Source organism: Setaria viridis, chromosome 6 (assembly GCF_005286985.2).
Source record: "Setaria viridis chromosome 6, Setaria_viridis_v4.0, whole genome shotgun sequence".
Lineage (NCBI taxonomy): Eukaryota > Viridiplantae > Streptophyta > Magnoliopsida > Poales > Poaceae > Setaria > Setaria viridis.
The window spans coordinates 18,323,400-18,395,488 of NC_048268.2; the positions used below are offsets into that span (position 1 = coordinate 18,323,400).

At 47.4% G+C, this 72,089-nt stretch overlaps 1 protein-coding gene and 1 pseudogene across 1 annotated transcript; both read right to left on the reverse strand.

Moving 5' to 3' along the window:
* Positions 1-879: 879 nt before the first annotated feature.
* On the reverse strand, positions 880-55,855 carry LOC117860377 (uncharacterized; annotated as a pseudogene).
* LOC117860379 (uncharacterized) lies at positions 50,668-52,400 on the reverse strand. The gene is made up of 4 exons (XM_072294461.1): positions 51,543-52,400; positions 51,287-51,455; positions 51,114-51,178; positions 50,668-51,008 (listed from the first exon to the last, which is right to left on the reverse strand). Exons 1-4 carry the CDS (start codon positions 51,705-51,707, stop codon positions 50,841-50,843), a joined length of 567 nt encoding a protein of 188 aa, XP_072150562.1. The 5' UTR covers positions 51,708-52,400; the 3' UTR covers positions 50,668-50,840.
* Positions 55,856-72,089: the final 16,234 nt, after the last annotated feature.

The window sequence follows — 72,089 nt, forward strand, 5'->3', positions numbered from 1 at the left end:
GGATGGGAGTCAAGTGGGATAGGGTCATCCGCTTAGAGGAATATTCCTCTAATATGCGGGACAACCCCATCCCTACAAATCGAGCGCCGTGCCTTTCCGTTGCGCGCTAGCGAGCAGGTGCTGGAGAAAGGCTTGAGCGGAATAGCACCAGCAGGGACGAGCGGCGGGTGACGAGCTCAGGCGGCCGCTACGCCGCCGGTCGGGAGAGCGGGAGCTCCGCCGCCGGTCGCGGGACGACAAGCTCCATCACGGCCAGGGCACGAGGCGGGCGGGGGCGGGACCCTAGGCAGCACGGCCGGGGCACAAGGCCGACGGAGGCGGGTCCTCAGGCGGCGCGGCAAGGGGCCGGAGCTCCACAAGCGGCGTGCTCCCCAGGCGGCGCGGCTGGTGCCAAGGGCTGGCGTGGTGACCTCCCCACGCGGCGCGGCGGCCTCCCCTGGCTGGCCGTTGTCACACGGAGGAAGATGTACTCGTGACAATGACAGGTGGGGCCCGCTGACGGTAGCTAACAGAAGCTGAAAACGGTGGTCGTCCCATCTACTTTAGTACCTCCAACCAAACAAAAAAATGGAGACGAACCCATCCTTCTCAACCAAACACGAGTCGGGACGATCCTATCAAAAAACTGGGATAGGACCAACCCATCCCATCTCGTCTCCAAACCAAACACACCCTAAGGGTACCGTGCGTGGGTATGTGTAAATTAGGGGGTAAAATATTTTCTTTTGGGTAAGTGTATGGGCAGCACATACCCAGCGGGTAATTACCCATTGCCATCTTTAAACAGCACTTTCTTGTGGAGGCATATTCCTGTTGCTACCCCCATAAAAGGGAACTGCTACGATACAGTATGCAAACAGCAAGTCACTTTTCAGTCTTCTACACGTCAACGTCTTGCTCGTATGCAAATCTTTGGTTCTGGGATCAGAAGGGGAATCTTTGGTTCAGGGATCAGAAGGGGTGGGTTGGACCTAACCCTGTTTTTAGGAATGGATTGGACCTATTTCTGTTTTTAGGAATGGATGGGATCTATTTCTTGTTTTGGTAAGAGGGTTATGTTTATTCCACATTTTTTGTTTGGTTGAAGGGCTGATGGGATGGGACACAGACACGGGGCCCGCACGTCATCCTCTGACCCTCTCTTCTTCGTTGGGCTCTTCTCTCTCCCCTCCGATGCGCATGCCGCCACCGCTCCTCCTCCGCACCCGTGGCCGCACGGACGCCGCTCCCCGTGCCCTCGCTCTGCCCTCGCGCAGATGCGGACGCCGGCGCTGCTCTCTATTCCCTCGCTCCCCCTCTGTTCGCACCCCCCAGGCCACCAGCGCCCCTCCGTCTGCGCCATGATGCCATCGACGCACCTCCCTCCGCACCCACGAGGTCGCCGGCACACCTCCCTCCGCGCCCGCGAGGCGTGCCAGTGTCGCTCCCTCCACGCCTGTGAAGCCGCCGGCACTGCTCCCCGTGCCGGCGCAAACGCCGGCGCCGCTCCGCGTTCCCGCGCTGCTCCCCGTTCCCTCGCTCCGCCCTCGCACTCCCCGTGACTTCGCGCAGCCACCAGAAGTGGGTCGCCATGGTTTCTCCGATTTGGAAGGGCAGGCTGAACCCGCCTCTGGTCAGAATATTTCCTCTATGGGACAACCACAACCCAGTACCATTTGAACCAAACACTCGAAAAAACGGGTTCAACCCGATTCAACCTTCCAACTAAACACATGCTAAACCTTTCATCCTCGTATGGACCAGAATCATGCAAGAGTAACACTTCAACGACATGTCTAACCTGATATTTAAAAAGAAAGAAAGCTACTTTCTCTAATCACAAATATAAGTTCATCTATCGCCCTAGTCAAATTCTTCAAACTTTGATTAGCAGTATCTAAAAAAACATAATTTTAAATAAATTAATTATATATTATCAAAATATTTTTCAAACGAGTCTAGTATTGTCAATTTTTAAATATAAAAAAATATAAATTGATGATAAAGTTGAAAAAAATCCAAATTAGACAACCCTAGAAAAATGTTACTCCTGGATTAATCCAGAATATTAAGAATCTCCTGCTATAGCCAACACATATTTACTATTTTAATAACAGAATGAGTATTTTGTATGTGGATCGGCAAGCATTGAGTAGCATTAGAGCATCTCTAGTAGCTCACCAATAATTTATCCTCAATAAGGTGGTATTGGTGATTACTAATATTGCTTTTTTGGATTATTGAAGAGTTGTCTCAGCAGATCACCAATACACCAATCCCAATATACACTTTGGCATATAGGTTCCACATGTCAGTAGCTTCTCTTCACATTTATCTCTCTATGCCGCCACTCGTCCCTTTCTCTCCCACCATGACCTCCTCCCTCTCCAACGCTACCTCTGCGGTGCCGATCTGCGCATAGCCACCGCAACCTGGAAGCCCATGCATGGCTCCACATCTGCTCGCTGCTCTGCTCCACCATGCTTAGAGGTGGATCCAATGTCCGAGTTGACATCCTCCTATGGCGAACCTCCACCACCTCATGTGGCCTGTGGTGGATGGTGACGCCAACCAGTTAACCACCATGGGCACGAAGGCGGTGGTTGGCCGTGGACATCGACCACGGATCTGCGGCCCCTGCTCGTCGGATGAGATTTGCAGCATGGGCTCGTCGTGGACGTCGAGGCGTGGCACGGTGTGGAAGAGGCCGGCGAAGGCACACCGTGGAAGAAGCTGTTCGGTGAGTGACAGTTGGTGTGGGCTCTCCTATTGGGAAGATGCAACTCCTCCTTTATTTGAGGCGAGATGAGGGAGATATTGGTGACTATCTAAAAAGGGTGAGCAAGCTCATAGCTCTGAAAAGTAAGACCGATGAAAGGCAACAACAAATCCTCTGTCCACGCGATTTCATGGTCATAGTGTTGTACACAAGGGGTCCCTTTGGTTAGATGCCTAACTCTCAACCATGGTCCAGGAAGCCACCTTGAGATTGTTTGGTTTCCTGTTTTGGGCCTTTAGCCAGTCCTCGCCAGACCACTGACCAGCCCGCAGCCTGGCTTGCTGGAAACGCTGTGGGCGTCCGTTTCCAGCGAGCCTGGCTTGGCTAGCACCCGATTGCCATTCCCGTCACCTCCCAGTGCTTGGGGTGTGATGACATGAGACCGCTGGGCTCGGTGCGTGACGACTGAGGAGGACGACGGCAGCAAGCAGGGCACGGCGAGTGTGGCAAAGGCGCAAGCCGGCCATGGAGTGAAGGTGGCGCGGTCAAGTAGGAGGCGGATTTGCCCGAGCTCGACGGAGACCTCCATGCGAATTTCGCCGAAGCTCCCGCCGGCCACCACTCCGCCCGCAGCCTCCGGGAGCTCTGCATGCGCCATCCCACAGCCATGCTGCCTGCTTTCTTCGGCGTCCCTGCCGCACGCGCGCGCCACCACCAGACCGAACTCCATGCACCACACGTGTTCGATGAAATGTTTCAAAGGGGGGGGGGGCGGCGGCGGGGGGTGGTAAACTTTCCGGTTGAAAGATGAGGTGATTCTGTTGCAGCAAAACCAGATGACCAAATACACCATTTCTTATTCAGGCTTGGGCAATCACTCCAACCAAACAATGGCCTATTGGCTTGGGCTAAGCAGGCTAGACATGCCCAAGCTTAAAAAGCTAGCCAGGCTAGAAATCAAAGGCGAACCAAACACACACAAGAGCACCCCGTGATTCCTCGAGCTAAAGTTCAGTCTGTGTCACATCGAATATTCGGAGATTAATTAGGAGGATTAAATATGTTTTAATTATAAAACTAATTGCATAGATGGAGGCTAAACGGCGAGATGAATCTATTGAGCCTAATTAATTCATCATAGATTCGTCTCGCCATTTAGCCTCCATCTGTGTAATGGATTTTTGTAAATAGTCTATGTTTAATACTCCTAATTAGTATCTAAACATTTGATGTGACATGTGCTAAAAATAAGCAGCGGGAACCAAACGGGGTCTCAATCTGCACAGCATAGACGCAATAGCCATCATAGAGCACTCAATCTGCACAGCAGAGACGCATTAGCCAATCATAACGTGAAGTACTATCAGAACAAGATTCACATTGGGCGCCCTTTCACATTTAACGATGCCAGATGTAGCGTTACTTCACCCGGCAATGATTTCTGAACTGATATAGCGCATTATTTTACGCCTGCTGGTTCAAACATTTCTAATAGTTTATCCTAGTTTTGTGGCTTCGGTTTTTTAATGTACTATAGCAATTTTAAAAGACTTTTAAACATTTATTTCTTTTTAATATGCTGAGCCTACTAGCGTGGTACTATGAAATTTAGGATACTAACGTATCATGATTAAATGACAGTTGTAGATATTTATGTATTTTTCTATGAATTTAATCAAAGTCAGAGAAGTTTTGACAAAACAAAATGACTTCCATTTAATAACTTAGTATTATAAAGTAAGTGCGTTATATCTGACGTCCTTTTGGGCTTGGATCTTGTCTGATATGCTGATGCGACGTTGAACCTTTCTTTCCTGCATATCCTCTTGGATGATGCGAACTGCTCACCTATTTCCTACTAATAGTTCAGATGATCCTCCTGATGGGGAAGATCCCATTAGAAAGAGCGCAATATACACGAAGCATCAGATCCTAATGTTGGGAAAAGTAGAAACAAGTATAGCTATAGCTCCCAACTCAACGGGTAGGTTCCTGTAAGGCTGATGTAATAGCGCCCAGAAAGCATTTCTGACGCAGAGATGCACAATATCGCAGAATGTTTGGGTCTAGATGTTGACCTTTCGTGCCTTTTGGATTTACATGTTAAATACTTACATTCCTAGCAGTGTACAAATGTGGGATTCATAATTTGGTATACTTAATGGGATTACACGTATTCCTGTTGCTACATAAAAGATGCTAATTCTATAAAACAGTATGCAAAGAGTAAGCCCCTTCTGTGTTCTACAGGTCGTTGTCTTGTTGAGCAGCACTCTTTCAGTGTGTCTTCCTTGTATGGACCGGAATCATGAAGGATCTTAATAACATGCTTAACCTGGTATTATTAACACCAAGAATATTAGTTGGGAGTTTCAGGAAAAGGCAGAAAGGTATGCAAACTGTCCATCATAATAAACTGCATTTCCTTAAGTATTTTAAGAAAAGGAGAGTCTGATATAAAATAAACACCACACTGGTAATGTCAGCAATTACTCACCACTGGGGGGAAAAATAGAACTTATCAACAGTAAGCTAGAAAAAGGTAAAATAAGATATCATGCCTTATGCATTAATATATGGTAATAACAAACTACTGCTAAAGTCAATGCGTGTTTACTAAGATGTCCTAATCTTAGTCACACTCAGCACCGGCTAACATAAAGTAGCATTAGCTCCAAAAAGTGGTACTGCTGAGGTAATAATTTCTTTTTTTTTGTGTGTATATCAACAATTGGGGATGATGATGTACACTAGAGCACCCGATCGGCCCATAAGAATGTGAGGCGAATGTAGCGGAAAATATTGAAACTAAAGCAGGACAAGTTTCAGATTTAAGGGTGCCAGATGTGGTACTCAATCTAGGGTGAGTTTGGCATTGGATGTGGATGGCAAAACTACACTGATTAACTACATATACTATGCACTCAGATGAAAGAGTTGTATATGCGTCCACAAAAGATTATTTTCAGCACACATAGAAGTGAGTACAACAAAGACAGCAAGGTTGATATCACATAGTTTTGGCGAGAAAATGGTTCAAAATATCGACATGAAAATACCTGAGCGGTCTCATGTGTAAGAAAATTTCCAATAGCTGCCGCAAAACCAGGATCTGGAAAGTAGTGGCAGCTGTAAGTTGTCATTCGGAGGTAACCACGCTGGATCTTGTGCTCTCCCTGAGCACCTACCTCTGCCTTACTCAGGTTTAACTCTATGGCTGCTTCAATCGCCTGGACAATATCACTATTCTATAAGCAAACCATATAATGACATTGTTCCAAACATATGGTTCTAAAACATGGGCAAATTACCTGATAATAGCAAGCATCAAAATGCAAATTGGGAAAGTAAGCATCTGGCAGGCATCCCCATAACCGGTCAAACAGTGTATCACCTCCAATAAGGTTAAGAGCTCCAACAATTAGTTTATCATCTTTTCAGCAACAATAAGCATCACATTCCCCCCCATCTTTTCTCCCAAGAGGTGAAGAAATCCCTTGTCAAGTATGGTCTGCCCCAACTGCAGTGAAAAGTAAGCTATGAGTAGGGATGCGATTTTTGCTTTCTCTGATTCTCTGGATCATTGGGTCGCCACAAAACTCGAGGCGTTTGGATACCAGGGGCTAAACTTTAGTCCTGTCACATCGGATGTTCGGATACTAATTAGAAGGACTAAACATAAGCTAATTATAAAACTAATTGCAGAACCCCTAGGCTAAATCGCGAGACGAATCTATTAAGCCTAATTAATCCATCACTAGAGAATGGTTACTGTAGCACCACATTGTCAAATCATGGACTAATTAGGCTTAATAGATTCGTCTCGCGATTTAGCCTAGAGGTTGTGTAATTAGTTTTGTAATTAGTCTAGGTTTAATACTCCTAATTAGTGTCCAAACATTCGATGTGATGGGGGCTAAAATTTAGCCCCCTCCTCCCAAACACCCCTTAATTGAACAGATTCGGATTTCAAAACAGAGGACATAGGATGGGACAGAAAAGACCTACGGAAGCATCCCAACTTCCCTAGCTACAAGTGAAAAATACAGAAAACTACATTACTGCACAAGCGAATTCTATACAATCCTAATTCATACCTACATATATGTCCCACGTCTTAATGAAAAACATGCCTGGGCGTGGTCGCCACAAATACCTACAGATATTTTTTTTCTAGAATACGCAGGAGAGCTGCATATCATTCCATCAAGAAGAGAATGAAAACTTTTTTTACAACGTGGGCCAACCGGGCGCACGCACACGGATACAAAATTCGAGCACCCTAGGAAAGAAAATCCTGGAGAATAGTCTCCTAACTAGTAGCAGCAACATGCCACCCAAGAGCTGCGAGGCAACGCGCCCCTGCTGCACACCAGAGAAGGGCTTTTTCAGTTATCGCCTCGATTAGCTGCGCTGGGGTTTTTTCCGTCACCCTTGCGAAGACTCGATCGTTCCTTTCCTTCCAAATCTTCCAAGAGACCAACATGAACGTTGAATCGAGGCCTCTTGTCTTGATGGCATTGAGTCTGTTTCGCTTCTGTATCCACCATTCCATCAGAGAATCATTCAGAGCTGGTGGGACATTCTGAATGCCGATTATTTGGCTGACGGCCAACCACACCTGCTGAGTGTAGGTACATCGTGCAAGGAGGTGTTCTGCCGTTTCAGGCTCCTAGCTACAAAGTGCACAATCGTCGCTATTCTAGATCCTGTGACGCTTGCGACGTGCAGCCATCCACAGGCGTTCTCACAGTGCTAACCAAGCAAAGAACTTGACTTTCAGGGGAGCCCATGCGCGCCACAGAGCTTTAGTTGCTGGGAATGTCGTCGAGCTGAGGAAGAAGGCTCTATATGCCAAGCGTGCTGAGTAAATCCCAGAACTTTCCCACCTCCAGGAGACCTTGTCTTCAACTCCGACGCGTAGCTCGACATCAGAAACTACATGCCAAAGCTGAACATATTGGGACAACTCTTGTACTGTAGCATGTCCGACAATGTCCCTTATCCATCTCTTGCCATTCAGGGCGTCGGCCGCTATCCATGTACGTTTGATCTTAGACTTGATCATGTGGCAAAGTTCAGGAGCTAGTATAAAGGGGATCATTGCCCGAGCCAATTATCAGTCCAGAACAAGGCCAGATTTCCATCGCCTAATTGAACCTGAATCGATGCCTGGAAGATAATTAGGAGGTTGCTGTCCCTCTCAAAGTCGTTTGACAAATGTTTCCAGGGTCTCTGTCCATCTGTTCTCTTCAGCCACATCCACCTCAATCTGAGAGCAAAAGATGCAGTGCGAAGGTCTGAAATTCCTAAACCGCCAAACTCAAATGGCCTGCAAGCAACTGACCAGGCAACCAAGCATTGTCCCCCCTGAGCTTTCGCCTTTTCTGCCAATAGAAAGCCTTTCCTTCGCTTGTCTATTTCTTGCAAAACCCAATCAGGCACCTTCAGGGAGATCAGGCTGTGAGTGCATATGGAGCTCATCACTGATTTAACGACTATCAACCTCCCCGCCTTTTTCATGAGCTGTGCTTTCCATGTTGGGATAGTGTTGGATATCTTGTCGATAAGTGGTTGGAAATGCACCTTCCTCAACCTGCCCACTGCTAGCGGCAGTCCCAGATATTGGATTGGGAACTCAGTTAGCTCTGCAGGGAAAAAATTTCTGATCCTGTCGATCTGTTCTTGTGAGCAGGAGATCGGTGCAATTAAGCTTTTTTGTAGGTTCGTTTTCAGACCTGAGGCATTTCCAAAGAAGTCAAGCACCTGCTTTATTGTGATGACGTCCTGTACGTTTGGTGTTGAGAAGATGACCACGTCGTAGGCGTACAGAGAGCACTGATGGTGGATGCCCTGATCAGCCGGGGGAGCCAAAACCCCCTATTGTGCAGCCTTCTTAAGTAAGCGATGCAGCACCTCCATCAGCAAAATGAATAGCATGGGGGATAAGGGGTCCCCTTGCCTTAAACCCTGTGCATTGTGTATGATGTTGCCTGGTATGCCGTTCAGAATAACTCGAGTGGTGGCAGTGGAGATGAGTACCGACACCCAGTCACGCCATTTATCCCCGAAACCCTGTGCTTGGAGCACTTGCAACAGGAATGGCCAGCACACCGTATCAAATGCCTTGGAGATGTCTAGCTTGAGTAGCAAGTTGGCCTTTCTCTTTCGATGTAAAGCTTTCACTGCCTATTCGACAAACTTAAAGTTGTCATGGATCGAGCGTTTTTAACGAAGGCACTCTGATTGACATCAACCAGCTTATGTAGCTTAGGTGCTAGCTGATTAGACAGTAGCTTTGCCACCAATTTGGCGAAGCTATGTATGAGGCTTATCGGCCTGTAATCTCTCGGTGAGGCAGCATCTTGTTTCTTGGGCACAAGTGTTATCAGGGCGCTGTTGAGCCGGCTGAACTGAGCACACGTATTTATATAGAAAGCGTTGAATGTTGCCACCACATCCCCTTTAATCACTTGCCATGATGCTTTGTAAAATTCTGCAGTGAAGCCGTCTGGTCCGAGAGCTCGTTCATTTGGCATACTTCTGATCGTGTTCCAGATTTCTTGCTCGGAGAAAGGCGCATCCAGGTGACCAAGCTCGAAGGCCTGAAAGTCCAGCGCCAGGAGATCAATGTGTTCTGTTCTAGCTGAGGGCGTCCCCATGATCGCCTTGAAGTGATTGAACAGGCGCTGCTCTTTGTCTTCCTGGGTGAGCGCGACAGCACCATCGTGCTCTAGTTTGGCAATGTGCTTCTTTTTTATGCGGTAGCTCGAGTGCATATGAAAAAGCTTCGTATTTGCATCCCCCTCCCGTAGGAACAGCAATCGTGAATGCTGCCTCGCCATAGTTCGCTCAAGGGACGCCAGGCCAAGTGATTTGTACTTTAGCTGTTTCCTGAGGTCCCTTTCATCAGCAGTAAGGATTCTTTGCTCTTGTGCTTTATCCAGCCAGAGAATGAGAGTCTTCGCTACGAGGAGCTGTGTTCTGATTTGGCCAATACTTCGACTGCTCCATTTTTTAAGCTCTTTCGCCGTATTCTTGAGCTTGTGGTCCAGGCAGACAAACAGATCCGAGGAGGCGCAGTGAGAAGACCAAGCTCGGGTGACCATGTCCTGGTAGCCAGGCAGTTTCGGCCACCAAGGCTCAAAATGGAAATGGTGTTTCACTGTAAACGTAGCATTAGTGGCGAGATGCTGGGGGCAGTGGTCGGAGGCATAAGAGGAGAGGGCCTGAAGGAAGGCAAACGGAAAACGTGCATCCCAGTCCATCGAGACCAGCACCCTGTCCAGTTGCGCCATTGTTGGATCCTCTCGTTCGTTACTCCAAGTATAGCGGCGGCCATGCAAATAAACATCTTTGAGTTGCAGTTCATCGACGAACCGCCGAAACCTCCCTAGATTGCACCGGTTTATGTTGTTTCTGTTCTTGTCAGACGCACGCAGGAGGAGGTTGAAGTCGCCGGCGATAACCCACAAGGCCGTGGCGAGTTGCTGAACAGAACGTAATTCGTCCAAGAACTCCACCTTATCCGCTTCTGGCTGAGGACCATAAACCGCTGTTAGACTCCAAGGCGCGTCCTGCCCGTTTACCGTCACTGTGGTAGTGATGGAGTAACGTCCCGCGTGCAACAAGGTGCACACGGCTTCCGGGTTTTTGCAGGCGATCAGAATGCCCCCTCTGGTGCCCGAGGCCGGCAGAGAGACGAAAGTGGAGAAGCCGCTTCCTAGCATCTCAGCAACAAGAAAAGAGCTTTCATTTGATCGATCTCGTACTGGTTCCTGCGATATTGAAAATTTCCAAAACTGTCGCCCTTGACTATGGGAGTAGGTGTGGCCTTACTCGCATGCATATTATACTTCTTTAGAACCTTTTCTAAATATACCTTTTGTGATAATCCAAGGACCCCATTCAATCTATCTCGATGAATTTCTATGCCCAAAACATATGATGCTTCACCAAGATCCTTCATATCGAAGTTTGAGGACAAGAACTTCTTTGTCTCTTGCAGTAGACTGATATCACTGCTTGCAAGTAAGATATCATCCACATACAGGATTAGGAAAATGTATTTCCCATTTTTGAACTTTGCATAGACACAATTGTCCTCTATATTCTCTTGAAACCCAAATTTCTTTATTATATCATTAAACTTTAGATACCACTGTCTAGAGGCTTGCTTTAATCCATAAATGGATTTCTTTAGACGACATCCCATATTCTCTTTGTCTTCCATGATAAAACCCTTTGGTTGTTTCATGTAGACATTTTCTTCTAAATCCCCATTTAGAAATGCCGTCTTTACATCCATCTGATGTAACTCTAAGTCAAAATGTGCAACCAGTGCCATTATGATTCTTAAGGAGTCTTTACATGAGACAGGAGAAAAAGTCTCATTGTAATCTATTCCTTCTCTTTGTGTAAAGCCTTTTGCCACAAGTCTCGCCTTATACCTTTCTATATTCCCTTTGGAGTCACGTTTAGTCTTGTAGACCCATTTACAGCCTATTGTTTTGGCTCCTTTAGGAATCTCCTCAAGTTCCCAAACATTGTTGGAACTCATCGATTTCATCTCATCTTCCATGGCCTCTAGCCACTTCGATGAGTGAACACTTTTCATGGCTTCCTCATATGAAGTGGGATCACCTTCTATATGAACTTCTTCTGTATTATAAACTTTATAGCAATCAGGGATAGCTGATTTTGTGACCCTTTGAGACCTTCTAGGCCCCTCACTTTCGGGCACATTTTGTGCCTCTGTTTGTGGCACACTATTCAGAGGTGGCTGCTGCAACTCTTCCTCGTGTGTAATGGTGGGTTCAGTTGGCTCCTGAAGGACAGGTTCCAAAACTTCACTCATCGTTTCCACGGGTGATATCACAGCAGGTGCCTGCACCACAATGTCAGGGACTGTAGCGGGTGCTTGCACCACGACCTCAGGAACTATCGGTGCGGGAATAATAGGTAGTGAGAAGTATGGTTCCTGAATCATCGGATTAGGTGCACACACACGCTTCTCCTCAAGATCAATCTCTCGAGCTACCATGCTCCCCCTCACTATTTCATCCTCTAAGAAAATCGCTTGTCTTGTTTCTACAAACTTTGTATATCTGTTTGGACAGTAGAAATGAAAACCTTTTGATTTTTCCGGATAGCCAATGAAGTGGCAACTTACTGTTTTGGGATCTAGCTTCCCGATGTTTGGGTTAAATACTTTGGCCTCAGCTGGGCTCCCCCACACACGCAAGTGGTTTAGTAAGGGTACTCTTCCTGTCCATAGTTCGTACGGTGTTTTGGGCACCAACTTACTTGGCACTCTATTTAGAATGTGAATGGCGGTCTTCAACGCCTCCATCCACAGTCCCAATGGTAAGGTGGAATAACTCATCATGCTGCGCACCATATCCATCAGTGTACGGTTACGCCTTTCAGCTACTCCATTTTGCTGAGGCTCGCCCGGTATCGAATACTGGGCTACTATGCTATTTTCCTGCAAAAACCTTGCAAAAGGTCCAGGAACTTGGCCAAATGGGGTATGTCGACCATAGTACTCCCCCCCACGGTCGGATCTTACTATTTTGATTCTTTTGTTATGCTGATTTTCAACTTCAGCTTTAAATATCTTAAATTTATCCAGCGCTTCTGATCTTTCTTTAATTGGATAAATGTAACCATAACGGGAGTAATCATCTGTGAATGTTATGAACAAGTCATAGCCATCCACGCTTTTCACAGGAAATGGTCCACAAATATCAGTGTGGATTATCTCTAAAACTCCTGTGCTACGTTTAGCGCCTTTTTTAATTTGCTTTACAAATTTTCCTTTAATGCAATCAACGCATTGTTCTAAGTCTGAGAACTCTAATTGAGGAAGAATTTCATTCTTGACTAGTCTTTCTATTCTCCCCCTCGAAATATGGCCTAAACGACAGTGCCATAATTTCGATGATATTTCATGAGTTCTCTTTCTTTTCTTTGTTTCTTTCTCTGACGAGGATACATTCATATTCACATCACACACAGAATTTACTTTTTCACATAGTGATAATAAATACAACTCATTGTGAAGGATGGCAACACCAACACATGCATTATCGAACCAAATGGCACACTTTCCATTTCCAAAATGACATTCATAACCATCATGGTCCATACGGGAAATACTAATCAAGTTTCTGTGTAACGAAGGAACATAAAGCACATCTCTAAGTACAAGCATGAAACCATCAACTAGCTCTAGAGAGACATCGCCAACAGCTTCAACTTCTGCTTGGACTCCATTTGCGACTTCAACGCATCTTTCGCTTCTTTGCGTAGTCCTCGTCGAACGGAATCCCTGTAAAGAATTTGCAACATGAACAGTTGCACCTGAGTCAATCCACCAAGTAGATTTCGAATACTGTGTATACAAGGATTCATTTACAAAAGAAATAGTATTCTCACCTCTTTTTGCCATTATTGACTTTAACCAGTCGGGACAGTCTTTCTTGAAGTGCCCCTTTTTCTTGCAGTGTAGACATTGATCTTTGTCTACTGTGAGAGGCTTTTGGTGATTCTGCTGCATAGGAGCTTTTCCTCGTGCCTTGAAAGAGGAGTTAGCAATCTTTTTTTTGTTATCCTTCACATAGTGCAATGAACCACCATATGAGGATCTAAGTCTGTCCTCTTCCTGCACGCACATGGCTATCATTTTTTTCAAGGGTGTATGCCAACTCCAGTGGAGCATAGTCCCTTTCCTTTTGCTGCCATGCAGCATCATCATCACCTTCAGCCCTTACTGGCTTCTGTGGAGCTTGTGGCCGTGGTGTGGTCAGCACCCAGTCAACTTCTCCACAAACGAAGGAGAACTCAATCTTCTTCCTCCATTCTGTATAGTTGTTGCCTTTCAGAATGGGTATCTCTTTGAGACAAGCCATTAAGTTGAATGATCCTGAAATTTACAATCCATAAGTGAGATCATAACAATAATTGCATGATTTATTTCCAACGTTGGTCAAAAAAAACATACAACTGTTGATGCAATTTAAAACTATATCACCGTTGGGCAGAAATAGAAATAAAAGCATCAAAAGAACTTTTTAAATCATGATATAGTTATTAACAACGTTGGTTAGAAAATAACAGCACCATGATCTAATTAACTTTATCATGCTCTTACAAAATTTAATTGTCTCGTTGGTTCAAATTAAATTTAAATGGAGCAATAAATATGACTTTTGCTGCGGAAACTGTGAAATAAATCTATTTTCAGAAGCAAAAACACTGTACAAACTTTATTAATCTCTAATACAAATTATCCCGTTGGTTCAAATTAGATTAGAGACTAAAACTATGCAAAAAAACATCAAGTAAATGCTTCTGGAAATAGAAAAAACTAATTATCAGACGTTACCGTGCAAAACACGTATTTCGGCCCAGCCGCGAAAATGGCCCACAGTCCGTTCCCACGCTCGGCCCGTATTCGCGACGTCGTCGGCCCGCTAATGCGGCCCACGAAAAATGGCCCGCCAAAATGGCTCGGCGCTGGCCTCCCGCGCGGCTGCGGTTAGCAGGCCGCAACCTGGGCCTGGGCCGCCGAAGCGGCCTGCTGCCGCGTCCCGCCTGGGCCGAATCTGGCCCGGACGATCTCGACCGCCCGTCCAAATCCGACGGTCGGGCGTCAATCGCGGCGGATCAAAACCGGCCGACGGCCAGCTCCCTGGAAAACCCTAGCTCATTCGGTTCATTCCCCCGCGAGCGCCCGCCGTGGCGGCAGCGGCGGGGCCGTCTCTCCCGCGCCCGGCGATGGCCGGCGGCGGCGGTGGAGGGATGGCCCCGCCGGCGCACGGCCGCGGCAGCCCCCTCCCCTTTCTTTTCTAGCCTCCCCCCATTGTCCCTCCGAGCCTCCCGAAAAATCGAGATCCAGAGGGCCATGGTGACCACGGAGGAGGGCCGGCGCCACCGCGGGTCCCCTTGCTGGCGCGCGCGTCCACCACGAGGTTGGGCGCGCCGCCGTCGAGCGGTCCTTTGGTGGTGTTGTTGTGCCCCCCCGAGCCCCGAGCGGATGCGCCGGCGGTTCGGGTGGACCTTTTCCCCGACGAGCCCGAGGCTCGGCCGGCCTTTGCCGCTCGCCGTCGGTGGACGTGCGACGGTGAGGACGGCAGCATGTAAGTCTCCCCGCGTCCCTCTTTTCTTTAGATCTAGGGTTAGGGTTAGGGTTTCATTTTTCTGTTTCTTTCTGATCTTTTCTTTTTCCCAATCTACTTCTTTTTCCCGATTTAGAGGAGCTTCTAGTGAGGTGTCTGATACCATTGTTAGGGCCTTGCCTAGGATCTCTAGATGCACATCTAGTCGGGATTGTGACTAACATGAGGGTCATAGGGTTCTTGGTGTGTGTGCCGAGAGTGAGAGAGAGAGATAGGGGTACCTTCACCCCTAGAGGTGGGAGTAGCAGAGCTGCTGGCTATCGCGGGTTCGGTTGGTGGAGTCTGCGCAAGGCAGCGACGCGCAGTGCCGAGTCCGGTCGCCGGTGAGGTGGCGGTGGTGCTTCCCGCCGCTACTGCGCAAACCTAGATCGGTAGGTGTGTCGGTGGGGCGGCTGGCAGCGGCGAACCTCGTGAGCCGAGCCGGGTCCCCCACCCTGTTTATATAGCGCAGCGCGACAGGGGCCCACCACCCATTGCTAGGGTGAGCGCCCCCGATCAGGGCGCTGATCAAGGTCCCTATGGGCCTTTGGGCCCATTGGGAAGGAGATCAATCTAACAGATTACATTTAACTTCGTCTCTTGGACGCACACAATGGAGGCGCCAGCTTCGGCAACCACATCTCGTAGGACGTCGCGTCGACAACGGGCGTTCAAGCCACGATCGTTCCACACCAGCACGTTGACATTTGCAGCTTCCATAGCGTGTGGAGACGACCGGCAGTGGAGCACCCATCGTTCAGGCGCTCACCTATCCTGCCTGGGCCGCAATCTGCAATAGTTGGGCGTCAGACAGCTCGTTAGCCATGGGGAAGATATCCCTGATAGCAGCAAAATGCTGTGGCTGCATTGCGGTGGACAGAAATTTGTCAAATTGTTGCGAGGAGATGCAGTCAGCATCAGCATCTTGGCTGATGACGCCGAGCTTCTTCATGGTGAGAAGCTCACCCTTCTTCGATGGCCGGATTGTGAGGTTCAGAGGTTTGCTTGCGAGACGATCGCATCGTCTTGGCGTCGTCGGCGGCATCGTGGGTATGGGCGCAGCTGGGGCCAACGGCCTGTCCGCCAATGGCGTTTGAATGGCGGTGTGACGCGCCTTTCGTCGATGAGAACAAGGGGAAGGGGAAAGTGACTTGGCCGGACTGCGGAGTCCGAGGAAGCGGAGAGGCAAAGAGGAGAGTGTCCGGCCGCACCTAGCGCTCGGCCGCCGGCCGCCGCCACCACCCGGACGCCCTCACCCAGAGTGTGGCCGCCGGCCGCCGGCACCGTCCGAACGTCGCAGCCGGAACGTGGATCATCAGAGTGAAGAGGGGTGCAGCGGGCCTCCATTCCTCCATGGAGAGCTGAGAGAGGGCGCTCTTCCTGTCGGTGACCACCCCGGTCCCAGCGTCCACAGCACCCGACGAAGGTCACTCCGGCCCCGTCGGCTACCACAAGCTCTTCGCCACATCACCGTCATCACCAGAACCAGCTGTGCTTGAACTCTGGTTACACTCTTGAGCACGGGATCCTTCCAATGGGGATCCTTTGGTGTTTTTAACCTTTATGGCCTCATCACGTTGGTTGGAAGCTTCAGCATCCTGAGATGTTCGACTCTTCAATGCTTGTTTCTTTGGCGTTATTCATCCTCATGGCCTCATCTCGTCGGTTGGAAGCTCCATCATTCTGAGCATTCAGTCAATCGGTTCTTAGCATTTTGGGCTCTCAAGTGAACTTTGATGGGAAACCAGCAGGGCAGGGTTTTCACCTGTTTGTATCTTTTAGCGGAAATAGATTCAGGCTCTCGGAGGAATCGGTTAACACTTGTTTGCTTTCGGTCCGGGGGGCAAAGCTCACCTTTTCCTAGTAGAGCAGCTTGAAGATCAAATTTTTAAATTTTCTGTAAGCTCTAGAAATGTGGGTTTCATGGTTATCAATCAAAGTTCAGTAATCTGTGAGCTTTTCGGTCTTTCCTTCTTTCTGCTCAATGATATTGTCTTTTCTAAAGCTCTAAAATTTGCCAAGAAGGTTCAGGGCCCTCATTCACTTGGAAAAAGGTTAATTTCAAAATAACAAGAACCTCTTCAATGTCTCTGTGAGGTCTTCTTTTGCACATCTTTCTGGGGTTAATAACATAACCGTGAGACCAGAATACCATCAGGGCTTGAAGGAAATCTGATTATTCAAAAATTAACGGCTCATTCGCTGATGTGGTGAAAAGGCAATCAGTGCCTCTTTCCGGTGCTAATTCCATTCCTTTGGGTTCCCGGTCTTTTGATGCTACACGGAAGCAGCATCTGCGTCATCAGAATAATGAAGCCCAACCCTTAGACTTCAATAGATTTTCCACCTCGAGAATTTTGGTCTTCAGCAGACTGCCCCCTCAAACCCAGCATACGATTTCAAATTTGACCAACGGGCTACTTCTGGCCTCCTGAGAAATCCTGCACCAAGATCTTCTGGGCGGTCTTTCACCAAGCACGGTACTGTTGCTACAGGCCGCCAAGTCAACCACAGGAAACCCCCAACTGCAAACTACCCCAAGCATGCAGGCGTATGGATGCCAGTTTGCCGGCACTGTAATCAAAGGGGTCATCAGCTTTACACATGCCCTTTGTGTCAAAATCTAAAACGGTTTGCAGACGCATTTACTACGCCGCCGAGCAATAATTTCTCCTCAAAAATTTCAACCACTTTATGGCCAGACGGTGCTGGGCTAAACTGGTTCAGGAACCCCTCACAAAAGGCAAATGGGCTGACTCAAAGCCTACCAGTGTTCCCTTCTCTCCAAGCATTGGGACTAGAACTACTTAGTACACAAAAGGGCACTACCCCTTCGTCTTCCTTCCTCTCCCCACTGCCACTGTTCCACTCGCAAGAAATCCCAAGTCACTCCATTGAGGAGCGCGGAGAGCGAGAGAATCCGGAAAAGGACATGGCTTTTTTGAATGTTGACCCAACGCCATTGATGTTCCTTGGGTTCGCAAGAGTCATTGTCCAGGGGAGACCCAAATTTGCAAGGGTGGTGGTTCCAAGGGCGGCGCCAGCAAATGAGGATTTGGCGATCGTCACTGTCTCCGGTTTTCCTCCTGGTGAGATTCCATCCGCTGAGGTTCAAGCCACTATTGTGGGGTTAGTAAAAGATGAATATGAACTTAGGATACAAGAAATCCAAAAATGTCCTTTCCATCGGGCGCAAGCATTCGTAAGACTCAATAGAGCCACAGATAGAGATGCCTTGGTTCAACATAGTCCTCATCAGAGAGGTGGTCTCAGTTTCACTTTTGTCAATCACAATAGGGGACCAAATACTAAGAGAGTGATGTTCAATAGGGAGTGTGTGGCGGAACCGCCCAAATTAACCTGACTAAAATGCATTGAAGTCGCCTGACATGCGATTATGCACTTTAAGCAAGTCAACTTGGTCGACCGTCGGATTTCCTCCGATAAACCACGTAAACAGGATCGAGAAGCATCGCTCACGCGAGGGTGAGTAGCACAGAGATTACAACATTCCATCATGACAACATAGTTCAACAATTTATTACATCAGAGTTTTTGGAAATTCAAACCGAAATTTTGCATGGTTCGAGGTCAAATTAAAACTAGCGGAAGCTAAACGTCGATACAAGATATCATGATGGAGCCGATCATGACATCAAAAACTCCTTCCTTCGCCATCCGAGGAAGGATCCCACTCGACGGTCCAGCCTGGAGGAAGCTGGGTCGGCCAAGTGGTACCAACACCCAAGCTACTGACATTACCTGAAAAAGATTAGCCACAACAAGGCTGAGCAACTAGTACTCAGCAAGACTGACCCATCGGAAAGACACGACCGAGACTTAGACATGCAAGGCTTTCTGGCTCTGGGGTTTTCTTGCCAAAAGCGTCTAAAGTCAGTCCTTACTTTCAACCTTTTAGCTCATGTTCTATGTTCTTTATCCATTCTAAATTAGCAACTTATACTAAACAAACATGGTTTCCAGGCAATTACTTAACAAACATCAAGATTAAAATCATCATCATGTTCCATCTTTACTCAGTGCAGAATAGCGATCAAGTAGTCCCAATCTGTGAGAGGCAGACGAATTGATTCGAATTTATTAACCATGCATGGCAAACCCAATCTCACGACATCCGCGCACCACGAAGGGTCGCTTCACTTGTCAGCCGTCCCCATCGATCCCTTAGGCACGTGCCAGGGCCAACTTCCTTTGGCATGCAATGCTCCACAGTCCCGGCCTATTGCTGCACTGTGACCGCACTTGCACCCACATGATGCACCATGGGAACGACGTTCCAAGGACAGCCGGAAGGTATGCCACGCCCCAGTTCAATCAGGTACTAGGCTTCCCCATCCCATACTAGGTATGAGATTAGTACTTTCAAACACTTGATCACAAACGCTGACATGTTTCGACCTTAGTTCATTTTCATTTAGACAGACGGGGCAATCCACCAAGCATCGAACACTAGCCTGACCCCGTCCATCGTCCTTATAGTTGCGACAAATCTGAAACATGCAACTCCTATAACTCGCGAGTGACAGGAGATCACTCGACTTTTACCGAAACCTATTAAGCAATGCAACTACTCGGCCTTAGAAACTAGTATTCAAAAACAAGGTACTAAGTTATGCATCTAAGGTTCCATTACAACTCCTCGAAACGTAAATAAGCAATCAAGTAATCAATAAGTGGCATGAAAGCAAAACAGGGAGTTCATGCACCGGGGCTTGCCTTCAGAAAAAGCTTGCGGGTCCTCGGGGTCTTGCGCTGGGTCGGGCTCTCCTTCGCAGGGATGCAGCTGTTCCTCGACGGGGTCTTCTTCTGGTGCTGGATGAAGCTCGTACGTCCCGTCGGCGAGATTCAACTCTACACGGAAATGCAATGCAGGGGTTAAACATTTTAGATGGTTATTTCAAAACTCTCATGTTTTAACACGGACACTGGTAGCAAAGCTACAGAAAAAAAAAGTGGGGGAGTTCAACTTCTGTTGGTGGAGAGCAAGATGAGAGGGTCGGATTGGGGAAAACTTAGGGTCTGACCCTCAGGTTTAAGGAAAACCGTACCGAGGTCCTCAGACTCAACACAGAGGAATCCCCAAAAACATTTCACCGATACCCTCGGGTCAAAGAAAAAGAATTACAACCGAGCCCTCGGGCGAGGCGGAGAAAGGGTCGGCGAACTTGGCAGGGTCGGGCGAGACGAACGGGAAAAGGTCGGGCGAACCGAAACAAGGGTCGGGCGAACCGAAAAAAAGACAGGGGTCGGGCGAGACGGAAAGACAGGGGTCGGGCGAAACGAAAAGGACAAGGGTTGGGCGAAACGAAAAGGACAGGGGTCGGGCGAACCGAACGGAGAGGGGTCGGACGAACCGAACGGAGAGGGGTCGGACGAACCGAAAAGGACAGGGGTTGGGCGAGATGGAAAGACAGGGAGGTTAAGTAGCTTACCTCTAGGTCTACCGGCGAAGCCTTGGGGCCGAGCAGGAGCAGGCTGGGGCGGGAAGGTTGTACGCACGAAGGCTTGGGCGGCGGCGAGACTTCGACGGTGGTCCGGCGGCGGCGGTGCTTCTAGTGGACACCAGCAAGCTCTAGCACCGCGCGGAGGAGCGAGCGGCTGGTGTGTTGGAAGAAGCGGCTTGCGGGTGGCGGCGAAGTCGCCGGAGTGTGGGGGTGATGCAAGGGGGTGAGCTCCACAGAAGCTCAGCGGCGGCGCGGGAAGAAAGCGGTGGCTCAGAGGAGAAAGCAGGGCGCAGAGGAGAAAGCGGCGGCGCAGGTGCGGGCGGTGGCAAGGGGTGGCATTGCCGGTGAGGGGGTTCCCTTTTATAGGACCAGGGTGGCGCGGAGGGTCGAGGCGGGGCTCCGGTGGGGAAAGGATAAGGCCGGGAGCGGCGAGTGCTTGAGCGAGGCGGCCATTGGCCGACGATGCCATTGGGCAGAGGAGGCGGAGCTCCGAGTGGTCTTCGGCGGCGATTGGCCTTGGGCGGCGCGCGTCTGAGGCTTCCGGTCTGTCGGGCGGGCAAGGCAGAAAGGCTACCGTGGGGGTTGGGCGAGCGGGCGGAGGCGCGGGACGTCGGGGGCATCTCAACTCTCTCGGCGAACGGGCGGAACCGGGTTGGCGGAGCAGAGCCGTGGCAGGCGGAAGGCGACTTGCGCTCGGCCGGCGATTGGCTAGCCCTGCGCTCGCTCCATCCTGTCGCGGGCGCGGGTTGGGTGCCGTGGCTCTCGTCCTATCGCTGTCGCGCTGGGGATAGGGCGCCGGCGAGCTGCTGGTGGCCGGCGGCCACGCGGCGCGCGGCGCGCGAGCGAACATGCTCGGGCGCGCGGGCGTCGAGGCTCCCTTCGGGCAGCAAGCCCAACCAGCTTTGGAGCGATCCTTCTCCGAATCATTCAACACAACTCCCGAAACTCCCTTAAACAAACTTGTTCAACTCTGATCGTTCTTCAAACTTTGTTTAAGGTGTCGGTTTAGATTGTGAAAGGATGCAAAGATATTTCCGGCCAAAGTTAGCCAAAAATCTGGGATTCCAGACTTAGGATTTTTAGCATCCGGGGTGAGTTGACTGGTTTACCTCACTTTGACTGGGATTTTGAACAAGTTCGGGCCCGATTTGGATCTGGGTCAGTGTAACAAAGTTGGAACACTCTTGAGGTATTACAACTTCTATTAAGGCTCTGACTCGAGTTTAGATAGGAAAACGGGAGATGAAAGCTTGCAAAGATGGAGGAAAACTCGAATTCCAGGACTTAAGAGATTTTTAGGGTCCTGTAGGGAAGCCGGCTTGGGTTGCTGTTTTTGACTCCTTTCCACTCCGAATTAGACAAGGTGCCTTTAACAAAAGTTGTTGGAATTTAAAAGTTTTACAACTCTTATTTGGGCAGAAACTTAAGTTTGTATATAGAATTTCAAGCTTTAAAACAAACTCCAAAAGAGAGCTTCTTAGGTTTATAAAGATCATTTCACTTCTTAACTTAGGGATTTAATTTGACACTGGTTTAGAATTAAAGCACTTAATTTAGGTAGAGTTGTTACAGAGTGCTGGCTCCTGCTGATAGGCTTCCTAGTTGATTCTCGCAACATAGAGGACATTAAATCTTTTGGAAGATTAATCTATTGGCAAAAAGATAGTGTTATGGCAAGGGTAGTAGTAAAAGCAAGAGTCACTAATTTGGAGGATGTGCCTCACTATCTAATTTTGTTGGAGGGAGATGATTTTGAGGGGGTTTCCATCACGGTCCAATGTGAAATTATTCAGCAAACACTTCTGGGAGGGCAGCTACAGGATGAAGGCATACCCCCTCCTGGATTCCAGGACAATTTCATATTTCCCGGCATCCCTTTGAACCAAAATGAGAATGTTGGGCAACAGCAAGATGAACACAAACAGCAGAATAACCAAATTGAGCCAAACCACTAGCATCAACACCAGCACATGGTGCCTGATCTTAATGATGAACCTATGGAAGAAGACCAGATGTTCGATCTTCAACAAGACCAAGACCTAAATCAAGAGGAGCCTCAGCAAGAAGAACAACAGGAGGAATTGGACTTACAATTGAGTCTTTCTGTGCCATTACCATCAGTCTCAAGCCCGGAGTATGAATCCTATAACCAAGACAAGGGGTCAGAGAAGAGTGTTGAACAACCAGAGCAAGACCAACACTTGGCCCCTGCAACACTGGAACATGATCAACAAGATAATCAACAGGATCATCAAATTGTGTTGGCTCTTGCCGCCATCCCACAACAACCTTCCTTTCTAGATTTGAATGAGATTGGGCCTTTCCACCAGGATGGAGACCCTGTGGAAGAGCAGGAGGGCCTGATCTACCAACAACCCCAGCAGCAAGAGATGCCTAGCCTAGAAGGGAATCTTGAACCTGCACATATGGAGATTGACAACTACCACCTACCTGAACTCCTCTTGCCCATTCAGCAACACCTCGACAATGAACAAGGATCAACTTACAACCTGCAACACCAAGTCAACATGGTTTTGACTGATATTGGTTCCAGCATAGATGCAGATCCTGGATGGGCCAACTGAACCCATAACTACCAAGAAGAGCTCCCTGATCTACACCAATTATGAGCTAGGTTCTTCTCTCCATTGGGCTCCTCACAACAGAAAAAAAACTAGGATTCTACCCCTGCAGGTGGAGACTGAAGCCAGGAGGAGCCCAAGAATCAGAACTCGCAACAATGGCTTCAAGCACGAGGGTTGTCCCAGTAGAAATTGTTTGGCATGCGCAGCCATGCCACCAACTCTCTCCAACAAAGTCATGGTCAAGATGGGAACGAACTTTTGCAAGATGAATGTAGATAATGTCTCTGAAGATAGCCTGAAAGGAAGATCCCAGGAGCAGCAGCCAATAGGACCAAGGAGAAGCTCCAGGAAGGTCATATCCTCAAAGAGTCAGAAAGGAAAAGAGAAGATATTTGACAGTGGTGTCTCTGGGAAGGTAGCAATGTTAACAATTGATGAGTTGTTTGTTTAGGTGCTCTATTTACCAATCTCTGGATAATGGGAATAATATTTTATCTACTGTATTGTAATGGGAGAACTTGCCTCCTCTATCTTTTGTGGACCTATGATATGTTGGGATGGTTATCTATGGTGACCTTGGGGGCTTCTTGTGGATTTATCCTATTGCCCAAAGGTTTTTTCATGTCCTTTGTTTATCATGAATTCAGATCAATGTAATTGGAAATGGGTTATCTTATCTTGGAACATTAGGGGAATAAATCATGCAGACAAATGGGATGGTGTCAGAAGCAAAATTCTTGAAGCAAAATGTGACATTCTGTGTCTTCAAGAGACTAAAAGGGAAGATTTTGACAATGCATATATCAAAAAAATTTGCCCACCTTCCTTCCCTCGGTTGGAAGCTCTGGGGGCTCTTTAATTGCCTGGAACAGTTCGAAGTTCATGGGTAGTCTGGAATTTCAAAATAATTTTGCTCAATTTGTCCATCTAACCTGCAACTTAACTCGAGAATCTTGGTTCCTAACTAATGTCTATGCTCCCTGCACGCCTGAAGGAAAAATAGCATTTCTAGATTGGTTCAAAGCGATCGATATGCCACAAGATTAAAAATGGCTGGTAGTGGGGGACTTTAATCTAATAAGGAAACCTCAAGATAGAAACAAACCAGGAGGAAATTTTCAAGACATGTTGGCCTTCAACAGTGCTATTAGCAGTCTAAGGTTAGTGGAACTTCCTTTAAGAGGTGCCAATTTCACCTGGACAAATAAACAATGTAACCCTCTTTTGGAAAGATTTGACTGGTTTTTCACATCAAATGCTTGGACTTTAACATTCCCAAACTCTTTTGCATCAACATTGTCAAGGGATTCCTCGAACCACTCATCGTGCATCATCTCTGTCTCAACTAATGTACCGAAACCAGCAATCTTCAGATTTGAGAATTTCTGGCTACAACATGGTAACTTCATTCTAGTCTTATCCCATGGGTGGAGTCTCCCTATTTCTCATACTGATCAAGCGAAAGTACTAACTGCCAAATTTAAGAACATCAGGAGAGTCCTCAAAGCTTGGAAAACTACTCTACCAAACTTAGCAAGCATGATACAGAACACGAAAGACCTTCTGCTTTTTCTGGACTTAATTGAGGAAACAAGGGATCTTACTCTTGAAGAATGGAATTTCAGAATGATCATCTACAACCATTTGCAGAACTTACTCAATCAACAAAGGACATATTGGAGACAAAGAGGGAAGGTAAACTGGATTAAAATGGGGGATGAATGTACAAAGTTTTTCCATGCCAATGCCACAATATGGAATAGGATCAACACCATCGGCTACCTTTCAGACACAAATGGGAATCAATTAAGTGACCATGAAGCCAAAGCTGCTCTACTTTGGAATTCCTTCAAAGATAGAATGGGCAGGTCAGATTATACTCATATGTACTTTCAACTACAAGACCTTCTAAGTCAGGATGACAATCTCGGATGGCTTGAGGAACCATTCACCAAGGAAGAAATTGATAAAGTAATCTCTGAACTACCCAATGATAAATCACCAGCACCTAATGGCTTCAATGAAGAGTTTCTTAAAAAATGTTGGCATCTAATAGCGCCAGACTTTTACAAATTGGTTGATGAATTCTATCGAGGGGATCTATGCCTTAAGAGCATCAATTCATCTTACATTGCTTTGCTAGCAAAGACAGAACATCCAATTATGGCTGGGGACTTTAGGCCAATCTCTTTGCTCAATTCAGCATTAAAACTCCTCACGAAACTCCTTGTAGAGAGACTGCAAAAGGTAATAAAGAGATTAATTCACAAAAAAATAATATGGTTTCATCAAGACGAGAACCATACAAGACTGCTTGGCATGGGCTTATGAATACATTCATATCTGCAAATCATCGAAGAGAGAACTGATAATCCTCAAATTAGATTTTGAGAAAGCTTTTGATAAGATAGAACACAAGGCAATTCTTGAGATCATGAAACACAAAGGTTTTGGACAAAGATGGCTGAAATGGATAGAAAGCATTTTAAACTCAGGAACCTCATCAGTTTTGCTAAATGGTGTCCCTGGGAAAACTTTTCACTGCAAAAGAGGGGTTAGGCAAGGTGATCTATTATCACCCCTCTTCTTTGTGTTAGCAGCAGACCTACTGCAAACCATCCTAAACAAAGGAAAAGACCTATCTCATTTAAATTTGCCAATCCCTGAAAGAGCAGGATCGGATTTTTCGATTGTACAGTATGCTGATGATACCTTGCTCATCATGGAAGCATGCCCGAGACAGATGAGACACCTTGAAACAAGTGTTAGACACCTTTGCTATGTCAACTGGTTTGAAAGTAAACTACACCAAATCGGTGATGGTACCACTTAACATCAGTGACCAAACCTTGCAGTAGTTAGCATCAATCCTAGACTGCCAACAAGGGTTGTTACCCTTCACTTATTTAGGCCTGCCTCTGGGGACAACAAAGCCAAAGATAGAAAACTTCTTACCTCTAATTCAAAGAGTTGAGAAAAGGCTTAATTCCACGTCTGTCTATTTGAGCCAAGGTGGTAAATTGGAAATGGTTAACTCAGTGTTATCCTCCTCGACAGTTTTTGCACATCAACTATCAAGTTACCCAAAGGTGTCATCAATCAACTTGATAAATACAGGAAACATTGTCTATGAAGAGGGTTGGATCTTAACTCAAAAAAACCATCGAAAGCAGCTTGGACGATTGTATGTGTACCCCAAAAATAAGGAGGTCTAGGAGTGGTGAATACACAGGCTCATAATGATGCCCTACTTCTTAAATTTTTACACAAGTTCTATTCCAGAGCAGATATCCCATGGGTCAACCTAGTCTGGGACAATTACTACCAACAAGGAAAGCTTCCAGGGCAACAGCGTAAAGGATCATTCTGGTGGAGAGATGTGGTTAAATTATTGGACAAATACAAAGGAATTGCATTTGCATCTTTGGCAGACGGTTCAACTATCTTGTTTTGGCAGGATTTATGGAATGGTCTAATACCATGTCAATGCTATCCCGAATTATTTTCCTTTGCCACCAACCAGAATGCCATGCCACATGCCGAGCTGTGTTCAACCACTCAGAATTGATCAACAACTTCAACTTACCATTATCAACACAAGCATATGAGCAGCTAAGTAACTTACAACAACACATTTCTAGCATCGTCATGGAAAGGGAACAAGATCAATAGTCATACATTTGGGGAACAACACAATTTTCAACAAGTAAAGCTTATAAAGCAACCATTGGTCAGAGAAGGGTGCATCCATCTTTCAAATGGGTTTGGAGATCCAGATGCCAAATGAAACATAAAGTTTTCTTCTGGCTGCTGTTAGTAGATCGTTTGCCAACAAGGGATATTCTAGGAAGAAAACTGTAACGACCTGGATTAATGAAGCCGAGTTTAATCTTGAGACAAGTTCCCTAATCTAGTTGACTCAGCTTTTCTTGAGCTATACTGGCTAAGTCTGGTTTTCAGCCCAACCTAGCAACTTAAGGAGGACTTATCTTTGGAAAGTTGAGCAGGACACCAAGAAAACTCTTTATAGAAGTTGGAGAACGAAGTCTCTGTCTTAACTTTGTTAATTGGACCTTGATCCAATTCACCTCTGAAGATCCCCAAATCTGCAGTTCAAATCGGCCCCGACCCCTGAAACTCAGCAAACCGCCGTTTTTCTCTAAGTCCCAAAACCAGTGTTCCTCCAAACTTTGGGGCCTTGGATCTCCGAATCCACTGCATCTTTGAACTCGACCCAATTACGAAAGTTGGACCTTAGATGGTGTTCTACAACTCTTGTTAAGGGAGTCCAAGTGGTGCAGTATGGAAATCGGGAGGTCATGAGGCTGAAAGATGGACCCAAAATAGGATTCCGCGGATCATCAGGCAAAGAGCGCCAGAGCGCGCACGCGCCCTGTTTCAGAGCACCGCCGCCGCGTGGCACGACCATACCAGCAAGCGCCGCCTCGCCCAATCGCCAGCCGTGACACGATGGATCAGCGTGCCTTCTTCCCAATCGCGTGCAGAAGTGCCCTGCAGACTCTCCGTCCCGTCTCGTCTCGCCCGAGACCTTGCCAGCCGCGTAGGGCGCCCTGCCGCCGCTGCGACCGAAGATTGGCCGCTACCGCGCCAGTGCTGCCTCACCTCCCGCGCGCATCTCCTCACCAGGATCCCTGGCCGTGCCCCCAACGCCTTCCGGCTTTTCCGTCGTACCTCAGTCGCGCTGCCCGCGTGCGCGCCCCGCGACGATACCGCCTTCGCCAACCACTGCACATGCAGTGACAACTCCTTTTCCCCTGCCTCGCCAGTAGCATGCCACGGCCAAGCCGCTAATCTACGCATGCTCGCGTTGCATCGCTCGCCCTGTCACCTCGCCTGCAGCGCCCTCGCCTGCAGTGCCCCCTTCCCTCCCTCCTGTCCACCGATATCGAGTCGCCGCACCCAATCCCGTGCTTGACGTGACCAGGCACGCGCTCGACCTCGCCAGTCCTTCTGCCCGGCAAAACCACACTTGCCTAGCGCTGTCTTCCTTGCCCAATGCCATAAGAGCCTGTCCCCGGAGCTCCGCTTCGCCGGCCAATGGAGCCGCCCACCAATCGCCGCTGAGGCAGAGCACTCCTTCTCCCTCGATCTTATCTTCGCACCGCTTGAGCTCGTACACTTCCGCACAGCTATAAAAAGGGTACCGAAGCCTCTTACCGGAGTTCCCTCCGCCATCCTTGCCCTTCCCACACCCTCCTCTGTTTCGTGCTCAAGTGCTGCCGCCTAAGCTCTTTGTGGGATTCCCTCTCTCCACTCAACACCCGCCTTTCCAACCCCACTAGCCGCTTGCTTCCTTCACGCTGTGCTAGAGCTTGCTTGTTGTCCACAAGAAGCACCACCGCCGTTGAAGCACCGCCGGACCCCGCTGCCGCCCGAGCCTTAATGCCTTTCGACATTCCGCCTGAGCTTGTTTCTTCCCGACCCCAAGACTTCATCAGTAGGCCCAAAGGTAAGCTGCCGACCCTTTTCCAGCTTGCCCAACCCTTGTCCGTCTCGCCCGACCCTATCTGTTCTGCCCAACCCCTGTCCGCCTCACCCGAGGGCTTAGCTGTATCTTTTTCTTGTGACCGAGGGTATCTGTGTAAAATTTTGGGGACTTCTCTGTGTTAAGTCTGAGGATCCCGGTACAGTTATTCCTTAGGTTTAAGGGTCAGATCGAAAGTTTTTCCCAATCTGACTCTTTTATCGTGTTCTAAATCAACAGAAGCTTGGGAAATCCATCTTAACTCGAGGAAAAATCAGAGAAATGTGAAATCACTTGGGTTGGAATTCTCTTTCTGAGTAGAATCCAATAAAATGGGTTTCACACCTTTCCTGTAGTTTTGCTACAGTTTCTGGGCTAAATCCTTGCAAAGTGTTGTTGAAATAACCGTCTAAGTGTTTGACCCTTGCATTTGCATTCCGTGTAGAGCTAAACCTCGCTGACGGCACGTACAAGCTGCACCCGGTGCCAAAAGACAGAGTTGTAGCCGAGCTGCCGCCTGCAGGAGCTGAACCTAAGAGCGCATTAGACCAGTTCACCTCCACCCCGCTTGAAGGCAAGCCCCGGAGCATCACCCAATCTTTCTAAACTTGCGCATGCCTTCTGTTGTATGTATGTGCATTTATGTTCAGGAGTTGTTTGGAACCGTAGATGCATGACTTAGTTTCCTTGATCTGAACACTAGTATGATAGGCTGAGTAGTTGCAGTGCTTAACAGGACTCGGTAAAAGTTGAGTGATTCCCTGTCACTCGCGAGTTATAGGAGTTGTTTGTTCTCCTTTTGTTACAACTATAAGGACGATGGACGGGGTAGGGTTTTGTGAACTATTTTGGTGGTTGGTGGATGGCCCTGTCTGTCTACATGAAATTGGTTAAGGTCGAAAAGTGTTGGTGTTCGTGATCAAGTGTTTGAAAGTACTAATCTCATACCTAGTATGGGATGGGGAAACCTAGTACCTGATTGAACTAGGGCGTGGCTTATACCCCTGCTGTCCCTGGAACGAGGTTCCCATGGTGCATCATGTGGGTGCAAGTGCGGTCACAGTACGGCAAGAGGTCTGGACTGTGAAGCATTGCATGCCAAGGGAAGTTTGGACCTGACGCGCGCCTGGGAATTGATGGGGACGGCTGACAAATGAAGCGACCTTCGTGGTGCGCGGATATCGTGAGATTAGGTTCGCCATGCATGGTTAAGAAATTCGAATCGATTCGTCTGCCTCTCACAGTTTGGGACTACTTGATCGCTATGCTACACTGAGTAAGAACGGAACTGGATGATGATGAATTGTGTCTCTTGTCATAAATTGCTTGGGAACTTTTGCTTGTTTAGCATAGCCGCTAACTTAGTCTGGTAAAACAAACTTAGAACTGGGAGCTAAAATCTTGAAAGTAAGGACATACTGTAGTTGCTTTTGGCAAAAACAAACCCCTCAGCCAAAAAGCCTTGCATGTCTAGAGGTTGGTGGAGTAGTATCCACCGGTCGATTAAGTCTTGTTGAGCATAGTTGCTCAGCCTTGCTTGTGGCACATCTTTCAGGTGAAGGTGAAGCCCCTGAGTTTGTTGCTGGTACTTGGCCTCCCCAGCTCCCGCCTGGGTGGACGGTCGAGTGGGATCCCTCCTCGGTCGACGAGGATAGGGAGCAGTGATGTCAGGATCGGCCTCATCCATGACATCCGACCCCGGCGCTAGCTTCCAACTGGTTTATCTTTTCTGCTGCTTATGAACTCTGTAAAACTTTGTGAAATTCGAACCCGAGTTGAAAAATTTAATGTATTTGTTTAAGTGGGATGATTTGTTGTATTCTCTGGAACCACTCACCTTCGTGTGAGCTCTACTAATCCGGTCCTGTATAGTGGTCCTATCGGATGAAGTCCAACGGACTGCCGAGTTAACTTGGTTAAAGCATAAGACTGCGTGTCAGGTGACTTATTTGTGCTTTAGCTAAGCTAATCCAAGCGGTTCCGCCACAAAAACGAATGAATCTAGACTCATTTGTTTGCGAACTGTGTATCCTGCAGAAAAGAGAAACAATTAACCATCTCTTCTTCAGATGCAATTTTGCCAAAGCGTGTTGGCAACAGATCGGTGTCACGTACGTATCCACAAGATCCTACTGGAATATTATTGAACAAATCAAGCATAAACTGGAAGTTCCTTTTTACATGGAGATTATCATTCTAATAATATGGAGCATCTGGACTACAAGGAATAACTGGTTGTTTAACGACTTGGACCCCTTCACCATGAACTGCAAACAGAAGTTTCTTGATGAATTTAGTGCCCTGCTACTAAGGGCACGACCAAGTTTGGTTCAGCAAATGGAAGTCTGGATGCACTCTTTTTAAGTTTGAAACGATCCAGAGATCTGTGTATTAGTCTTTCTTTTCCTTTCTGCTTTGTTTTGTTTGCTTTCTTTGTGAGACCTTAATTCCGCTTTGTTTTATAGGGTTCAACACCGCTCCTGTTTTCTAAAAAAAATGGCGTTTGAATGGCGAGTCGCAGGCTGTTTATGAAAGCCGCTTCTTCTGTCTTGCCACCGTCGAGGAGCCTGGCGCAGCAGGCGAGTCCAGAGGCGCAGTTCGTGGGGCCGGCGTGGCCGGGGACGTCAGACTGCCTCGCTGGCCGTTGGAAGGCTGCCGGTGGTGTAGTGCCGCGCGGTGGCGTGGGTGTGGCCGCAACAGTTGGGGCGGTGCACTCATTTAGGTGGTCGGCCACTGCATCTTGCGGGGGAATGTTTCTCGTGCGCGCACGCCAGGAGTAAAGTTCGAATCGGTGAGGTGTGTTGCGCGGGTCGTGGCACTAGGCTGCACGAGCCGTTGTCGTAGGGGCTGGCCGTGCTTGGCGCTGGGGTCTTGCACCGGCAGGCAACAACTTCGATCAGCATAGAGTCTTCATGGCGCCTAGTTGGGCTGGGCTGCCGTGGCAGCAGCTCAACAGGGAGTAGCTCGGCCCTAGCAGGCGCAGGGGGCTCAGATGTGTGTGGGTCACGAGCCTGCGATCCCGCGCTTGGAAGGATGCGCTGTAGCGTCGTCATCTTGCCAGGGCATGGGCGCACCGCTTGCTGGTCAGCAACAGTGGCACCTGTCGCTGTCGCCTCACGTGTAACAAAAACAAAGTGCAAAAAGGTGAAGGGGGTCACTTTGTTGCCTCTTCCAATTCAAGCTCTTGTTTATTTCACCCCCAACTCCTAACTTTAGCACTATGCAAAAAGAAGATTCCCCATCACATCAAACTTGCAGTACATGCAAGGAGTACTACATGTAGATGAAATTAAAAACTAATTGCACAATTTTGTTGTACTTTGCGAGACGAATCTTTTAAGCCTAATTAGTCAATGTTTGGACAATAATTCACAAATACAAACGAAATGCTACAGTGTTGCTACAGGAATTTGGGTTGTCCAAAGTTGGGCAACTAAACAAGACCCAAGTAAAAAGCCATGTGCTAGCAGTCACATGCATTTATCAGTTATTACTTCAAAGTTCAAACTCCAATCCTTATTTCCTAAATGACCATTTAGCCCGTTTAAACACTACACAATGGCCAACTGTATCTGTTTAAGTGGCCATTTAGCTGGATTAAATTACCTTTTTGCCTGATAATTTGCTAAACTTATATTCCTTGCTTGCTTTGATTAATTTGAGTTCTTATACACAGTAGCACACTTAAATATTAATCCTTTAAAAAAATCATACATGTTTAACAGAGGGCGCAGATAAAACAAACTAGACAAACCTAGGGAAAACTATGTGACATTGTAAATAAGAAGAAATGGAAACCGGAATTCAAGTCGAAGCATGAGTCAACAAGAATGGTGCTGCATCATGATATGTATGAATGCCAACAGAAGATGAACAACCATTTCAAGAACAACATGGGATAATGTTAGGTATAGAATAAAAAAATATACAAAGGTAAGAAGAATGCGAAACCAAACTGATTATCAGTTGTTTTACGGTAGAATTTATAGAACGAAGGTGTCCCAGTGGCTGCTCTGCAATGTGAATGCAAATAATTATAAGTAAGCTGTCCAGAAAGCAACAAAGCTACTGAGATATTGGTGAAGAATATGATAATGTAAAAGAAGTGACTGAAGAGTACGATTAAAGAACTATCTCTCCCTTATAATTACCTTTATTTTGTCTCCACGAAGTAGCTTCATTTGCAAATTTTGAGCAGGAATCTGGGAAGTTTCCACAAAAGATTATCCTCAATTGACAAGCACATTTGAATCAATTAAGCCAAAAGAAGGTAAACCTTTTTACATTCTTGTCTGGTATTCTTCCGTTTAGGCTGCTTCAAATCCATCAGAAACTCATCAAACTGAAAAAACATGGTGAACAAAGAATATCAGCAAACATTGAGACATCACAATAAACTAGCCAACTAACATGTAATCTCACAAAGTTTAGCATAGAATCAACAAGGCAGTGATTCCATAAAAAATCCACTGTTTTAAAAGGATGGTCCACATGCTATGCTTTATCTGAAATGTGTCCTCTTAGCTACAATTATCTGGTAAAGATAACTACTTTTTTTGGCACTAATAAAGGAAGAAGTGAGCCAAAACAGGTATAAGACCTCATGGCCCACAGAGGAAGTCTAACCAGAATGCTAAAACAAGCTGATTCACCACTATTTACAGATAAATTACAACAGAAAATGATAGAGAGTATATCAACAACCAAGTGTCATATTTTTTAACAAACATGAGAGGTTGTGGGAAAAGAACAGAAAAATGCCTTGACTTAACAGTATATGAGGGAAATAGTAGCTGCACCCAAACTGTGAGCTTGTTTGCACTTCTAGTCCACCAAGATTTTCTTAAAACTAGATGTCCCACCCAAGTACTGAAACCCCCAAGTTGCAGTGTAATATGGTTAGAACTTTAAGTCCCAACTTCAAGCATTGAACCATCCAGAAGGAAATGCTATTAATATCGTAATTCGTAATGTGTTAGCACCTCTTGTAATTCCTTCAATTTGCTGAATTCACCTTCAGACGGAAAAGTAATATGTAATGATGACACGTTCATCTGAATGCAGCAGAAACAAACAGATATTAACTTGGTTCGATACATCTGAAGGTAGTCTTGTAAGAGCTATACAGAGATAGTTGACAAATAAACAAAGCAACCCAAAAAGGTCACTACTTCACATATACATGAGGCTACATCAATAATTAGTAATGTGACATTCAGCCCAGTTTGAATTAGGCCCACGGTGGCCCATGTGTGTGTTGATGCAAGTTTGTAGGGGGTTTAGTCCCACCTTACTTGTTGAGGGTGGGTTACACTAACATATAAGGTTTCTAGAGTCAATGCCATCAACCCGGTTAACCCTTTTATATGAAGCGTAGAAAGCTTAAGTGGGTTAGTGGGAGTGTGGCGCTCAGAGTGAATTTGAGCCTCTAAAGATAGAGATAGAATTTCAAACTTTTATTATTATTACTAGTATTTAAACTTTTATTATTATTACTAGTAGAAATGCTAGGAGTGTGGTGCTCAGAGTGAATTTGGGCCTCTAAAGATAGAGATAGGATTTTCAAATTTTATTATTATTACTAGTATTTAAAATTTTATTATTATTACTAGTAGAAATGTCCGTGCGTTGCTACGGGTCCTTACTTGCTCTCACGTTATTATTGGTTTATTCTTAATACGTTGGCTTCTTTTCACAATTTGTTGGTGCATTGTCCTAGCAGTCCTCTCTTTGCAAGTATAGTAGTAGAAAACATTTATGGGTGGTTTGATACCATCTGTTTATTACGTGGGATCCACACATGGAAATAAAAAAAATCACCACTTAACCTCTGCTCTATCCATATTCGTTCTCGCCGTCGCCCAGGCAAGCGCTCGTCCTTCCCGTGCCTAGCCTCATTCCCGCTTCGAGCGCTAGGCCACAGCGCCTCTAGTCGCCATGAGCAGGAGTGTGTTCTCTTTTTCTTCTCATTTCTATCCACCTCCCTTCTATAATGCACGCCAAATCGTTGCAACCAAGTGCAAAATCGGGCCCCCAATTGCTAGATGTGGAGGCCTTAGTTCCGAATCTGGAGGGGATCAACGTCATTGAGGTGGGTGTTCCCAACCAGATGGTGGCCAAGGTGCTGGGGTTATCGACAAAAACGATGATGCGGGAGGAAGTGGTGCTTCCCATCGGCAGTGAAGTGGCCCCCTCATGCTAGGGCAGCTCCGGAGGGTTAACGACGGCGGATCCGTTGGGCACTGGTGCACGAAAACGGGAGCTTTTCTCTTCACCATGTGGTCACCCCAACCGTGGCGACACCGGCCACGCTGCTCGGTGGCCGGCGCCCAGGGCCCATGATCGGCATGGCTAGACGTAGCGCACGGGCCCCGTGATGGCCGGTGTGGCCGGCGCAGCGTACGGGAGCGCAAGAGTTGGTGCGGGTAGGCACAACCTCTTTTCTCGATGGCCGAGCCTAAAATAATTAACTCCCATGACTGCGGGTTGATGACGAAAAAGTTGAGATTTTTTTTCAAAAATCATGACGGTTGGAAGAAAAAACCACATTTTAATATTAAAAAAAATAGTCTGATAGTTTAGTTTTTAGACCTAACGTGAAGTAAGTGTATTTAACTGCGCACCCAGAGAATCAGACATTCAGAGCGCACCAACAACAGCCGCAACCATGGAGCAATCCATCCCTGATCCACCTAGCCTCTGCACCCTGCTCTCACTTATTGACTCGCTCCTCTTCTTGCTTCACCACGCCCATGGCCGCAAGAACCCAACGTGAGCATGCAAGGGGAAGCTCCCTCCTGGGCCACCGGCGCTAGTCTTCGTCACCAAGTTCTTGGTGCTCCGGCGATCGATCTTTGACCATGGCCTGCTCCTCCGGGAGCTGCACGCGCACCACAGCCCCGTCATCTCCATCCGCCTCTTCCGCACCACACGTTGGTCTTCGTCGCCGACCGCCGGCTAGCTCGTAATCCTATAACTTCCTTGGACGGATTTCTCCTTTTGCTCCTCAGCCTACAGCTTCCTATCAACATAGCTTAGAACATTCCTGTGACTTAACACAAATCTACTGCCTTATAACTTTGCTTCCTTTCCTTCTCTTCAGCATAAGCAATAATAATATAACCTACAAGACCTCCTGTGCAAAATGTGACTGCTGCATAATATTAACACGGATGTGGGCACTGCAAGAACCTCCGCAGCGAAACTGTTCGCAACATTGCAGCACCAGTTCACATCTTCACTCCCCTGGAGATCAAGATGTCCCCGTACGGTTCCAGCTGAGTAACCTTGATGTAGCGCTTCTCATATGGGGTTTGAGTCGGTTCGGTTTCTTCCAGAAGGTCTAAAACGAATGTTAACTGTTTAATTCTATGCTGGTTCAAACAGTTTCACGTGCTTGAGAAAACAGTTTCACATGTTTATATATAACAGAGTGAATAAAGGAAAGAGACACAACCAACCAGGAGTTGGCCCAAAATCTGAAAGCCTTCTCATCTTGAAGTCCCTCACTTCTTGCTCCAATGGAAAGTCTTCATCAACTGGATCAAGATTCCCCAAGCTTCTTCCAGAGGAATGTTGCCTCCTCTTGGACCTGCTTAAGAACCATGGCATGGCCACTATAAGAACCTAACCAATACAACGAAGGACCTAAGGGAGCTAGATATTTTCTATTTGCCTGACACTTCATCAAGAAGATTCTACACTTCAATTTCTACACTTACAAGCATATACAAAAGGAGCTTCTGTTGAGATCATGAAAGCATTCTTTAAATAGCAAGTTCTTTCGGTACCAAAAGATCACATAACCATAGTTCAGAGTAATAACATAGGTGACATGCTATTACTATTAGTCAACAGTCACCTTCCACTTCCTGATGATGGCAATTGCACTTCTAGATCCAATGGTATAAACCCCTATCCAGAGCCACCATCGCTCGAACCAGACCTCCGACTTTGTAGGGATACGAGGTAGGCTACATGTGGCGGAACCACCTCGGATTAGCTTGATTAAGCAGAGTTTAGCCGCCTAACATGCGACACTCCTGCCTAACTCGAGCTAACACGAAGCGTCGTCGGATTTCCTCCGATTTAACCACTTAAACAGGATCGAGCTCAGCAAACCCACACAAGGTGAGTGGTTACAGAGAATACAACAAGTCCACTGAGTTAAACAAGTTTTACTCAATTAGTTCGGCCATAAAATCCAACATTAGAGTTTTACAAAGTTCAAAAGAACGATAGAGAAAACACTAGCGGAAGACTTCGTCGGGGTCGGATGTCCGGGCAAGGCCAGCCAGAACATCACTGAGTCCTCTCCTCGCCGTCCGAGGAGGGGTCCCACTCGACCGTCCAGCCTGGCGGGAGCTGGGGCGGCCAAGCACCAACCAGAGAGGGGTCGGACGCAACAACTTCACCTGAAAACAGAAGCCACAACAAGGCTGAGCTACTAAGCTCAACAAGACTTAACCGATAGGAGTAAGGACTACTCCTCCTACTAGACATGCAAGGCTTCTTGGCAGAGGGGTTTGTTTGCCAAAAGCACTAAGTACAACCTATTTTCAAGTTTTAGCTCCGGTTCTAAGTTGATTAACCGGTCTAGGTTTTGCAAACTGTTCTAAGCAATCATGGAGCCAAACAAGAGGGGTAGATATAACAAACAACATTGCCATCATCAGATTCCTCATTTACTCAGGGTGACATAGCGATCAAGCAATCTCAAACTGTGAGAGGCAGACAAATCGATTCGAGTTCTTTAACCATGCATGGTGAACCCTCACGACATCCGCGCACCCGGAGGTCGCTTCCTGTGTCGGCCTTCCCCATCAATCCCCTAACCCGTGTCGGGCCCATTTCCTTTGGTGCAAGGTTCCACAGACTCGGCCTCTGCCGTCCTGTGACCACACATTGCCACCACGTGCGACAACCAGCAGGGGAAACTCCGTTCCAAGAACAATGGGGCGACCGCTCACGTCTAGGTTCAATCCGGTACTAGGCTTCCTCATCCCATACTAAGTATGAGGCTAGTACTTTCAAACACTTGATCACGAACACCACCGCTGTCGGGCCTTAGCAGATTTCATAGACAGACGGGGCTAACATCCATCCACCAAAGAGTTACCCAAAACCCTGCCCCGTCCATCGTCCTTATAGTTATAACAGGAGAGTAAACATGCAACTCCTATAACTCGCGAGTGACAGGAAATCACTCGGCTTTTACCGTTTTCCTAGTTAAGCAATGCAGCTACTCGGTCCAACAGCTAGTGCTCAGATCACTGGGATAACTATGTTATGCATCTAGGGTTTCACCCAACTCCTATATGTAAATGCACAAGCATGTTACCGAAGGCATGCGCAAGTCTGGTAAAACACATAGGATTTTCATGCAACCGGGGCTTGCCTTCAAGCAAGGAGGATGGAAACTGCTCGGCTCCGGGAGCGACTTCGACTTCGGAGGGCAGGAGCTCGGCTACAGCTTCTTCTTCGGGCGCCGGGTGAAGCTCGTAGAAACCGTCGGCGAGGTGTAGCTCTACACGAATGCAATGCAAGGGTTAGCTTAGATAGTTAGTTCAACAGCAACACTGGCTCGCCTGAGCCTAGAAACTCGCGACAAGGAGCAGGGGGCGATGGTGGTTCGAGAGCTGATGTTAACCAAAAGGTAAGGGTGGGAAAAGAACTAGTGGTCTGATCCTTGAACTAGAGGACGTGAGAAACCCGGGGTCCTTAGACGCAAGCGCTGAAGGTTTCCCAAGTTTTACACATACACCCTCGAGTTGAAGAAAAAGATCATAGCCAAGCCCTCGGGCGAGGCGAATAAGGGTCGGCAGAACAGACGGGGTCGGACGAGACGGAACTAGGGTCGGGCGGATAGGAGGGGTCGGGCGAGGGGCTAAGACTGGAAATGCTCCGGCGGCGGCGCTGCTTCTTGCGGAACACAAGAGAGCTCTTACGCAGCACGGGGAGCAATCTGCTGGGTGACTTGGAGAAAACTGAGAGAATCTGAGAGCAGGGCTCCTCAGGACTTGGTGTGTGGCGCTAGGAGCTTGAGCAGGTAGCGAGAGAAAGCTAAGGGCAACAAGAGCGGAGGGAACTCCGGCGACGGGGGCATTCCTTTTATAGCTGCTGGGGTAGAGGAACGGAAACGGCGCGGGGAGAGAGAAGGGGAGTGGCGCGAAGGCCGGGGAGAAGCAATGGAGTGCTCTGCCGTGGCGGCGATTGAGCAAAGAGGGCGGTGCTGCAGAACTCTGGGGGTGACGCCAGCGACCATTGCGTTCTACCGTCAGGGCGACGTAGGGGCGGGTAGACTGGTGGTTGGGATTTGGCGGAGAGCGGGCGTCGTCGTGCGGAAGAGGTGATAGAAGCGGCCGGTTAAACGGCGCTAGAATCGAGGGCGCATAGAGGAGAAGACAGGAGGACGCGGGCGCGGGGGAGAGCGTGGAACAACAGATTGTCGGGCGGCTTCTGACAGATCGGGGAAAGGAACTGTCGCGGTCGCGGTCGGGGTTGGCGGTGGAGGAATCGTCGTGTAGCGACGACCGGGCGGCGCAACTGTGGCTGAAGGGACGGAAAAGACGGGCGACATCGGTCTCCGGGGCCGGGATCTGGTAGCGTGATGATGGGCGCGGGAGGCGAGGCTCTGCAGAAAGGGGTGTAGAGGGCTTCCGCTGCCATTGGGGGAAAAGGGGCGCGGGAACCCACTCTGCTGCTTGCCTGAGACAAAACTGAGCGGTGGCGTCGGAGAAAACGAGCCACGCGGCAAGGAAACTCTGGGGGCGGCCATGCAACTCGAGTGCGGCTGTCGCGGGGGATCTGGAAAAGATCTCGCGGGTCCACCTGTGGATAGATCTGATGGGGGAGGGAGATCAGCAGGATCCGACGGGGGCTGAGCTCGCCGGGGTCGGAAGAGGGGCGAAGCAGGAAGGGGTCGGATCTCAGGGGTCGGGACCGACGGAAAACTGGGCACTTAGGCGCGGTCAAGCCAAACAGCTGACTAAGGTTAAGGGTTGGGATTAAGCCTAACTGGGAAGGCTTAGGGTCGGTCGTTACAGCCTACCCCCCTTAAAAGAATCTCGTCCCGAGATTCAGAGATCAAAAGGGTGTGCTGTTCTTACCTCCTTGATGGGATAGAAAACCTGGAAAACGCTTGTTCAGATATTCGTCCGTTTCCCATGTTGCTTCGTCTTCGGTGTGGTTTCTCCAAAGGATCTTGTACATCCTTACCACTTGGCGTCGGGTGTGCCTTTCCTTTTGGTCAAGAACTCGATCTGGGTACTCGGCGTAGGTCAGGTCGGGCTCTACTTGGAGTTGTGCTTGCTCTAAGATCTCTGTTGGAACTCGGACACATTTCTTCAGTTGAGACACATGAAAAACATCATGTATTGCCGACAGCTGCTCTGGGAGTTGGATCCGGTAAGCAACGGGTCCACATATCTCCACAACCTCATAAGGGCCAACATAGCGGGGCGCTAACTTGCCTTTTATTCCAAACCGTTGCACTCCTTTGGTCGGGGAGACTCGAAGATACACATGATCACCAAGGTCGAACTGCAGGGGTCTTCTCCGCTGGTCGGAGTAACTCTTTTGTCGAGATTGGGCAGCCTTGAGATTCGCTTGAATTACCTTCACTTGCTCTTCGGCTTCTGCCACTAAGTCAGGGCCATAGACCTGTCTTTCTCCTGGTTGGGACCAGTTCAAGGGTGTCCTGCATCTCCTGCCATACAGGGCCTCAAATGGTGCCATCTTCAAACTGGCCTGATAGCTGTTATTGTAGGAGAATTCTGCTAAGGGTAGACACTTGTCCCAGTTCTTGTCATAGTGGATAACACAGGCTCTTAACATATCTTCAAGAATCTGGTTGACTCTCTCGGTTTGGCCATCGGTCTGAGGATGATATGTCGAGCTTCGGATGAGCTTGGTGCCCATAGATGCTTGTAGTTGTTCCCAAAAACGTGCCACAAACTGAACTCCTCTATCTGAGACGATAGTCTTGGGTACACCATGTAAGGAAACGATACGGTCGAGGTACAACTCTGCATATTGCTTGACTGTGTAGGTGGTACGAACAGGTAGGAAGTGTGCCGTCTTGGTCAGACGATCCACGATAACCCAGATGGAATCATACCGTTGAGTTGTAAGGGGTAATCCAACTATGAAGTCCATGCTGATGTCTTCCCATTTCCAAGAGGGAATAGGTAGCGGCTGCAAGGTTCCTGCTACCTTCAAATGACTGGCCTTGACACGTTGACATGTGTCACATTCTGAAACATAACGAGCTATCTCTGGTTTCATTCCACTCCACCAAAAGGTTTGACGAAGATCATGGTACATCTTATTGCTGCCAGGATGGATCGAGAACTTGGAGAGATGAGCTTCATCCAGGTATTGCCTTCTTAACTCGGGGTCGGCGGGCACTACTAGTCGGTTTCCATAATACACACCTCCCGTTTCGTCCTGACGGAATTGCTTATATCCTTCCTCCTTTGCTGAGATCTTGCTGATGATCCGTTTTACATCCTTATCCTCCACTTGTGCTGACCGAATTTGGTCCTCCAAAACTGAGTTAAGGATGATGTGACCAAGGGTTCCACGAGGAATAATCTCCAAACTTAGTTTTCCCATTTCGTGACACAGGATTTTGGTGAAGGCTGCTGACAGCAAGCAGTTGCAATGGGGTTTGCGACTGAGGGCATCGGCTGCCACATTGGCCTTGCCAGGATGATAGTGCACTTCCAACTCATAATCCTTTAGCAACTCTAGCCATCTTCTTTGACGCATGTTGAGGTCGGCTTGAGTGAAGATGTACTTGAGGCTCTTGTGGTCGGTGTAGATGTTGCAGTGAGCTCCCATTAGGTAGTGCCTCCATATCTTTAAGGCATGTATCACTGCTGCCAACTCAAGGTCATGTGTCGGGTAGTTTAGCTCATGAGGTCGTAACGCTCGTGAGGCATAGGCAATGACTCGGCTGTCTTGCATAAGAACACATCCGAGTCCAGTGCCAGAGGCGTCACAGTATACGTCATATGGCCTAGAGGGGTCGGGTTGAGCCAAAACTGGGGCGGTGGTTAGCAAGTGCTTCAGGGTCTTGAAGGGTTCTTCACACTTGACGTTCCACACAAACTTGGCCTCTTTCTTTAGCAACTCGGTCATCGGCTTAGCTATCTTGGAGAAATCCGGTATAAAACGCCGATAGTAACCTGCAAGTCCAAGGAAACTCCTGATCTGGTGTACGGAGGTAGGAGACTTCCATTCCACGACTTCTTGTACCTTGCTGGGATCCACGGCGATACCGTTCTTAGAGATAGTGTGTCCCAAAAACTTGACACTATCTAACCAAAACTCACACTTGGAGAACTTGGCATAAAGCTGGTGATCTCTCAGACGTTGGAGAACTATATGAAGATGGTTGGCATGCTCTTTTTCGTCCTTCGAGTACACTAGGATATCATCAATGAACACCACTACAAACTTATCCAGTTCGGGCATAAACACCGAGTTCATAAGATACATGAAATAGGCGGGTGCATTGGTGAGTCCAAAGGACATGACTAGGTATTCGTACAGTCCATATCTGGTAGAGAAGGCTGTCTTGGGTATGTCACAAGGTCGAATCTTGATTTGGTGATAACCGGAACGAAGATCGATCTTGGAGAACACTTTGGCTCCGGCTAACTGATCGAACAAGACATCAATGCGTGGCAGCGGGTACTTATTCTTGACTGTTACCGCATTGAGGGGTCGGTAATCCACACACATCCGTAAACTGCCGTCTTTCTTCTTCACAAACAGGGCGGGGCAACCCCAAGATGATGTACTGGGTCGAATGAAACCTTTTTCCAACAGATCATGCAACTGGGCCTTCAACACGGCTAACTCAGCGGGTGGCATCCGATAGGGTCTCTTAGATATCGGGGCTGTGCCAGGAATCAACTCTATGGAAAACTCCACTTCTCTATCAGGTGGCATACCCGGTAAATCTTCTGGAAACACATCAGGGTACTCACAGATAATAGGGAGGTCTTCTAGACGGGCTCCCAAGAGAGGGTAAGCACAAGGAGTCGAAGACTCAGGATGGGTTAAAGATAGGGTAGAACTGCCATGAGAGGGCGAGCTGATCTAAAGAGATCGAGCTGAGGTATCTAGAACAACATGATGTCGGGCCATCCAGTCCATACCAAGGATGACATCTATGCCTTTCAGGTCAAGGATGACAAGGTTTTCCTTGAAGAGGGTGGGGCCTAGCTGGAGAGGTACAAGAATAACGACCTAATCCGACGTTATCCTTCCTCCAGGAGTGGCGATCACATAGGGTTCCTTAGTGTGACCGACACCTAACCCACATCTCTCCCTTGCCTTATTCCCGATAAAGCTATGAGAGGCTCCCGAATCAAACAACACAACAACAGTTTGATTTAAAACCAGGAAAGTACTCGTCATTACTGACGCACCTTCGGGAAGTTCGGTCAAGCTGGTGTAGTTGAGTCGGCCTTGTCGGACTTGCACCTTGGGCCTTCTTCCTCTGGCTGCCATGGGGTTCTGGCCTTGCTGTTGATTCTTATTCCTGGGGCAGTCCTTTGCAAAATGTCCTTCATTGCCGCAGGTAAAACACCGATTACTGGCTGTCGGGCGAAGTGGCGTTGGCAGGGTCGGCCGGGATACTTGCAGTTGGAAGCCTGGAAAACGAGGCGTTGTCGCCGGCGGGGGTCAGGCGATCCATCTCCCTAACTGCTGGGGTCGGCCAGGGGCTTGTGGAGGAACCATCCGGAATCTCCGAGTCGGTGGACTCGGAAATGCCACAGAGGCCTTCCGCTTCTGGTCGGCCTTGAGGGCTTGCATGCAGTCCTCCTGAGAGATGGCCAGGTTGACCAACTCGTTGTAGGTGTCCACCCTGATGGGGTTCAACCTTTCCCTGAGCTCCAAGCTCAGTCCTCGGCGGAATCTGTCCCGCTTCTTCTCGTCTGTGTCCGCATGATAACCAGCATAACGGCATAGGTCATTGAAAGCTTGGGCGTAATGCAGCACATCCCGAGTTCCTTGAGTGAGGGCAAGAAACTCGTTGAGCTTACGCTCCAGGAGACCTTCGGGAATGTGATGCGCTCTGAACGCCGTCTTGAACTCGTTCCAGCTGACCACGTGGCCAGCAGGCAGCATGGCATGGTAGTGGTCCCACCAAAGCCGTGCGGACCCACGCAGCTACTGAGCTGCAAACCGCGCCTTGTTGTTGTCGGGGCATGGAGCGGTAAGGAGCTCGAACTTGGATTCGATCGTACGAACCCATGCATCAGCGTCGAGCGGCTCTTGTGTCTTTTGGAACAGCGGGGGCTGCGTCCCCAGAAAATCCTCATACCGCGCGATATGCGGCTGCTGCTGTGCTCTTCCACCATGTGGCTGCTGGTGTTGTCCTTGCACCAGATGCCTTAGCAGCTCGGTTTGAGTTGCTAGGATTGCCTCCAATGGCGACGGGGGCGGGGGCGGGGGAAGATCCTGTCGCTGATCACTACCACTGGGCATAGATCCGGACCTCGTGCGGTGCGCCATCTGCAAGAGTTAACGCCCCATTAATTCTCATAACCTTAGGTGCACTCCAACAAATGGGACGTATGAATTAAATTCCTTAATGCGACTCTTGCCAATGGTGCATCACACGTCCTCCTAGAGAAAGCACATTCCTCCCGTTCTCGGCATAGGTAACCTCTATTGGACTTGGTACTCCATTTCAGGCACACATGCCACACACAGACTCCTAGGATCTGGTCCACGCAAACCAAAGGGTCGGACACAGTCCATACTTGAAAGGGTCGGACGAGGCGGAGACTGCCTCAAGGGTCGGCGCACTCTGGCTCGCAAACTAGGGTCGGCCAACTGAACAGGCTCCCCGAAAACATAGGGTTACGACACAACTTACTCGACCCAGCATCCACACCATACGAAAAGGAGAAAACTATGCACCGGGGTTAACTTTATACACTCGATGTTTCAACACAGGAAGTACTCAACTCAAGGCTAACCTATTACAGGTTTTCCAAAAACTAGGCTGCCGAGGAGTACAACAAAAGAAAGAAGGTTCCCTGAGAACCCTTAAGCTACCACTGGACACTATGAGTCGGAGAAGGGGTGCCATCTTCTTCTATGTCCATGCTGGACGCTCCCTCATCTTCCTCAGGGTCCTCCTGAGCTTCGAGCTGCATGTTAAGAGCATGCATATCCTCGAGCTCGGCTTGGTGCTCCTCCAGGTGGGCATTGGCGACTGCTAGCTCCATTTCTACCTCCATCTTTTCCTCCGAGAGTTCTATCATGCCGTCCACGAGGTCGGCGACTTCTCCTTCTAACTCGGAGATCCTATCTTGCATATCGTGGATCTGGATACCACGTTGGATCAGCTGGTAGGTTTGGCCTACCAGGTCTCTTCTTGCTGCCTGGAGGTAACCGTAGGTATCGGCAGCCGTACAGGCGAAGAGAGTCATAGCTCTTCCCTAGAGCTCTATCAACCTGTAGAGGGCAGCCATGCAACGGACGTTGGTGGAGATGGTGACCATAGCACAGGTGGTGGCCAACACCTCGAGGTTTCCGACGCGGTCAAGCCAGGCCGGGTCCAGCCGACTCCTGACGGGGAAAAGACCGATCGGGTCCAGTGTGATCTCCACAGGGTGCAACTGACAGAACTGGGTGAGCAACTGAAGGGCAGCAGACTCCCATGTATCTTTCGGAGAAAGACCATAGGCTATTATGCCCAGGGAGGGCCAGTCGGGCCGCACAAGGGGAGGTGGTACCAACGCTTGCACCTGGCACGTCTGAATGCCCTGTTCCATATACAACCGCCCAGCATACAATGGCGGGGACTGATACCCAAACCATTTCAGCGTATCCCACAATATCGCGGGAAACCCCTCGAAATGCAGGCATGTTGACTGGAAGGTACCGTCTGCTCCAAAAACAACATGTCCGGGAACAGCCATCTGGAACCAAGAAAACCGAAACACGTGAGATGGATCCAAGGATCAGGGGCCGGATAGAAAAGCAGACGGGTTTCACCAAGAGCAACTAAGAGAAACTAGAAATCCTTAAATCAAAAGAACTCCTTCGGATAGGGTTGCTGCTGAGCAAAGGGACCGTATGACGCATGCACGGCCTACCGTACTCTTAACCAAAACAACTGCCCAAACTTTGGGTCTTACGCGGTCAGCGCCGGTGACAAGGCAACCATACGTCTCTCCCTATAATAACTAGCCGGTTCTAGCAACGTCTTAACGAGCGCGGTTAGCAACCTGCAGAAGAACACCACACACGAACCTTTCGTGCCAGCACCCACGAAAGCGTTCCCAAACATTACCGCTCACTATAGGAATGGCACCCATGCGTTTAAGGCTGCATGGACAGCACTCAACCGTGGAAATAGGTTCCTTCCGAATAGAACCGTATAACCCTTCGCATACTCGTGATGCGGGATCGGCACACGTATGATAGACGTGGCGAAACAACCGTGCCGATAGGCTCGTTGGAATCGAGCCGTACCAACCTTCGTATGAAACACATACGGAACCTGCGCACGTGTAATAGACGTGGGCGAAAACAACCGCGAAGATAGGGTCCTTTGAATGGAGCTCCCTATCAACCCTCGCATACTCGCGATGCGGAACTCGGCACACGTATGATAGACGTGGCGAAGTGCTGGAGGGGTTAGCAACATAACCAGATACTTATTAGTCACTTAAAACAACCCCAAAATCCCCTAGGGCCTCTCGCACTAAGTCATCCTTAACGACCGTACGAGATTTTCAAAAGTTTCTTGCAACTTTTATCCCTTCAAAGAAGTGTTTAGGGCTTATTGTGTTCTCCGAATGCTAAACACGAGCTCTGATACCAGCTGTGGCGGAACCACCTCGGATTAGCTTGATTAAGCAGAGTTTAGCCGCCTAACATGCGACACTCCTGCCTAACTCGAGCTAACACGAAGCGCCGTCGGATTTCCTCCGATTTAACCACTTAAACAGGATCGAGTTCAGCAAACCCACACGAGGTGAGTGGTTACAGAGAATACAACAAGTCCACTAAGTTAAACAAGTTTTACTCAATTAGTTCGGCCATAAAATCCAACATCAGAGTTTTACAAAGTTCAAAAGAACGACAGAGAAAACACTAGCGGAAGACTTCGTCGGGGTCGGATGTCCGGGCAAGGCCAGCCAGAACATCACTGAGTCCTCTCCTCGCCGTCCGAGGAGGGGTCCCACTCGACCGTCCAGCCTGGCGGGAGCTGGGGCGGCCAAGCACCAACCAGAGAGGGGTCGGACGCAACAACTTCACCTGAAAACAGAAGCCACAACAAGGCTGAGCTACTAAGCTCAACAAGACTTAACCGATAGGAGTAAGGACTACTCCTCCTACTAGACATGCAAGGCTTCTTGGCAGAGGGGTTTGTTTGCCAAAAGCACTAAGTACAACCTATTTTCAAGTTTTAGCTCCGGTTCTAAGTTGATTAACCGGTCTAGGTTTTGCAAACTGTTCTAAGCAATCATGGAGCCAAACAAGAGGGGTAGATATAACAAACAACATTGCCATCATCAGATTCCTCATTTACTCAGGGTGACATAGCGATCAAGCAATCTCAAACTGTGAGAGGCAGACGAATCGATTCGAGTTCTTTAACCATGCATGGTGAACCTAGCCTCACGACATCCGCGCACCCGGAGGTCGCTTCCTGTGTCGGCCTTCCCCATCAATCCCCTAACCCGTGTCGGGCCCATTTCCTTTGGTGCAAGGTTCCACAGACTCGGCCTCTGCCGTCCTGTGACCACACATTGCCACCACGTGCGACAACCAGCAGGGGAAACTCCATTCCAAGAACAATGGGGCGACCGCTCACGTCTAGGTTCAATCTGGTACTAGGCTTCCTCATCCCATACTAAGTATGAGGCTAGTACTTTCAAACACTTGATCACGAACACCACCGCTGTCGGGCCTTAGCAGATTTCATAGACAGACGGGGCTAACATCCATCCACCAAAGAGTTACCCAAAACCCTGCCCCGTCCATCGTCCTTATAGTTATAACAGGAGAGTAAACATGCAACTCCTATAACTCGCGAGTGACAGGAAATCACTCGGCTTTTACCGTTTTCCTAGTTAAGCAATGCAGCTACTCGGTCCAACAGCTAGTGCTCAGATCAATGGGATAACTATGTTTTGCATCTAGGGTTTCACCCAACTCCTATATGTAAATGCACAAGCATGTTACCGAAGGCATGCGTAAGTCTGGTAAAACACATAGGATTTTCATGCAACCGGGGCTTGCCTTCAAGCAAGGAGGACGGAAACTGCTCGGCTCCGGGAGCGACTTCGACTTCGGAGGGCAGGAGCTTGGCTACAGCTTCTTCTTCGGGCGCCGGGTGAAGCTCGTAGAAACCGTCGGCGAGGTGTAGCTCTACACGAATGCAATGCAAGGGTTAGCTTAGATAGTTAGTTCAACAGCAACACTGGCTCGCCTGAGCCCAGAAACTCGCGACAAGGAGCAGGGGGCGATGGTGGTTCGAGAGCTGATGTTAACCAAAAGGTAAGGGTGGGAAAAGAACTAGTGGTCTGATCCTTGAACTAGAAGACGTGAGAAACCCGGGGTACTTAGACGCAAGCGCTGAAGGTTTCCCAAGTTTTACACATACACCCTCGAGTTGAAGAAAAAGATCACAGCCAAGCCCTCGGGCGAGGCGGATAAGGGTCGGCAGAACAGACGGGGTCGGACGAGATGGAACTGGGGTCGGGCGGATAGGAGGGGTCGGGCGAGGTGGATTGGGGGTCGGCAACTCACCTTCTTCCTGAAAGGAAAGCTTGGGGTCAGGAAGGAGCAGACTTGGGCGGAGGGACTAAAGCTTCGAGCAAGGGCTAAGACTGGAAATGCTCCGGCGGTGGCGCTGCTTCTTGCGGAACACAAGAGAGCTCTTACGCAGCACGGGGAGCAATCTGCTGGGTGACTTGGAGAAAATTGAGAGAATATGAGAGCAGGGCTCCTCAGGACTTGGTGTGTGGCGCTAGGAGCTTGAGCAGGTAGCGAGAGAAAGCTAAGGGCAACAAGAGCGGAGGGAACTCCGGCGATCGGGGCATTCCTTTTATAGCTGCTGGGGTAGAGGAACGGAAACGGCGCGGGGAGAGAGAAGGGGAGCGGCGCAAAGGCCGGGGAGAAGCAATGGAGTGCTCTGCCGTGGCGGCGATTGAGCAAAGAGGGCGGTGCTGCAGAACTCCGGGGGTGACGCCAGCGATCATTGCGTTCTGCCGTCAGGGCAGCGTAGGGGCGGGTAGACTGGTGGTTGGGATTTGGCGGAGAGCGGGCGTCGTCGTGCGGAAGAGGTGATAGAAGCGACCGGTTAAACGGCGCTAGAATCGAGGGCGCACAGAGGAGAAGACAGGCGGACGCGGGCGCGGGGGAGAGCGCGGAACAACGTCGGGCGGCTTCTGATAGAGTGGGGAAAGGAACTGTCGCGGCCGCGGTCGGGGTTGGCGGTGGAGGAATCGTCGTGTAGCGACGACCGGGCGGCGCAACTGTGGCTGAAGGGACGGAAAAGACGGGCGACATCGGTCTCCGGGGCTGGGATCTGGTAGCGTGATGATGGGCGCGGGAGGCGAGGCTCTGCAGAAAGGGGTGCAGAGGGCTTCCGCTGCCATTGGGGGAAAAGGGGCGCGGGAACCCACTCTGCTGCTTGCCTGAGACAAAACTGAGCGGTGGCGTCGGAGAAAACGAGCCACGCGGCAAGGAAACTCTGGGGGCAGCCATGCAACTCGAGTGCGGCTGTCGCGGGGGATCTGGAAAAGATCTCGCGGGTCCACCTGTGGATAGATCTGATGGGGGAGGGAGATCAGCAGGATCCGACGGGGGCTGAGCTCGCCGGGGGTCGGAAGAGGGGCGAAGCAGGAAGGGGTCGGATCTCAGGGGTCGGGACCGATGGAAAACTGGGCACTTAGGCGCGGTCAAGCCAAACAGCTGACTAAGGTTAAGGGCTGGGATTAAGCCTAACTGGGAAGGCTTAGGGTCGGTCGTTACACTACACTAGCGCAATTCAAAAAAATTCTACCGCGTATAACCAGGAAGAACTGTCGTATAAGGATCACGGGATTACCACTCGACGCACTACTGGTGCGGAAGATGTAGATATGCGTCGATGCAGTTCACGTAGTCGTACGTAGTCGATCAACGTAGTCGTACGTAGTCGATCACGTCCAGCAGCTCCTCAGCAGCTCGTCCACGTGCAGCAAGTTCGCCTCCGGTACCGCGGCTCGTCGTCGGCTCGTCGGCGGCTCGTCGTCGGCTCGTCCAAGTGCTGCAGGCGCAACACCTCCAAGGTATCCACACGTGCAGGGAGGAAGCGTCGCAAGCCGGACTGCTAGATCCGCGAGTTGCAACAGGCGAGTGCGTGGGAGGCGCGGCAGGTGTGTTTCACCAAAAAGGTGTGTACCCTAGGGCGCCCCCACCCCTCTATTTATAGAGGTTCCTGACGGGCCTCTGGATCCGAGGCCCATTAGTACTTCTAAACCTAATCCAACTCGGATCAGATCCGAATTGGGCTTCCAGCCCCTTAAGTGTGTGACCCTATGGGTTCGGATACGCATAGACATGGCCCGAGTACTCCTACTCGGCCCAATAGTTGGTAGCGGCCTCTAGCAAGACGTGCCAACTCCTATACGCACACGAAGATCATATCAGACGAACCATCACAACATAATATACATGCTATTCCCTTTGCCTCACGATATTTGGTCTAGCTTCAAGCCGACCGCTCTTTCTCGATCCTGTGATTCGGAATCCCTTTGTAGGTTAACTCTTAACCGTACGTAGCATGGCCATGCATTTTCGGATCCGATCACTCGAGGGGCCCAGAGATATCACTCTCAATCAGAGAGGGGCAAATCCCATCTTGATTGACCATGTCTCCTAGCATGCTTCTTGACAAACCCGAAAACTACCTTTATAACTACCCTGTTACGGCGTAGCGTTTGATAGCCCCTAAGTAGGTCGATCCACATCTAGAATACATGCGACAATCTCAGGTCTAAGGACAAAGCGTATATGTTGTTTTAAAGAGAGAACTACTTCTCGTGTTGGGTCAGTCCTAGCACATGTCTCCACATGTGTCCACATTATTAGTTCAACATCTCCATGTCCATGACTTGTGAAACATAGTCATCAACTAATACATGTGCTAGTCTAATATTCATGTGTGTCCTTACATGAACTCCGACTAGGGACAACTTTAGAATAACCATACAAGTAAAGAGTTTCACATACAATTCACATAATTGCAAATCAATTCAAGTAGCCTTCAATGGATATTCAATGAACACAACATACAAATCATGGATACAAATGGAATATCATCATCTCTATGATTGCCTGTAGGGCATACCTCCAACAGACTTAACCCTGGTAAAGGATTTATGTCATCAACTGTCTATAAGCACGCACAACTTAAACTTATTCATTTCTCAACTCACTAGGACTTCCCTGAGTAACACTATGGTCACTATGCAGGGTATTGTAAGCTCTGTCATACTCCGCACTCACGTTTCCTCTGAGTTTTTCAATGCCATCTGTGAAGTCCATTGGGTGAGGTCCTATTTCCATCTCATATTCTCCTTCAGTCTGCAAATTCAATCACTCATCAGGAAAAAAGCTAATAATAGTAATGACGATTGGCTCATAGGGAAAGGGTGTTATTTTTTGAGAAAATAAAGAGTCTAGAATAACCTTAGGTGGAAATTCATGAGGTGTCGAGTTTCTAGGCTGTTTTTCTTGTGATGATGATGGCTGCCCTGCTTTAAGAAAGTAATAAACAGTAAAGGTTTTAAATAAGCATTTAGCATGTTAATAGTACAATTTCTTCAAGTGAGACAATTATAAATTATGAAGTGAGCACAGACCTGAAGATGAAGCTTTTGCATAGTTGACTGCACTGCATTCCTTCCAGAGCTGCACAAGTGGCTTAGGATAATATAATTCTGAGGATGACTTGTCCAAGTACGACATTAGAGCAACCAGGGGCATGTCCATGAGATCGCTTATCTTGGTTGATCGAATAAAATCAAAATTCTGCAAGTATGATAAACATCATTTTTCTTAATTAGAATGCACGGCATAGAAATTTCCAGGAAAACAGGTTAATCAAACCAAAATTACGCTGTTAACTTTACGCCTTTTTGAGACAAGGCTAGATGCGTCCTTGAGCCATGTCTGATATATGTTTCCTAGAATCATAATCTGGTTATTGTCCATAATCACTTGGTCGAGTTTCCTACGTGCTTTCTGCTGCGATGCTTTAGGTGGTTGCTGTTGCTGTGCCATAAAAAGTGCTAGCTCAGGTAAAAAAGAACAAACTAAACAATCAAACCCTTTTGCATCTATATATTATACCCTAGATGTAATCAGGCTTCATGGATCATATTTTCCTTCATCTTTTGTTCCTCTTGCTCCTCTAACTTATAGGATTTGTGTTTCCCCTCCTTCACTCCTTTGCGGTCTTGTTGATGAGGGACTTGTGGATGTGGGGGATGACGCCACCGCCAGCAATGGTCCCCTTGATGAGCATATTCAGCTCCTCGTCCCCGCGGATGGCGAGCTGGAATGGAGATTTAGTTATCGTACTCAAAATTTGAAGAGTCAAACTTGGCCCAAAATAACACATGTAACTTATTAAAGAACAAAATGCTTCTAAGGAGAGCACCACAAAATACTGCAGAAAGGGGATCAGGATCATGAATCCTGACTGCATTAACATTATATCATGAGATAAATAGAAATCCTTCCGGTCTACAAGCTCACGCCAACGCCACTCTTGGCTGTCCCATAGGCTCCACGCCCCCATCCACCACATGCTCCACACCCAGCCTCAACCCCGCGCGCCGCCGCGGCAACTCCACGCCGAGGCTGAGGCTGTCGCCGCCGCCGTCCCTTCCGCGCCTCCGTCATCCACCTCCGCCTTGAGCACATCTCCACAACCTTCTGTGCCGCGACAACGGCTTCCCCCGAAGATTTTGCCGAATCCATCACTTAGTCCAATCCCTCACTCTGTCGTTCCTCGGGTGACATTACCCATATCTGCATCCCAGGTTTTAAGCCTGCAATTTCGGTTGTAAATTGGTGAGGTGGGATTATACCTGGGTGGGTCGTCGTTCTCCTCCGTTCTACTCACTGGACTGGGGCGGAGCGGAGATTTCTCATCTGGACTTGGACTGCTTCTATGTAAGCGACCCTACCTCGGCTTGGGCCTCGGCATGGGTGCCCCATGTCGCCCGTCCAGTCCGCCGCCACCGGCGCAGACCAGGTCGGCGAGGGGGCGGTTGTGCCGCACGAGGATGGTGTTGAAGGCGGGAGGAGGGCGGCGGAGGTGGGAGGAGGGCGGCGAAGGGAGGGCGGGGGATGACGAACCAAGGCCCTGACGGTGGTGACCGTCCCCCTCTGAAAGGAGAGGCTTTTTCTCATTTAACCCCTCTCTTCCCTTCTTTCTCCACCCGAGTTCCCCTCTCTTCAAAATTGGACTGTAGGTTGATTACTGGAAACTTGAGGGGTTTTTTCAAAAAATGACCATGATGGTTGAAGGATTGAAAGAAACATCCTCTGTTTAATATTAGGTATAGATTACTTCAGCATTGACTCATCACCGGCACACATTAAGGCCTGGTTTGGTTCCTCTGACTTATTTTTAGCATCTGTCACATCGAATGTTTAGATACTAATTAGGAGTATTAAACGTAGACTATTTACAAAACCCATTACATAAGTGGAGGCTAAACAGCGAGACGAATCTATTAAGCCTAATTAGTCTATGATTTGACAATGTGTTGCTACAGTAAACATTTGCTAATGATGGATTAATTAGGCTTAATAGATTCGTCTCGCCATTTAGCCTCCACTTATGTAATGGGTTTTGTAAATAGTCTACGTTTAATACTCCTAATTAGTATCTAAACATTTGATGTGACACATGCTAAAAATAAGCAAAGGGAACCAAACGCCCCCTAAGTAACGATCAAACCCAAGAGACAGGATTTTAAACTTTTATTATTATTATTACTTCAGCATTGACTCATCACTGGCACACATTAAGTAACTTTTATTATTATTATTACTTCATCATTGACTCATCACCGGCCCACATTAAGTAACGAGATCAAACCCTTACTTCAGCATTGACTCATCACCGGCACACATTAAGTAACGATCAAACCCGACTCATCACCGGCGCACATTAAGGCCTTGTTTGGTTCCCTGACTTATTTTTAAGCACCCGTCACATCGAATGTTTAGATACTAATTAGGAGTATTAAACGTAGACTATTTACAAAACCGATTACATAAGTGGAGGCTAAACGGCGAGACGAATCTATTAAGTCTAATTAGTCCATGATTTGACAATGTGTTGCTACAGTAAACATTTGCTAATGATGGATTAATTAGGCTTAATAGATTCGTCTCGCCGTTTAGCCTCCACTTATGTAATAGGTTTTGTAAATAGTCTACGTTTAATACCCCGAATTAGTGTCTAAACATTCGATGTGACACGTGCTTAAAAATAAGCAAAGGAACCAAACAGGCCCTAAGTAACGATCAAACCCTGATTTAGCAACTTTGTAGTTGCAAGCAGACAACCAAATTCTTTTATTTAAATGAAACAGACTTGGTGCCCATTGGTATACACTGTAGATGTCAAGAAAACGAGAATGAAAGAAGACAGATGACTCATTAAATGAAACAGACTTGGTGCCCTTTGGTATACACTGTAGATGTCAAGAAAACGAGAATGAAAGAAGATAGAATTAAGAAATGGTGAGTCCTAGAAGATATCACAATGCCATATGAAGAGCTGATAAAAGGTGGAAACAATGAACAGTAGCACTCAAGAATTAAGAAATGGTGAGTCCTAGAGGATATCACAATGCCATATGAAGTAGAGCTGATAAAAGGTGGAAAACACATAGATGCTATAACTATAGGATGTTTGCTATAATTCTTAGGCATTCTTATTAGTAGACACTACTTTAAACAAATATTTGCAAGAATGCTAACCCAGATACCTTGGTAGTCGGGCTCATCAAAACCTTTGACTAGTGCATCAAAAACTTGATCATGGTATGAATTATGATGTATTTCGAAGTAATATTCTTTGACCAGTTACTGGAGTAAAAGACACGCAAGACTGGAGCTTTGGATAGTATTCAAGGCCACAGCTGTAGTAAGCTTCTGCCCATGATTGATCAAACACAAACTCTCCCCTAGAATGGCTGCAAGTTCACAATGTTGTCGCTCAACCAATGAACAAGATGAAAGGAGCACATATTACATGGCTAAGTAGGAAAACAGGAGATGATATTCTGTTAATGATGTCAAACCTTTTAAGGTAAAGCGGAACAACACCTAGAATATGTCCATTCTCGTCCCGTGCAATGCAACAACATGGAAAGGTAACCAGCCAGTTTCCTGAAATCAGTAGAGGAGACCAAGGACCCAAGGAAGACAATAAGATAACAGTGTGTACATCCATGCATATTGGTACTGAATAAAAGTTAGAGCTAATGTTTGTTCAATCTACGGGAGTAATTTTCACAAAGAAAGCAACTGTGCAATTAAGAATCACACACAAAGAAAGAAACACAATCATGATGGGTCAGGCTAAGCACATAGAAAAAGGAACTCCCTGGTCATCGGTAATTCATAACTGGTGATGTTTCAATATGCCTGGTGATGTTGCAGACAAATCTTGTTTGTAGTTCTGTTATCAATTAAACACAGCAAATTTATCGTCAAAACCATGTGTTCAACATTACACATGCTTATAATGGAGCTTGAGCACTTAACAGTTAAAACTAGTGTTCACCTAAACACTAAAGTCGGTCACCTATCATTTAGTTATTATTCGGGCTAAACGACCAATTAAACGGTTAAACGGCCGGGCTAAGCGGCTGTGGAGGCAGTAGGTGAACAGTGATTAAAACTGAAATGTCTTTGTATGATCCGACAAGAATACATGGTGATTTATGTGCTTACCTTTACTGCAGAACCTGATTCTTCTAAGCTTGAGAGGAATGCATAAGTAAGGAAAGAGTTAAAGTTTTCAGGATCATCTGGATCACACGCACAGGCATCCCCAATCCGAAGCAGGAATGTCCATGATAGAAGCAGCAGAAATAGACACCTCGCGTGGTTTTATGCACCTACCTGAAACGAACGAGTGATTAAGGAAATCACGAATTAGGTGCATAGGTCCTGGAAAAGGAGTTCACTCAAGAAACACAATACACCTCTGAGGCTGACCCTGAGAGCGTATATGATTCAGCAGGAGGAATCAGTTCACGTGTTGTCGTGTCTCCCCTAAGCCACCCAAAAAGTGCATTGACCTTTAAACGTGGCGCCAAGTTTCGGAAGCCAACTTTTGAAGGTGGATGTCATGTCCCTGCAAATGATCGTCGCCAGAGTGAACAAACTTAGTTTTGAGAACAAAATTCTGTAGCAGGATGAACAAACATTATACAGAACAGAATTATAGGTAAACAAAGGAAACTAAACAGATGCCCGAATGGGCGTAAACCACATGGCCACTTTAGACCAAACTTATTCCAGAACAGCCCAGGCAGTTTGCAGCGTTGAATTAATTAATGTTACATGTGCAAAAGACTCAGACAAGCAACTTGTAGTGTTTGTGCGATATATCCATTTCTCTCTTGCTTAATGAAGCACCCAAACAAAGTACCATTATTATCTAACAGGATCAGTATATGCTATACGTGGAAATCATGATTTCTGCGTATAGCATATACTGACAATCCAAACCATCAATCTGCTCCTTGTGTACAAATCGATCATCCAAACGATTGTGTCCACGTCGGCCTCCAAATCTAACACCCACTCAACACTCCACCGTAATGTTTCGTGTCAATCAGAACCAGATAAGATAATCCATGGTTAAACGGGTTCCCCGAAAAACTCCCAGCGCTCTCAGAAGAATATGGCAGCTTCGGAACGAGGTACGGCGTTGAAACCCTACTAACCGCATCGCTGCGCGTGGATTCAATGGAGTTTCCACCAGCGGAATTACATCGCTAAATTACACCCGGGGAGGAGAGGGGAGGAGCACAGAGCACTCACGCGGCGGCGGTAGCGAGGGCCGGAGGCAAGGACGGTGGCGGAAGGGTGCCGCGTCGCCGCCGGCGGCGGCCATCGTTTCGCTCCGGGCGCCGAGGGGCGAGGAGACACGCGGGCTTAGGGAAAGAGCGGCGCGATGCTGATGCCTGGGTCCCGCGAGCCAACTACGCGATGCGTTCCACGTCAAGTACGTACCTTGCAAGAAAAATTCTCGCGCTTCGCAGTCTTGGGACATTGCAGCATGTTATTACAAGGCCATTTTTACAACTGAATCATGTATCACAAGTCGTCGGTGTCCGGTGAGCCAGTTTTATGTTTTTCTTAGCTTTTGCGTTGACCGAGTTTCTGCTTCTTTCTTTTTTGCCTTGACCGAGAAAAGGAGAAACAACTGATTTTATTTTATTTTATTTTTTGCATGTGGAATGAATGCGGGAGTGGGCTGTGCCCGTTTTTCATTAAGCAGGAAGCAAACAGAGTTTACAAAGCAGTGACACTTCGTGCTTGACAAAAACGATTACAAGGCGCAAGCGCATTTGTCAAACCGAGGAAGCACACGAAACAGATCGAATACAAAAAATGTACTATATATACGGCCAACAGCTTGTGCGACTAGAACGCTGTGTTGGAGGCTGGCTGGTTAAGCTTCTGAAGCCTGCATCCATCCACTCCTCGCCACTCCTGAGTATCCATCCCCGTGGCGACAGCAACCGGCTGACTTGCCGATGCTCTGAAAATCCGGCCGTTCCTCTCTTTCCGACGGACCACGCGACTAAAGCCCAGTTTCCGCTTATAAGCGGCTTATCGGTGGAAATAAGCCGCTTATAAGCCTAGTTTCCAGCGGGATTCTCACTTATTTCCACCGATTCTCGCTTATGTGGTAAGCCGCTTCAGAAATTTGAACTACGAGAAGCGAAAAGTGAGAAGCGAGAAAATCTTCGCTTAGATTATAATCCAAGCGTGGCTAGGAGAAGCGTATACAAACAGGGCCGGGTGTTTGATACTAGCAGCCTGTTCGCTTCAACTTATTAGCCGGCTTATCAGCCACCGAACAATATTTTTCTCTCACAACAAATCAGCCGTTTCAACTTTTCAGCCAGCTTATAAGTCCAGCCGAACAGGCCCTAGGTGCTAAACTTTAGCATAGTCACATCGGATGTTCAGATGCTAATTAGGAGGACTAAACATGAGCCGTCGCTCTGCCGTCCAGATACGGTTGTGTAACGCAATCCAGGAAAAAAAAATACTTGACCCGCGGCGGAGCTTTGGTTTTCCACAGCTCTTTGGTGGCTCTCAAATCAGTGGCGTCATGGAACAAAGCTCAGTAAGTGGAGGATGCCGAGTAGTTGCCATCGTTGGACCAGTTCCAAATAAATCTGTCCGGTTGCAGCTGCACGGTCTCGATCAAGTCCCAGACTCGAATGTAATCGACGATGACCTGCGTAGCAAGGGCGCCGGCAATGTCCCTGACCCAGCGGCGGTTGAGGATCGCCTCCCTGACGACGCGACGACGTCTGCCGGCCCTGGAGATGACGGTGAACAGCGTTGGCGCGAAACGGGAGAGAGGACCTACATCCGCCCAAGAATCGGTCCAGAAGAGTGCTGATGAGCCGTCCCCCAAAGCGACCGACAACGAAGAATGCAGCATGGCCGGCCGCGACCTTGGACGGCAATGCAGCCCATGCGCGCTCGATCCGGTTGTCACCTTTTGGCTTTTAAGCCATTCCCACCGAAGCCGCAATGCATATCCAAAGAAGTAAAGGGCTATGATCCCGAGACCACCATGGGCCGTCGGGCTGCATACAGCTGTCCACGCAATCTTGCAACCCCCAACTGACTCCATACGTTCATGCCTGTTGGAAAATTAGACAAATGCACGATTAATTTCTGAACTAGATTTATCATGATAAGAATAAAATCTAGCATGCAATTCTCTAACTCTCTCAGAAAATATGCTGAAATAACAGATCGGATCACGACGTACGTACTTTGCGGATGCAGCCGTGATAGCAAACGGTGCTGGCAGAATGACGACGGTGTTACGGACGGAGCACAGCAGATGACGCCGAAGACGATGGGCCGCCACAACACCGGACTGGGATGGAAGACGAGCCGTGGTGAAGACCTTGAGCAGTTGCACGGAGCGCTTACCAATATCCTTATTCGCCCTCTCCCGGTGCAGGATCACAAGAGCGAGAGGTTCCGGAGCTCACGATCTCACGTCGCGATCGTGATCTAAACTGATTAGGCTTCCATATATCTCGCTGACTTAAAGGCCAAGTAACCAAAAAATAGAACGGTAAAAGGAAACCGCGCCCCCGCAAGGCGAGGGGCCGGATTTCAGCGAACCATTCACGCAGGTGCCGCACGGCCGCACCCTTTGCCCGACCCGGCCCGACGAGGCGTGGCATGGCGAGCGAGCACGTGCGTGTGGAGCTTTCCTTCTCTCCCCACACACATAGCTTGGAGGAGGGGAGACAACTTCAATATTTAAGTTGGCCATCCTCCACCTCCACTAGCAATGTGGGACTGAAAGTTTGCACCACTCCACCACTTGCTCATGCCCACATGGGCTTTTGAAATTTATTTGAAATTTTTGAAATTGGAATGGGCCAAGCCCATTATTTCATCAATCCCCCACCAGATCTCAAATGTCTATTAGAGATTTTGCCTGTTTCACACTGCTATTTATATACTAGTGTTTCAGCAAGGAATGTTAAGTTGAACTCTCGCCTAGAGCTTCATGCTACATTCATCCACAACTTGAACAATGGACTAAGCCTTGAATTGCAAGTTTTGTGCGGACACGTTTCACTCAAAATCGGAACTAGTACCTGGCTGCCAGTAGCCTACCCCGTGGGTGGAGCAGATTTGTCATACTCCTTGGTCTCTTCATGAGTTTACTAGAGATCACCCAAGTCTCATAGACTGCGACGTTTTACAGTCAAGCTCATATAGGTGTGTGTTCGAGGTATGCCCTAGAGGCAATCATAGCGATGATGATATTCCATTGTATCCATATTTTATATTGTGTTCCTTGAATATCCATTAAAGGCTACTTGAATTGATTTGCAATTATGTGAATTGTGTGTGAAACTTTTTACTTCTATGGTTATTTTAAAAGTTATCCCTAGTCGGAGTTCATGTGAGGACACACATGAATCTTAGACTAGCACATGTATTAGTTGATAACTATGTTTTACAAGTCATGGACATGGAGATGTCAAACTAATAATGTGAGCATGTGTAGAGACATGTGCTAGGACTGACCCAACACGAGTTACATAGTTCTCTCTTTACACAACGTGTACGCGTTGTCCTTAGACCTGAGACTGTTGCATGTACTCAAGATGTGGATTGACTTACTTAGGGGCTATCAAACGCTACACCATAACGGGGTAGTTATAAAGGTAGCTTTCGGGTTTGTCAAGAAGCATGCTGTGAGGCATGGTCAGTCAAGATGGAATTTGCCCCTCTCTATTTGAGAGAGATATCTCTGGGCCCCTCGAGTGATTGGGTCTGGAAATGCATGGCCATGCTATGTGAGGTTAAGAGTTAACCTAGAAAGGGATTCCAAATCACAGCATCGAGAAAGAGTGGTCAGCTTGGAGCTAGACTGAATATCGTGAGGCAAAGCGAATAGCATATACGTGATGTTGTGATGGTTCGTCTGATATGATCGTCATGTGCGTATAGGAGTTAGTATGTCTTGCTAGAGGCCGCTACTAACTATTGGTCGAGTAGGAGTACTCGGATCATGTCTATATGTATATGAACCTATAGGGTCACACACTTAAAGGGCTGGAAGCCCAATTCGGATGTGATCTGAATTGGACCAGGTTTAGGAGTACTAATAGGCCTCGGACCCAGAGGCCCGTTAGGAACCCTTGTATATTGAGGGGTGGGGCGCCCTAGGGTTTAACCCCTTTTTACACCAGTAGCAGCCGCGCCTCCCACGCCCTCACCTTGTTGCAACTTGCGGACCTAGTAGTCCGGCTTGCGACGCTTCCTCTGTTGGGATACGAGGTAGGCAACACTAGCGCAAATCAAAATTTCTACCGCGTAAAACCAGGAATAACTGCCGTATAAGGATCACGGGATTACCACTCGACGCACTACTAGTGCGGAAGATGTAGATATGCGTCGATGCAGTGAAGACAATCACGTAGTCATACGTAGTCGATCAACGTAGTCGTACGTAGTCGATCACGTCACGTCCAGTAGCTCCTCAGCAGCTCGTCCACGTGCAGCAAGATCGCCTCCGGTGCCGCGGCTCATCGTCGGCTCGTCGTGGCTCGTCGGCGGCTCGTCGACGGCTCGTCCAAGTGCTGCAGGCGCAACACCTCCAAGGTATCCACACGTGCAGGGAGGAAGTGTCGCAAGCCGGACTGCTAGATCCGCGAGTTGCAACAGGCGAGGGCGTGGGAGGCGCGGCAGGTATGCTTTGCCAAAAAGGTGTGAACCCTAGGGTGCCCCCACCCCTCTATTTATAGAGGTTCCTAACGGGCCTCTGGGTCCGAGGCCCATTAGTACTTCTAAACCTAATCCAACTCGGATCAGATCCGAATTGGGCTTCCAGCCCCTTAAGTGTGTGACCCTATGGGTTCGGATACGTATAGACATGGCCCGAGTACTCCTACTCGGCCCAATAGTCGGTAGCGGCCTCTAGCAAGACGTGCCAACTCCTATACACACACGAAGATCATATCAGATGAACCATCACAACATAATATACATGCTATTCCCTTTGCCTCACGATATTTGGTCTAGCTTCAAGCCGACCGCTCTTTCTCGATCCTGTGATTCGGAATCCCTTTGTAGGTTAACTCTTAACCGTACGTAGCATGGCCATGCATTTTGGATCCGATCACTCGAGGGGCCCAGAGATACCACTCTCAATCAGAGAGGGACAAATCCCATCTTGATTGACCATGTCTCATAGAATGCTTGTTGACAAACCCAAAAGCTACCTTTATAACTACCCTGTTACGGCGTAGCGTTTGATAGCCCCTAAGTAGGTCGATCCACATCTAGAATACATGCGACAATCTCAGGTCTAAGGACAAAGCGTATATGTTGTTTAAAGAGAGAACTACTTCTCGTGTTGGGTCAGTCCTAGCACATGTCTCCACATGTGTCCACATTATTAGTTCAACATCTCCATGTCCATGACTTGTGAAACATAGTCATCAACTAATACATCTGCTAGTCTAATATTCATGTGTGTCCTCACATGAACTCCGACTAGGGACAACTTTAGAATAACCATACAAGTAAAGAGTTTCACATACAATTCACATAATTGCAAATCAATTCAAGTAGCCTTTAATGGATATTCAATGAACACAATATACAAATCATGGATACAAATGGAATATCATCATCTCTATGATTGCCTCTAGGGCATACCTCCAACATCCTCCCCGTATGTGTGGATATGTTGGAAGTGTTGCATCTGCAGCACTTGGACGAGCTACCACACGAGAGCTCCAACGAGGAACCTAATGAGCCGACGATGAGCTTGACGAGCCGCGACACGAGGAGGGAGTCGCTGCACGTGGATGAGCTGCTGAGCCACTGCTCAACGTCAACGTGTTCGACTACACTGCATCAACGCGTGATCGACTTCGCTGCCCTGACGCGTTTCTACATCTTCCGCACCTGTGCATCGAGTGGTAATCCTGTGATCCATATACGACAGTTTTCCTAGTTTACGCGGTAGAAAATTTTTGTTTTGCGCTAACGTAGCCTACCTCATATCCTAACAGTGTGTTCTTTCAAGAATGCTATGTAGGACAGCATCTTCGCTTAACCAAGCCAACAGATACACATTAAAGCATATTGCTAACCTCCCTTACAACATTTGAGAGTATTGCATCTTCACATAGAGAGGGTTTCATAATTACTTTAATAATTACTCTCCTCATTCAACCGATAGCTTGTTTTTCCCAGATCCTAATTCATGGGATCTCCGATCACATAGGTTGGGTTACCACTATGGCAACTCAAACGGGTCTCATACCCATCTCCCTCGATGCACATTCTATCACATTCCGTGATAGCCCTTTTGTAAAGGGATCTGCTAGGTTTTTGTCTGTTTGAATATAAGTTCCACTTACTACTCTGGAGTTTCTCAACTTCCTGACAGACTTCAGTCATCTATTGACATGTCTCGATGACTTTGTGTTATCCTTAGCACTGCTCACCTTGACTATCACCGTTTGATTTTTACAGTTCATAAGGATTGTCGGAAACTAGTTTATCAACCACAGGCAAGTCCATCAAGAGATTACGCGGCCACTCTGCCTCAACAGTGGCTGTTTGTAAAGCAATAAGTTCTGCTTCCATGGTTGACCTCGTCAAAATGGTCTGTTTGCAAGACCTCCATGATATTGCACAACCTCCAAGGGTAAACACATGCCCACTCGTGGCATATAGGTCATCAGCGTCCGAGATCTAGTTCGAATCACTATATCCCTCAAGCACCGCAGGATGCCCAGAATAGTGAATCCTATAACTCATAGTACCCACCAAGTAGCGCATAACCCTTTCAAGTACATGTCAATGATCAGAATCCGAGTTTGACATGAACCTACTCAATTTGTTCATAGCAAAAGCTATGTCAGGTCTCGTTGCACTAGCTAAGTACATGAGTGAACCGATAATCTGAGAGTATCTCAGTTGATCTTTACTAGTTTTCTTGTTCTTTCTGAGTATCATGCTGGGATCATAAAGTGTTGGAGAAGGCTTGCTGTTCATGTAACCAAAATGGTTCAAGACCTTCTCCACATAATGGGATTGCGAAAGAGTAATCCCATTCTCATGCTTAATTAGCTTGATGTTCAGAATAACATCAGCTTCTCCCAGATATTTCATATCAAAGTTCTATGATAGAAAAGACTTGACCTCATTGATCACATCAATGTTTGTGCCAAAGATCAGTATGTCATCCACATATAGGCACAATATAACTCCTTCACCCCCACCATGGTGATGGTACACACATCTATCAGCCTCGTTAATGACAAAGCCCGCATAAGTTAAAGTTCTATCAAACTTATCATGCCATTGCTTAGGTTCTTGTTTCAGGCCATACAACAACTTCAACAACTTACACACCTTACCTTCTTGACCCTTCACCACAAACCTGTCAGGCTAATCCATATAGATCTCCTCGTCCAACTCTCTATTTAGGAAAGCTGTCTTTACATCCTAGTGGATGATAAGACTATACGAGGCAGCCAGAGAAAGTAGTGCTCGAATAGAGGTCAGTCGAGCGACAGGTGAATAGGTATCTTAGAAGTCTTCACCCTCCTTTTGTGTGTAACCTTTGGCCACAAGCCTAGCCTTGTACTTGTCAATAGTCCATCAGGCCTAAGCTTCTTCTCGAACAGTCATTTACTACCCACTGGTTTGCAACCATAGGGTCGTTCAGTGAGCTTCCATGTCCCATTAGAAAGAATCGAATCCATCTCACTTTGGACAGCTTCTTTTCCAATCGTCTGCATCTAGAGATGCATACGCCTCGGTGATGGATGTGGGAGTATTGTCCACAAGGTACACAGTGAAATCATCATCAAAGGATTTTGCAACCCTCTGTCTCTTGCTCCTTCTAGGAGCTTCACTGTCATCCTTCTCTAGGTCGTCCTCATACTCATGCTCATCGGGTTGTTCAGAAAACTCAACAGGTGCAGTAGGTTCAGGAGTTATTTTAGCAGAAAATTTAGAGTTGCTATGCATATCTTTAAGAGGAAATATATTCTCAAAAAATGTTGCAACACGAGATTCCATAATAGTTCAACATGCATATCAGGGACCTCCGATTTAACCACTAAAAATCTATAAGCAATGCTTCTCTGAGCATATCCTAGTAAGACACAATCCACTATCTTAGGTCTCAACTTGCGCTTCTTCGGAATGGGTACATTGACTTTCGCCAAACACCCCCAAGTGCGCAAATAAGAAAGTGATGGTTTTCTCCCGATCCACATCTCATATGGAGTTTCATCTTTATTCTTGTTTGGAACTCTATTTAGGACATAACATGAAGTCAATAGAGCCTCCCCCACCATGCCTTAGATAAACCAGTAGTATCTAACATGGAATTAACCAAGTCAGTCAGTGTGCGGTTTTTCCTCTCAGCAACCCTGTTGGACTCGGGCGAATAGGGAGGTGTCCTCTCATGAATAATACCATGTTCCTCACAGAATTCATCAAAGATTTTTGGAAAATACTCGCCACCACGATCAGACCTTAGACTCTTAATCTTTCTTTCAAGTTGATTCTCAACCTCAGCCTTATAAATTTTAAAGTAGTCTAATACTTCATCCTTAGTTTGCAACAAGTAAACATAGCAAAATCTAGTTGCATCATCAATCAAAGTCATGAAGTATCTCTTTCCACCTTTTGTCAACACACCATTCATCTTGCACAGATCAGAATGTATGAGTTCTAGAGGTGCCAAGTGTCTCTCCTCAGCCGCCTTGTGAGGCTTCTGAGGTTGCTTCGATTGCATGCAACTATGGCACTTAGAACCTTTGGCAATGGTGATGTTCAGAATTAAACACATGCTGGAAAGCCGAGACATTAAACCAAAATTTATATGACACAAACGTGAATGCCAAGTCCTCGCATCATCACTAACATTGCCACAAATATGGTTCACTGATTTATTACAAAAATATGCAAGGAAAAAGTGGAACAAGCCTCCGCACTCATAGCCTTTGCCAATGAATTGTCCATGTTTTGACACGACTAATTTATTGGACTCTAATATTACCATAAACCCATCCTTGCACAGGACCGAGCCGCTCACAAGATTCTTGTTGATAGTAGGGACATGCTGCACGTTCCTCAACTGCACCCATATCAAGCCATCAGCTAGTGGAATGAAAAACTGAAAGAACAGTAGGTAAATTACCGTACCCTTCTCCAGTGTTGCCTTGGTCACCATGTTGACATCCTTGGACCCATTGGCCCTTCTTCCCTTGCGGTCTGCACTCCCTTGCAGTCTGCACGCTCTGGACAATCCTTAGAGAAGTGTCCAAGCTCACCACAAGTGAAGCAGTTCATCTCAGCCTTCTTCTTCTTCTTCTTGAAGGTAGTAGTCTTGACGACTTTGTTCTTCCCTTTGTTCTTTCCACGTGGAAATTTCTGGACCATGTTGGTGCTAGACTGACCTTGGTCTCCTTTCTCAGCAATGTCCTTCTTCTGAGCTTTCTCCTCAACATCAAGAGACGCTACTAGATTTTCAACTGATATTTCCTGTCTCCTATGTTTCAGAGTAGTGGCAAAGCTCCTCCATGAAGAAGGCAACTGTTGACACCAAAACTTCTACTTGATCTTTTGTTTCCATTTCCGGCGGATTCATCAACTCAGAGTGGGATCAAGACATCAAGCTGATGGAGTTCTTTATATTTCAAGAGGAGTTGATGGTGCTTTGAATATTGCAACTAGACGTCATTGGCTCTAAAGATACTGAATCATCGGACTTCTATGATCAGTTTCGAAACATGAAGCCTTCATACTCCAAAACTGGGGGGGCCTGTGTTGACACCGAATCATCGGACTTCTATAATTAGTTTTGGAACATGAAGCCTTCATACTCCGAAACTGGGGGGCCTATGTTAACACCAAAATTTAGAAATGTGCTCTGAAAGGAAGGTATCGGCCGATGATGCAAAAAAATAATGAAATCTCCTAAATAAGGCTGAAGAAAGAAAAAGCAAGAAAAGGAAATCAATGCACGCGGCAAGAATTGAATAAAATATTATGGAGATAGAGTTGGATTAGTTAGAGATAGAGTTTTGATTAGAAAAGATTGTGTACATGACTTGCCTTGTACGTGGTGCGTCAGAGGCCATCTGCCCTATAAATATAAGGGGTCGTGGCCATTGTAATTTTCATCACACGATCAATAATACAACATATTTACCTTTACCTTTCGGCTTCACGTCATTGCCCTAGGAGTAGGAGTAATGTGGCTTCTCGACGAGTTCCTTCTAGCAAGCTGGGCTGCATCGACCTCGATCTCCGGCGAGCTGCAAGTTCCGTCACTAGGTGTTCTAGGCTTTAACCACCGGGCGCATCGCTGTGGTTTTGTCTAGTTTAATCTACCAGTTATCGAGTATCTTGGATCTTCGACTTACGGTGCATCACTTCTGTCTCGATCTACGGTATTCACCAGTTATCCCACCTTGATTAAGATTGCATCGGCTGATATTTATCTGTTCTATCATCTTACCGTTACGACATATTAATTGTTATTAATTCTGTCGGAATAGACGATAGATCTGTTTTTAATAGCCTGTTGCATCTTAATCTTGGTTACCCCTCGAATGCCGTCGGAATTGAGTTTCATTGTGATTAGATTCATCGGCTAGTGGGGTTTAGACTGACGTCCTGCTGAGTGTTTCTAGGTTGCAACTACCGGGTGCATCACTGTGGTTTCGCCTAGAAATATTGGTGGTGAAGTTAGTTTAGATCTCATGGGCTTGTGGCTCTAGCTATGGTGGAGTAATAACTCGACGGCGCTCTGTCTCCTATCGGCTCTCTAGCCGATGGTTATCACATCAAGGATCATATCGGCCCGATCGGCCAACTCCATCAAACTTCGAGAGAATTATCTCCACCTTGTAAGTTGAATGGTCAAACTGACTAGCACGCCTGCCTGGCCGATGGTTATCGCAAAATATATTAAATTGGCTGGATGGCCGATGGATTACTCCGCTCCCCACGAAGGATTATCTCCACCTTGTCAGTTTAATGGTTAAACTGATTGGCACGCTCGCGCACACCACGCGCACCGATTTGAATTCTGCACTGGAGTTAAGCAGATCTCCCAGGTCCTCATGTGCTGATGCAGGGTCCACCATCATCAGGATTTTGCATCAACAGCAACTTTGCAATTATGCAGCCAGCCACAAACTTGTCGGGTAATTGACACTTAAGGAGCACTGTACCTCATGAGCCTGCTCTACCACAGAAAGGTTATTTACCATCCTGTAGTCATGGAAACTCTCCATGAGGTATAGTTCATTGCTTGCATCTGCTGCATCATACCTTGCAACTAGAGCATCCCACAACACCTTCGCATCTGTCATGTCTATGTAGACATCGACCAGACGGTCACATATATTACTAATGATACATCCCACGAAAAGGTTATTGCCATCATCTAGCTTTTTCTGCGTTTCAACAGTAAGTTCGGCTTCAGGTTTGCCAAGCCTTGTGTCCCAGATGTTCATAGCATTAAACCAGAGACAAACCTTTGATTTCCACCTCTTAAAGTTCACACCGGTAAATTTTTTCAGCCTCAGTGACTCAGCAAAACCAGCCATACCAAAATCAACAGATTGCCTATAATAAAGTTTTTGGATTGTTGGAAAATTAGACAACTGCGTGATTAATTTCTGAACTAGATTTATCATGACAAGAATAAAACCTAGCATGTAATTTTCTAACATACTAGGTAATAGCAAGCACAACTTCATTATCTTAGAAAACATGCTGAAATAACAGATCGTATCATGGCGTACATACTTTGCGGATGCAGTCGTGATAGCAAGCGGTGCTGACGGAACGACGGTGTTGCGGACGGAGCGCAGCAGACGATGGGCTGCCGCAACGCTGGACTAGGATGGAAGACGAGCCGTGGTGAAGACCTTGAGCATTCGCGTGTAGCACTTCCCAAAAACCTTATTCGCTCTCTCCTGGTGCAGGATCACAAGAGCGAGAGGTTCCGGAGACCTGCTCTCCCGTTCGCCGGTGCCGGTGGCGGCGCAGTAGCGAGAAGAGGCAAAAACCCTAACTCAATTAGATGTAATTTCGGTAGAGGCAGATAGGTTGTGTATATATATAGGAGAGCCCACGATCTCACGTCACGATCATGATCTAAACCGATTAGACTTCCATATATCTCGCTGATTTAAAGGCCAAGTAACAAAAAATAAAACGGCGATCTCACGTCGCGATCGTGATCTAAACCGATTAGACTTCCATATATATCGCAATCGTGATCTAAACCGATTAGACTTCCATATATCTCACTAACTTAAGAGCCAAGTAACAAAAAAAATGGTAAAAGGAAACCGTGCCCCCCGCAAGGCGAAGGGCTGGATTTCAGCGGACCATTCACACAGCTGCCGCGCGCTCGCGCCCCCCTGGCGAGGCGGGGCGGGTGAGTACGCGCACATGGAGATTTCTTTCTCTCCCCACACACATAGCTTGGAGGAGTGGAGACAACTTCCATATTTAAGTTGGCCATCCTCCTCCTCCACTAGCAATGTGGGATTAAAAATTTGCACCACTCCACCACTTGCTCATGCCCACATGGAATTTTAAGATTTATTTAGAATTTCTGAAATTGTAATGGGCCAAGCCTATTATTTCATCAATGCCCAAAGGAAGGCACGACGTCGTCGATCGTATCTGCTGAACTGCCCACTCCAAGAGGCCAGTGGCAATGGAGACATGAATAGGAATTGTAGGTAGCGTGACCTTGGTGAGTAGAGTTCAACCAGCAACTGTGAGTAGACCCGGCTGACTTCCAAGTAGGAATTCTAGCGTCGATCAGCGGCTGCTCCTCACTGCACTTGAGCCTGAAGATGGACAATGGAACCCCCCAGTACTTGCATGGGAACTTGGGCCATGAAAAGTTGTAGAAGAACGCTGCCGACATAGCGCATGATGCTCCAGCTACGTAGGGCCTTCGCTGTACTTCTGAGCTTGTAGTCAACTCAAGCGTCCTACTATGGTGGAACTGCCTAAATTAACTTAGCTAAAGCACACTTAAGTTGCCTAACACGTGGCCATGTACTTTAATCAAGTTAACTCGGTAGTCCGGCGGATTTCATCCGATAAACCACTTAACACAGGATCGAGAAAGCATAGCTCACACAAAGGTGAGTGGTTCCAGAGATTACAACAGTCCATCCAGATTAAACATGTGCATCAAATTATTACAACATCAAGTATGAAATTCAAGCAAAGTTTGCAGAGTTCTCAAATAACCGAAATAACTAAGAGGAAGCTAACCGTCATTGCAGGATATCATGATGAAGCCGATCATGACATCAATGATCCCGATCCTCACCATCCGAGGAGGGATCCCACTCAACCGTCCAACTAGGAGGAAGTTGGGGAAGCCAAGTGTCACTTGCAGCGGGCTCAGAGGCATCAACATCACCTGAAAAGATGTGCCACAACAAGGCTGAGCGACTACGCTCAACAAGACTTAACCGACCGGTGGTACTATTTCACCAACACCTAGACATGCAAGCTTTTTGGCTAGAGGGGTTTGTTTTTGCCAAAAGCAACTAGTGTAGGTCCGTACTTTCAATATTTTAGCCACAAGTTCTACGTTCAATTAACAATCTAAGTTAGCCACTATACTAAACAAGCATAGTTTTCCAAGCAATTAGTACAGGTAACCATATTAAATCATCATCATCTTTCATTCTTACTTAGTGTAGCATAGCGATCAAGTAGTCCCAAACTGTGAGAGGCAGACGAATCGATTCGAATTTCTTAACCATGCATGGCGAACCTAATCCCACGACATCCACGCACCGCGAAGGGTCGCTTCATTTATCATCCGTCCCCATTAATTCCCAGACCCATGTCGGGCCCACTTCCCTTGGTACAAGGCTCCATAGACCCAGCCTCTGCCGTTCTATGACCGCACTTGTCACCACCTGATGCACCAGGGGAAAACTCAGTTTCCAGAGATAGTGGAACGATCCGCTCACGTCCCGGTTCAATCAGGTACTAGGCTTCCCCATCCCATACTAGGTATGAGATTAGTACTTTCAAACACTTGATCACGAACGCTATCACATCTCGATCTTAGTCCAATTTCATGTAGATAGATGGGGCAAACCACCGAGTACCGAACATAAGCCCGGCCCCGTCCATCGTCCTTATAGTTGTAACAAAAAGAAGAGCAAACAACTCCTATAACTCACGAGTGACAGTCAATCACTCAACTTTTACCGAGTCCTATTATGCATTGCAACTACTCGGCCTATCATACTAGTGTTCAGATCAAAGGGCACTAATTCATGCATCTGCGGTTTCAATCAATTCCTAAAAACGTAAATGCACAATCAGGCAACCAAATATATTGCAAGTAGTTAAAGATAGGAATTTATGCTCCAGGGCTTGCCTTCACATGGGGAGTTAGCGAACTGGTCCTCGACTTTCTCCGGTACGGGATCAGCTCTGGCTGGCTGCAGATCAGCTACGGCTCCTTGTTCTGGCGCTGGGTGAAGCTTGTATGTCCCGTCAGCGAGGTTCAGCTCTACACGAAATGCAAATGCATCAAGTTTAATTTCTAAGCTTTCTCATAGGATGTCAAACACGAATTAGCACTGAAGTATAAATTACATCATGACCACATTCACCTAAATAAGGTTCTACACCTTCTTTATCTGCACAAGGTAAGGTGTGTTGTGGTGTAAACCCGGAGTTGACTTGATGGTGATTGTGTACATATATAAGGTTTTACAACTTAGACTTCATGAAGAAGGGTGGGGTCATTCTAGGGTTGCTCAAGGTTCACCAGGAAAGTCATCCTGGTTCTGAGTGTTTCTATGTGCTTCTTCCAAAATACCCTCTTTATCCTTTGTATTATTCAATGTTTTCTCTATCGATTATAAACCGGTTCATCTTCCAAATTTAGTTTGGCTAACCAACAACAACAAAAGAAGGTGAAACTTTACCAGCAACCTATCCTGATTACTACTAAGCTACTGTAAAAAGTTGGGGTCCATAGAGGTGCACAAAATAATTAAAATTACTTTATTACCCTAAGGTAGCATACACTTAAACATTTTTAAAATAGAAACCATAATGAAACTGGTCATGAAATTTTAACAGTGAGTTATAGGGGTGATACATAGGCTTTGGTGAATTTTTCATGATTTTTAACGGACATCTATTTTACACATATTACTCCTATTTATCTTTCTCTAAACAGGAGAGTAGGTTTTATTTACTTTCAGATAAGGTTTCATACTTTCCTTGTGAACTATACTTCATCACTGATCCACTCCATGTGGTTTCACATTTTTCTCCTCTCTGGATTAAATATTGTGCAAAAGATAATTTAAACTTTAGATTGTAGTTATAAAACTAAAACAGAGACTTAAGCATCTGAGCTAGGCTCCAAATCATTTTTACAAGCTTCTATTCTCTGAGACAAGCACTTGAGAGTTGGATTTACCTTTTTAGCATTTTTCTGTGATTTTCTATGATTTAAATAGCTTAAACAAGGATTAAATCATATAACATTAATTCTAACAGAGACATGTGCAAAGTTATTTTTATGTGAAACTAAACAACTCAAGGATGCTAAAACATCTTCATTTTCTATTTTAGGATTTTTCTGAAATTTACTACGAATTTCCAAAGTTTCAGCCTTTTTAGATCTAGGGAAAAAAAAGAAAATCGAGGCAATCTTCCTATCTAGCCCCCAGGTCTATGGTTTAAATGCGCAGAGGCCCCTCGATCTTGCGCCTACACCCCTGGACAGATTCGACCTTCAAACATAAATCCATAACTTTATGGATAACCCCCTAGGCTTTCTTCTCC

Coding starts and splice junctions, on each gene's coding strand:
- LOC117860379 (XM_072294461.1), bottom strand. CDS start 51,707: ATGGCACAGCAACAGCAACCACCTAAAGCATCGCAGCAGAAAGCACGT. Junction 51,456..51,542: donor AAAGGCGTAAAGTTAACAGC/GTAATTTTGGTT, acceptor TCATACTTGCAG/AATTTTGATTTTATTCGATC. Junction 51,179..51,286: donor TGCAAAAGCTTCATCTTCAG/GTCTGTGCTCAC, acceptor TTCTTAAAGCAG/GGCAGCCATCATCATCACAA.